Source organism: Hevea brasiliensis, chromosome 16 (assembly GCF_030052815.1).
Source record: "Hevea brasiliensis isolate MT/VB/25A 57/8 chromosome 16, ASM3005281v1, whole genome shotgun sequence".
In the NCBI taxonomy this organism is placed as follows: Eukaryota; Viridiplantae; Streptophyta; class Magnoliopsida; order Malpighiales; family Euphorbiaceae; genus Hevea; species Hevea brasiliensis.
The window spans coordinates 45,754,946-45,827,034 of record NC_079508.1 but is presented as its reverse complement, the minus strand read 5'-3'; the positions used below and the strand labels follow the sequence as shown (position 1 = coordinate 45,827,034).

Here is a 72,089-nt window from a genome sequence, read left to right as displayed (position 1 = left end):
GGCCCTTTATTATCTAAACCAAAACCTAAAAGGTTTTGCCCATCATAATGGCATTAGTGCATAGACTGCCCAACCTGATCTACATCAAAGCTGTTAATCTGTTCACACCAAAGTATGGGAGATCAAATTATGTCTTTCAAGCCTTATGCATTTGCAAAATTTTTGAAATGAGAAGAAAGAGGATGCCCCTTCCTCACCCAAATTCAGTGCAACAAATTTCAAACCTTTGGTTCACAGTAAAGCTACTTTGTGTCAACACAGTTTACAATTGACAAAGAATTTACATAACTTCAAAATAGCAAATTGCTCAAAAGTAAATCAATTTTAATTCCCATCTGTCCGTGAAGATACAAAAAATTGCAGCTTGTTCTTTCACCTTTACATTGGCCATTATTTTATTGCAGGCCTTGTAGTTAAGAAGCCAAGAGCATTAGCAAGAAGAGGAGACTTAGGATAAAAATGTTACTCTCTTTGTAGCACTATCATGTCTATTTGATATTGTCTCAAATCCACAATTGTGCAATTTTCGGGGAGGAGATATCTCTTAATTGTAGTTACAACAAATAAACACACAACAGTTACTAGCCTCGATGTTCATACAAAGCCAAACAGAAACTTTGATATAACCAGATGACTCAAATACAAATCAGCACATTTGAAATATGTAAACTTGTATTGAATAGCAAACCATCCTGACAATGAAAGAACCGGGTTAAGAAGCTAACCTGCCCATTTTTGGTTTCAACAGACAAACTAAGTCTTCATTTGAGCAGCTGTCCTCCTTTCTGTCAATAAATTCCCCTTGCTCTTAAGAGAAGTCAACCTATCTCTGTTAGGATCTTTTGATTGCAGTTTGTCATTGGTCATGCCATGGTGTTTCTGAACCAACCTTTGCCTTCAAGCATACCTAAAAGGCCCTCTTGCATTCAAATTCTTCTTCCTACTCCCTCTTGACCCACTAGATGGGGCATTTCTAAGAGCACATGTCTTACTCTAACCTTCCTCCTCATCCTCATCATCATCATCATTGTCAAAATCAGAATACATATCATTCACCTCCATTTTATCCCAGCTATCATCTTTGTCTCTTTGTTCTTAGAATCAGGGACTGACTTCATCTCTTGTTTAGTTCCACCAGGCACACCAATTGCTTTTTTATCTTCAGTGACAGTGTTCATGAGATGAATATACCGACTCCTAATACTCATCGGTGGATTCTTCTCTAGTAGCAATCCCCTCTTATAGGCCTCCCTCAAAACCACAGTATCAGTTCCCATTTTACTCAACAAGTAAAAATATCCCTGGATGGTGAAGCAATGCTCTCTTCAATCTTGACCGGATTCCCAACCACTATCCCCAACACAATAATGTCTCAGACTAAGAACTTCGTGCAAAATCCAACCCCCAACAACACAAACCCCCCCCCCCCCCCCCCCCCCTCCCTACTTGTCAGATTCATAAGTACGAGGCTGAAGGTGCGCTGCATTCTCATATGGAGAAATATAATGCAACTTTTGCCAATCATCAAACCATTTCTTCAACTGCTTATCCATCTCAAAGCCCTTTGATAATTGCATAGGGAAAGCAATATGCTTTCCCTTCTTGTAATCCATTTTCCCTCTCATCGCCTCTTATCTATGAACGAAATAGCCAATTCATTACTCCAACAAACTAGCTCCAATTCCAAATCTGAATCCAACCCATATGACAAATTTTTATTTCCAACAACTCGAAAACAGTCAGGAAACTCAGGAACTATACTTTTTGCATAATCTTCAGGTAAACCCAAATCCCATTTTATGTCACCCAGAATCCTCAATGGTATTTTATTAATTCGCGAAACCATTAACACTTTGGTTTGGAGAGGTAGAAGGAGGAAATGTAAACAAAAAACTACATGGCCAATTATTTTACGCATGGAACACTAAAAATAATAGTGTTAAGCTAGTTCGAGCCGGACAGACTCAACCCTTCACCACCAAATCATTTATAGTCTTTGGATCATAGATCATACTGTTGATTTATTTCAATTAAGAGTCTCTTCACATATTTTATATATCCTTTCAAACACAGAGTCCACTCCTATAATTATTCAGATTCAAGGATAGTTATCTAGAGATGAGTTAGTAAAATTAATTTTAAAATGGCTAATCAACTATGAGAAGCTTCATAACAATTCTCATTAGTAATTTTTCACACTATAATGATCTCTCCTATCATAAAAAGGAGAGAAAATATTTCTGTACATGCATTCATGATAAATGGAGTATCTGTTTACAATGATAAAATCAATGAATATTTTATTAGGGATGTTCTTGAATCAGGAATACGTGATGAATGTTGCAATTGCATCCATGAAATGAAGAATATGATAAGTACCGCCATAAAAGATGAATAGTGCCAAAAAGAGTCTCTTCATGTTAGACCTATAAGCCACGAAGAAATTTTTCTCCAGATTCTGGCTCTTGAGATTGCTGAACTAGAATCTATATCATCCGAGATACTAATTTTTAAATATTTATGCTGTTTTTTTATGCTCCTCCACTCAACCAGTTACTCTAATTCCTTTAGTCCAAATTTATGTTCTTCCATCAAAATATGAACATTGTTTCTGTGATTGGATTTATTGATGCTAGCAATCATAAAAGCATGATGAATCTACAGTTCTTCTTGAAAAAGCTTGGATTTCTCATTCTAAATATTTTTGTTCAGCAGATAGAAATCTTTTTTAGTTTTTTTTTTAATAAAAGATTAGGAGAGTGCGATTCGCACTTAAATTTAGCATGAAGGATTGATATTTCTTTTTAATAACTAGACTAAGTCAAATTAGGTAAATGTTGAATAGTTTATTAAATTTATGTTGTTTGAGTTGAAGATGTGGAAAAATAAGATCAATATTAAAATTACTAAAATAACCTTATCAGGTGTGTGTATATATGATTGCACATAATTGTTATAATAATATTAGAATAGTTACATACATGCAGGCAATAACTATAATTGGTATATATTTATACGTGTTACTTGGTCTTATATGATCCCCTGTTAAATGAATACTAATTTTAAATTTATAAAATTATTTTCATAAAATATATAAATATTATTTTTTTACAATAGTGTTTATATATAATTAATTATTTTCAATGGCACATTATATGAATATACATACTTTGATACATCATTCAAAAACTTCTGTCGACAATTTAAATATTAAATAATTGTCTTCAATATAAAAAGTCCAAAATAAATATTTAAAGTACTAAAATCAACTCCTACTTTATTTTATATCCACACAAGCCACAAAATATAATCTTATTTGCAAATCTTATATCATGAGCAATAGTTCTACTATCAATTCACTAATTACCTGGTGCATTGTCATTATTCATCCTTTGTAGCAATAAGTCTTTAACCAAGCAAAACTCTTAACATCTTTGGCTTTTTCATAAGAAAGAGATATGAAGTAAATAATTTGTAATACTCTTTACCCGTCTACAGTGTAGCCGAGTAAGGCATACTACATTCTGTACCGGAGCATCTTATCTTGTCTTATTATATTTTCTGATAATTAAATTAAATTTTATTAATTTAAGTTCACTCATTCAATCGGAGAAACCGACGGAGTTTCCCCTAATTTATTAACAATTTAACGATTTTCCACCTATTTAAAATCTCAATAATAATTTCAAATATATAAAATTTTCACAATCTCAAACATCATCCCATATTTTTCAAACAATCATTTGATCTCCATTCTCAATCCAAATCCATAATATCATTCATGCTCAATTTCACAAATGAAATATTCAAATTTCATTAATTTACATAATTGACAAATAATTACATGAATTCATAATTTACATGATAAAATTAATGTCTGGATGCAAAATATAAAATCACTAATAAAGTCTAGCGGTCCTACCAAAATGCACTGCAGAGGATGGTGACACTGAACTTTAATACAGATCTGGACTCCCAAAATCTCAGTCCAAGGTTTACCGGGCTATTTTCCTGATCTCCAGTACCTACGCGTGGCAAAAAGTGACGCGCTAAGCATAATGCTTTGTAACATTCCCACTGTACGTATTCTGTACGTTCTATTCCTCCAGTGGCCAAATAACAATCTAGGCAAGTTAGGATGTTTGGAACTACACTTCGGTGATAGTGAACAGACATATAATAATGAAATAAATAAAAAGAAAATACAAGAAAAATCAAAGAAAAATGAAAGAGAGAAAATGAAGCTAAGTTAAACAGAGGCACCTCGATGGTGACTACACTGGAAGGCGGGAACCCTCGGAATTTAATTTTGAGGCATAAATAAAGATTTATTGAAATGTAATTGACACTAGAAATATTAAAGAAAAATTAATAAATTAGTACAAAGAAAAACGAAAAATCGAGAAACAGACAAAAATCGGTGTTACTGAAAAATCGAGAATATAACCCGAAGTGGGGCATTTTAGTCATTTGACACCTAGAGTTGCCTTTTGACCTCAATGTCCATTAAAAATAAATGATATTACACTTTATAAATGTCATGAAAAATTAAATGGTGGTACATTATGTAAATAGTAAAGGAAATGAGATAAATGTGCAAATTAAGAAAATTGGAATAATTAAACATTAAGTTAAAGTGAGTGCTCCACTAACTCAAGGCTTGGGACACTTAATTAAGTCATTTTGGACAGAAATTCAGTCCATCTTCTTCCTCCCAAATGACCAGCCGAATTGATCCTCCCAATACCTCCATGGAAGTCCACCATGGCCAAACTCCCTCCATCACCATGCACCATTGATCAAGCCATCCTTTCCTCTTGATTCCTTCATTAAAGCTTACCTACTTACCTTGGGAAAGATATTGGCAACAAGAAAAATAAGATTTGATAAAGTTTTGATAAGCTTCAAAAGTGGTAAGTGTCCAAAACCTCTCCCTTGCTTTAGTAAACCTTGTGTTTAGGTTGAGGTGAGTATTTTGGTGAAGAGAAATGAAGAAAATCTTGAGAAATAAAATGGTCCATTTTTGGCAGCCATGAATATATGTTGTAGTTGAATTTTTCTTACCTCTAATGGATGGAAACTAAGGTTGAATAACTTAAATGGAGGAAGTAGTAAGTTAAAATCTAAGTATGTGTATGTAGTGCTTGAATTAAGGGTGTGTAATGAAACCTTAATGCTTTGGGCAAACTGCCATATTTGGCAGTCTATTAAACCATGAATTTGTGTGTGAACATGTAGTTATTAATGAAATATGCTAATGTTAAATTGTGGGCAACAAGTGTAAGTGATATTGAAGTATGATTATGTTAAAGTGTATGTGTAATATTGACATTGAGATATGTTGAATTTTGGTGGAAGTGAATGTTGAACTTAATGGTGAATCGTGTGCATTGAGCACTTGAATATTCTGCCCAAAATTGTTGCTGGAATTGTATACAATGTATATATATATATATATATATATATATATATATATATATATATATATATATATATGGAAGTGTTATTGATTGAATATTGAAGTAATGAGGAGGAGAAGGAATATCAAATCAAAAGTGTATGTGCTTTGTGCAGGTTGTGTATTGAAGGCAGTACCTAAATTAGGCCATAAGTGCCAAACTACGAACCCAATTGGTATGAGGCTAATAAGGGGTGAAACTAGACATCAAATAGGCCAACTTTCATGTAGAAATGTTACCAAAATTCTGCCTAGAAACTGACCTTAAAAATGACCAAATCCGGATTAGCAACCTTGCAACCCATATTTTTGACCATATGAACAGTAGTCCTTGGGATGACCATAACTCACTCAAAACAGATCCAATTGACCTGAAATTTTTACCATTGTTAGTTTAGACATAGATCTACAATTTTTATGAAGACACCAAAGCCCAGAAATGGCCAGAACCAAGTCAAATGGCTTGCACAATTTCGGGTACAAAAACTGCCGAACCAAAAGTGACCTAAAATTGACCAAATTTTGCACTAAAGGTGCAATCTGTCCAGTTTTAGTAAATTGACCATATCTTGGTCTATACAACTCAGAATGATCTGAAATTTTGCCCCACGTACAATAAGACATAGAGCTACAATTTTGCTTCTTTGACCAGAATCTAAAAACTAAGAGAAATAGGACTTTAAGCTAGACCAATCTAGCACACAAAAATTAAGAATTTGACATCTTACATACAATGATGCTTGAAGCATTTTGGCAATGAATGCCAACTTATAAAAATGTTAAATTGCACTATATTGGCAGCATATTGAGATATAAATTGTGACATATTGATGCTAGAAACAACTTATCCATATTACCTAAAAAAGGTCAACATATGCATTAACTTGTGAATTATATAATAGTTAGCAAACTCCAAAAATTGAAGAATTAAACAATTAATTTATAATGTGCTCTAGTTTGCCTAGTTGACTAGTACGGATAGGTTGGCATGCCAATAAGATTCTGACAGCTGTTTTGTAAATGGCTTCATGCCATACTGTGTTTCTACGGCTTATTATGCCGCACTGTGACTTTAATAGCCTATGGCTATACATATTGTGTATTTATTCTTGGCTTATCACCAAATTGACTATATGGCTTCTTAGCCACACTAGTTGCACACTGGGAGACACTTTATGACCGATGGTGTGACGGCCCGAGGTACTAGGTACGATATCTGCTTTATCGATATAAGCTACATGGGCAGTAATTCAAGTATTATTAAATTCAAATAGCTAAATCCAGTCTACTGACATATAGTACCACAAAAAATTCGTAAACACTTTATTTACTTTATTTTAGTGTATATTTCTTTATATTTGGCACCACTAAGCAAAATTGCTTAGCGCGTTGCTTTTGTAACGCTTAGGTATTGGAGACACAGCTATGGAGCCGGTGAGACATCCAGAGTCGAGTCATGCATTGCATACAAGGTAGGACTTAGGATATCTTGTATTTTGTACTTTTGTTGTACCTTTAAAATTCGGCCTTGTATTTTGTAATATTATGAAAGCTTTAAAGTTTGTAATATCTTGTACATATTAAATAACATGGAAATTTTCTGAATATAATTGAATTATTATGGACTGTATTATGGAACTGTTTAATGACTGTAAAAGTCTATTGACTTTACTGAGAAATAGAGACTCTGAAATGTTTAATATTTTGATATTATCATATTAAACTGTTTTCAATAGGTTTGGAAGGACAGTTTATCGAAAATACAGATGGTACCTTGCCAAATTTTTATTACCATTTTTAAACCACTAATTTTATTAAAGTGTGAAAATAGAACCAATATGCTATGAATAGCACATAAAGACTTCTTAAAATCAAATTGAGTTTAGAAAATGTGATAATCACAGACTAAGTGCTCCGGCACGCCGTATAGCACGCCTTGCTCGGCTACACTGTAGACGAGTGAGGGGTGTTACATGCTTAGTAGTGTAATATAATATAAAAATAAACTAAATAATTAAAAATAAGGAAATTATACTATTTTTCCATACAGAATGTATTTTTGACAACTATTTGTAATATATTTAATTTAATGATTTTTATGTTCATTATTTATTAGTAAATTTTTAGGACTTACTTTAATGCCCTAGTAACCTATACAAGTTGACTGGACTGGATAAACGGGTAAACTGACACTGGATATCAAGTACCACGGGCAGTCATACCATCGGTCACATAATGTCTGCCAGGTGTGTAACAGAATGACTAAAAAGCCATAATATCAATTGGGCATAAAGCCACGTGTATCAAAGAGTAACAGAATAACCAAAAGCCATAAATCACAAAATGACAATAAAAGCCATAAATCACAGAATGGCACGAAGTCATAAGCAGTATTGCTAGTCAGAACCCTATTGGCATGCTAACCTATCCAAACCAATCATAACTAGACATACATGGACATATTAGCATCTTAGGTATTGGTCCTTTGTCTTTTGTATCATTGTAGTTACTATTCACAATACTATTCATACTAAATTTTGATTATTCTATAAATAATAGGAACACAAGTTCCAAATTCATGTTCATACCATATTTTGGTTTAAAAAGTTATTGGCAATGATTGCCAACCAAAATTCAAGTCCTCCTAGGAGCAATTAAAAAATTTTAGTTTTTGTAACTTAAGTTCACTATTACATTAGGCCAATCTACAGTGGAAATTTGGCTAACCTCTCTTCTTCAAATTTATTCCTTAAGGTCTTAACTTTAATTCTCTTTTTGAATAACTCCATTTAGAGTTTTGTAGCCCAAATTATGACATTTTTACCATAACTGGTCGAGTTAGTCAATGTCCAAAATTTTCTGGGGCAGTTTTGGTTCTGGCAATTTTAATGAGTTAATTTTGATTAGTAATTTGACTAGGTTAAACTCAGAATTAGGATTTCTATTCCTCATGAAAAATGTTCTAATATGTCTAACCTTTCCAATGGTTCAAGAATTAGGTCATTCTGACTTTCCTAGAATAAGTTATGGCCATTTGAATATTTACTGTTTATATATTCATTTTTCTAGGTTCAACATATGGTTACCCAGATTCAAGCCAATTTTAGATCACTTTGTGTTGGGTTTCTAGGCAGGGTCTGTTCATGAAAAATGTGGCATTATGTCCTTAGTTTCACTTTCAATTGGCCTTATACTAATTGAAGCTACACAACTCTATTTATAGCTGCCCAAACCTACTGGACTCAAAGTTTAGAATTTCAACACAAAGGAGTACTTCTCCTTTGAGCATTTCAATTCCAAAACCAACTTTATTTTAAGGTCAAACCACATTAAATGGTCACTAATTGACCTTGATAAAACCAATTAGGCATCAAAGCACAAAATCCCCAAATTCTCGTAAAACCTTAATTTATCATATTCTCAATCTCATGTCAATCACCTAATTACCATTACAATTCACATGTTTGCATTCATCAATACTCATAAACATATTTTTAATTCATCAAACACATCAATTCCTCACTACCTCAAGGTTGACTGAAATTTAGGGTTTTCATGGTGTACCAATTTCTTCAATTCTTTTCAATAAATTCTAACATAATTCAACTTAATTTCAATAATCAAAGAAGAGAGAGAATTAAATTTGCACTAACCTTACATTGAAGGATTTCCAAGCTTGCCAAACCTTTACTTTTTCTATTTCTTTTTCCTACTAATCACTCCTCTAAGAGAAAATATGATATTTTTGTGTTGGAGACTAGGGTTTTTATGGTGAAAAGTGAAGGAAAAATCAAGCTTAAGAAGTTAACAATGGTGGATGGGTGATAGAAGAATGGTTCGGCCAACTTGTGGGAGAGGAGAAAGATGACTAGTTTTTATTTCATTTAGTTTCCTTTTTATCCTTTTATAGTGTTTGTTAAATTTTAATTGGGTAGAGATTTTAATTGCATCATTATGACATCATGCATATGTCATAATTAAAATTTTAATTTCATTTTTTTTATTTTCTTTTCTTCTTTCTTTTACTCATTTCTAATTAAATTTTTATCAATATTTATTCATATTTTATAACATAATTCTCATTTAATTAAATGGACATGTTGGTCAAAAATTAACTCTGAGGATAAAATGACCAAAATGCCCTTCGTTGTGTTCACCGACTTATAATTGTCTGTATCGATTAACATGAATTTTCTTGTATTTTCTTGGTATTTTATTGTCATCTAAACCTTATAAATTCCTTCAATTACTTCTCAAATAATTATTTCATAGGGTTTTCTACGGGTTTGGAGTTGGCAACTGTCTTCACAATCGCTTTCTGTTAGGGTTATTCATCGCCAGAGCTTCAGCTCATTTAACCTATTTGCATTTCATTTCTTTAATTTCTCTTTAATTTTTCTTAGTCATTATTTAGGTTACTTATGACTCATCACTCTAGTTTAAATATAATTCCAGACATTCTGGCTGTCCGGACAGACATTGATCACCGGAACAGTAGAATGTACGGACTACCTAAAGTGAGGGCGTTACATAATTTATGTGGCTCAACCCTCAAATCTACCAATAAAGTCCATACTTCACTCTTTGGAATTGGAATTTTAGATACATCTAAGTTGTTGAGTTCATAATAGTTTGAGCCACATTATCAAGTTCCTCTTTCAAGCAGAGGATTTCTTCATAAATAATAGATTTTTTAACCTTCTTAGTTTTGGATTCACTTAGAGCTTCAAATTGTGGTTGATATCTTATTATTGTTTCAGAAGATGGTACCATCTTCAATGTCATCACGTGTCAAAATTTTCCAAAGATGCCTCATTTTGAGATACCATGAAATCAATCTCATCTATTATATTTGCTAAAGTACCATTAGAAATATCTCCTCGATTGTTAGCTCTTCTTTGTCTCATCTATACTGCAATTTCAACTTTCTTTCTAGTAGCCCTATATTTTCCATAGAACAAATTTGTTGCTTCAACTATATTCTAAAAGTTGAAACCAAAGTAATTAATATTTTGTGTACATATATAACCATTCATTTATGTATTTATCTCACTTGCAAGCTCTCCCTCTCTTCCTCTATCTTCTCTTACATTTCTCTATTTATATGTACTTAAAAGAATTTTATTAGATATAAGATTTTTCTAATAAAGGAGAAATTTATTTATTTATTTTTATTTTATTATTGAGAATAGTTTAGGAAGTGAAAATAAATGAATTTCAATTATGAAAGTATGCCAAACATAAATTACATGAAATTCAATTGAATTATAAATTTTAAGTTGTGTTTTAATTCATTTTTAATTCGAAAAAAAGCTATAAATTTTTTAATTAATTTGAACTAATCATTATAATTATTTTTTTCGAGGAACACTAACTTTTTAATCCAATAAAAAAATGATGAGAATAAAAACCATTAGGAATTAAAACCCAACAATCTAGAGCTTGTAATAATCAAGTGCAAGCCTGAAACTTTTCCCTCTAGTTGTCAAGAGGGAAAGAAAGCTTATATTTTTTGTTGGTTTCTTCCTTCAAGTGTCTTCCGCTTCCCTCTACCTTTAGTGGTCTCCCTTCCTCCTTCAGATTAGGAAAAGGTCTTCCTCTTCCAGCCCAGACTATGAGGTATACCCTCCTCGCCTCTGGGTCAGGTGTAAATATATTATGTTTGTGGTTTTTTTTCTAGCGGTTTCTTAGGTAAAGGGTTCTTGGCCTGAAGATGTGTGTTCTCTTGCTTATGTTTTCTTCTAGGTTTCAATATGTTATTACTCTATGTGAAAGAAAATTGTACCATAACTAGCCTTAGGGTGCTAAGTTAGTAATTTTAAATTTTATAACCCTAAATTTCATGCAACATGCATAAACTCTTTATACTATTGCAAAAATACTTAGATTAGGCCATAATCAATTGCTAACAAGCCTAATTTGCCATAAGAAAACAAAACCCCTAAATTCCTACAAGTTAGAGTTTAGGGAGATTCTTACCCCAATAGGCGCAGAATCAAATTCTAACCACCTAATCTGGCGAGTGAAGCCACCAAGTGTTGGCTTTCTAGCTTGTCCACATAAGCTCCTTGATCAAAGCTCCCTTAGATCAAGCAAAGTCCCTCTTTAGATCTCCAATTGGTTCGGCCAAGTATGAAAAAAGACAAGGAGAAAGTTTTCATGGTCTTTGACAATTGGAACTAGTGAGAAATAATTTCTCTAAGCTTAATTCAAGAGTGCAACACTTGAATCTCTTGAATTTGAGCAAGGAAGGAAGAAAGGAATTCTTTAGCTAAGATGAGAGGAGAATTTGGCCAAAGAGAGAAATACGAGGAAGAAGACAACTTTTTCTTCCTTTAATATTTATCTTAAATTTCTTTAATTAAAATTAATTTGACATTTGTCACCATTTGATTCAAAATCAAATGATGTTTCCAATCTTGATTGGTCCATATGTCAACCATTAATCTTAATCAAGAAATTAAATCTTGATTAATTAGTATTCTAAATACTAATTAATTATTTAATTAATTAATCATTAATTAATTAACATTTTTCTTCCCATTTTTACCAAGTCAAAAGGTCAAATTGTCAAATTTTGAAATAGTCAAACTAGTCAAAATTTATTTTCTTCCTTAAGCTTAATTCTTCAAGTTTATATTTAAACACTTTAAATATTAATTTGAATACTTTCATAGGCAAATTTAGTTTTAAGTCGTACTAGGGACTTTACAATTTTATTGTAAACTAAATTTATTTAATTTAATTAATTTATTAAACTATTTAATTAATTAATCAAATTAATCTTGCTTTGATCAAATTGCTCTTATGTGTGTAACTTATTAGGTTTATTACTAATTTGCACTGAGAATAATATTAACTATTTAATATTATTGGAATCATTCCAAATTTAAAATAAAATTCTCTTTTCATTTAAGTTCTTATAAATCATTGTTGACTACCTAGTTAGTTCTAAATTAATTTCCCAATTCATGAACATTGATCGTACGTACCATGCACTAGAATCTCCCCGTAATAAAATCCTAATTCCAACGAGAGTCATGGTTTACATCAAACTCTTTTGATTAGATTCATATGTCTTCTTTTAATTTTAATTCTTGATTAATAAGACTTTTCCTGTTAAAAACTCTTTTCTAACTAAGTCTATCTGTTCTGGCTAGAAACTTGAATTCACCAAAAATAATTAAATGGACATAGAATTTTATCCCTATTGACTTAGGGTAACAGATCCCATTTTGATTAACACCTATCTCCATATATAACTAGTCGGAACCAATACATGCCCAAACACCCATACATAGTACAAGTGTGAAAATAGTATCAAACTCAAACCACTTATACACAAGATAACTGTATTATCTCAGGTTAGGGGATTATATACATTATTATGATCTATACGACTTTATATTGACAAGAGTAAACTCCATGTACATGTCATCTTTTGTCACTGATTCGACCTACTTATCTTATAAGTGCTCACCATATTTGTCTTATATCATAAGGCTCACTATTCCATCTTATTAGTATCTCATACTAATCCATTGACACAAACATAAGTGACAATTATTCTGGATAAGTCATGCCCAATGAAGTATTCTTGATTGTGAACCGAATTTATAATACTTGCATTATAATATTTTGTCACTCATATTTTTAACAACTTAAGAATAGAATATCCAACAAGATATCAAAGGACTTTTCAATTAATTTCAAATCATTCAAATTTAAAAGAAAATAATATTTGTCATTAAATGGGAATAAATATTTATAAGATACAATACAATAATATACTCTTGGGCATACTAACACTATGGAGGGTTATTAATTATTGAGGCTTGAAAATCTCCTAGTCACATGCTTATCCTTTTTCATGGACGGCAAACGTCAAGGCTAAAGGAGACTGAGAATGCTAGCGAGCCTTGCTCAAGCCATCCTCCTATGTCGAGGAACTCTAGTCTTCATTTGTAGTTTTTCACTTTTTGGTTCCTAGGGCTAGTTTCCATGGCTTCGGGCTCTCAATGTTGACTATTGATGAATCCTTACTGTGCTTCTTTTAGCTTTAGGAAAGGCTTTCTTTTGGGGTTTCATTCTTCCATCTCCCTACTTGCTTAACATTGCTCTTCTTGGTGTTTGGAAGCTTCCCCGGTAATGGCCTTCGGCTCTTTTGACAGTGGCACACCTGCTATCCCCCCTTTGTGCTTCGGTGTTTATCCTATCCTTTCTAGGATGTGTTGTATAGGATGAGACTAGTTATGGGCTATAAGTTTGGGCTTAATTTTAGGATTTTTTTTTATTATTATCGTACTCCTACTAATCAAATGTTCTTATCTTTACCTTTGGAAAAAAAAGAAAATTATTATTTAATTCTTATATTTTAACGAAATTAACTATTTGGTTCTTGTATTTTGAAAAATATATTATTTAGTCCTTATATTTTATTTTCATTAAATTATTTAGTCTGTTCGTCAAATTTTCCTTTATTCATGCTATTCAAACTATTTTTAGTCCTTCTATTTTAAGAAAACTAATTAGTTGATCCCTATATTAAAAAACACTAATATTTAATCTCTCTATTTTAGTAAAACTAATTAGTTGGTCTATGTATTTTGAAAATTATATTATTGGATAAAAATATAAATTTTATTATGTGAAGGCTAAATCTGAATTTATATATATTTTTTAATTTCTAATTTTTTAGACATCATTTTTATGTTTTCTTTATTGAGAAATAATTTTCTTTGATTACTTATAAATTTAAGGAAATTAATTAACTTTTTTGTATAGATAGCTTATACTATTTTTATTAACAGATGAAAACAAAGAGAGAATGAGGGGAGAATGGTGCAGGCATAAAAGAGAAAAAAACATGGAGAAAAAAAAAAGGAAGATAAGAGAGATAAAAGAGAAATGATTAGGGTAATTAGGTTTAAAAATAATTATGAGATTAAATAATTAATAAAGTTAAATTATAAAGATTAACTAATGTATTTTTTTTTAAAATATAAGTATTAATTAATTAATTTACTAAAATAGAGAAATTAAATAGTAATTTGATCAATATTGACTAATAAAAAAATTAAAGAAGAGACTAAGTAATTTAATAGAAGTAAAATATAAGGTTTAAATAATATATTTATGAAAAATAAAGATTAAGTAATTAGTTTTTATTAAATTAAAAGAATTATACAGTAATTTATTAAAAAAAAATCGGGTTCAAGTACAAGCTGCACGGGAAATCACGGATTCTGATCCGAAACCGAACCATGACCACAACCCAGCGGCACCCTACCCTACAAAATTGGGGACACGAACCCGACCAACCAATCCACAGTCCAATAACTTTAAACGCGCAACTGGGGAACTTCATCGCCAACCGCGCTCGGTCCCACCGTCACGGGAGATCGGCTATGGCCGCTTCCTCCGCCGGAGATCCTCTTTCATCCTTACGCCCTACACCTTTAGTATTCTCTTCCGATTCCCCGCCGAGACTCTCTCTCACTCCCGATCAGATTAAGTATTGCTCTGAGGCTCTCCAATTCTTCAGAGAGAAGCTACGCACTCCCGACCGAATCACTGAAGAGTTCGCTCATTTGCAGGTTCGAAGTGAATTTTTTTTCGTGAAATTTATCCTTTTTATTGTTTGAGCTATCAAGGGTTTTTCATGTAAACGTTTTGGAGTTTTCAATGCTTGTTTGCTGAGACACATAGAGCAAGTAAAAGTATAATTAAAATTAAAGCGAGAACTTTTTTGGTTTCTTAGCAACTGGAAATGGAGTTTCAGAATAGCTCTTTTAAGACCTTTATATGTATAGAAATAGAAGCCATATCACTAGCATTAATGTGTGTTTAAATAGGTAAGTAATGTGTATTGATTCCCTATTACAAGTGCAGGAGGTACTTGCAGTGCACATCGAAAAAATTGGGTTAAGGACCTCATGCTGCTCTTAATTGAATATCTGTAAATGGGATTCTTATTGAAGCGTGAAGAACTTAATCTTGTTTTATAAGTTGTTCGATGATGTAGAAATGTATTCAATTCTTTTTTGATTTCAGGGTACTAGGATAACACCATCTCAGATGGCTAGAAGCTGCAAAGTGGCTTTTGATAGCGTCAACATAAGCAAGAACCGCTATATGGATGTGGTACCTTGTAAGGATTAGTTAACAAATTTTCTCTTGTCATATCATTACTGGAGATGAACACTGCTGATGAACATTCTTTTATGTTATCAATTTCAGTTGACCAAAATAGGGTTATTCTTAATCCATGCAAGGATTATAGACCATCTGCCAAGGGATATATAAATGCAAGCTTCATCACGGTGAACATTTACTTACCCTATTGTTGTTTATTTTGTCTTTCAATGGAAACCCATATGAGGTGCTTGAATCAGATTCCTGCTTGTGACCATTCAGAGATTTTTCTCTTTGCAGACTTCTTCATCTGAAAGCATTACTCAGTTTATAGCCACGCAGGGTCCACTGCCACACACCTTTGAGGATTTTTGGGAGATGGTAATCCAGTATAATTGCCCTGTGATTGTGATGCTTACTCGTCTGGTTGACAATTACAAGGTACTTAAGTTTCTTAAGTTGAATTACAAATATAATTTAATGTAATTCATATATATATATATATATATATAATTACTCCTAAAGCAGTTGATATAGGATATGTTGCTTCAATTTTAAATATGCTGCATCTATTCATTTTGAGATTTGTTACTTAATTTGTATTTTAATGTTTTATTGGATTAGCTGTCTTTTTCGAATTTTGTTCATAAGTTCTAAATACTTGGAAACATTTTTAGAAAATTGATATCTTGCAAATATCAGTTAACTGTAAAATTCCATTTCACATTTCTTGTTCAAAGGAACCGAATATTAATACATTACTTTCAAGGTTGTGCATATTTAGATCTTGTTATCATTTTTTATCACTTCTCAATTTGAGTTGTTTTTGCAGACTGAAAAATGTGGAGACTATTTTCAAGCAGAAGATGGTCCTAGAGATTTTGGAAATATATGTGTAGTTACTAAATGGATGAAAACTACTAACACTTCATTAGTGTTGCGCAACTTGGAGGTGGGCTACAAAGAGGTTAGTTTTATTATCAATCAACTGGAGTATTTTTTATGGTGATACGCGAGTTCTTTAGGCAAGTGAAAAATGAGAAAATATCTTGCGAGGTATGGTTTGTGTGATGCAGTCAAGGAAAACTAAATTTGGGAATTATTTTTTTCTAATTTTTAATTGTAAAGTGAAGATCTTGCATTTTGATTTTATATTATAATTAGGAAGTTTAGCTTTCTATTATTCAAGAAATTTAATTAGGGAGTAGTATTTTAATTATTTAGGAATTCTATTGTTTAGAATTTCCTAGCTAGTGTTGGTTTTGTAATCCTAGTTAGATTGGATCAGTATTTTCTTATTTTGAAATTTCTAAACATAGTGTTAGTAGGATTAATATTATACTATCAATACCTATATCATCTCAGTATTTTATTAGAAAACTTATTATGATTATTATTGATAATTGAGAATTAATAAAATTTGATAATTTTATTCCATGCCCTTTTGAGTGTTCTTTGTTGTTTTATGTCAGTCTGATTTGTCAAAATGCAAATAATGCAGATAAATTTTCTTCTAATTATCCTTCCAATGATCAACTAACTGTTTTTTGTATGTCTCAGAGTGTGTGTATAATTTGATAAATGACATACTAGTAAAAGCATATCTTTTGGTTGCACATGTTGTCTTTAAGGAATTAATGTCATAGACTGTTGTGGATATCTAGACGTGTATGTCATTTTACTATAGTGCAAAATGTGGCTTTAGGTTTAGAAAATCATGCAGCGATAGATATTGGAATCCTGAAAGGAGCTGAAATGGTAAGTAAAGCAAATTACAAGTCTTTTGTGTTATCGATGAAAGAGGTGGAGGTCGTTTCATTTGGATCCACATTTTTTCTCACTTTTTAAATTTGGATCCACATTTTTTCTCACTTTCAAATGTCTCTATGGACATGCTATGATAAGATGCTTATCTTTCCTTGAGCAAATCATCAATAAATCCAGTCTCTTCTAAATCTGGACAGATATGAGATAACCTTAGTGAGGTGATATAGGTTGCATTTCTAGGGAGAAATGCCATATTTAAACCATTGTGAACTGTGGCGGCTTAAGAAGGGAGAATAATTAATTTTGGTATTTTTATTATTTTTTGGTAAGTATGCTTATTTTGATTCAGGTACTTGTATTCTTTACCTTATTGGTTGTGATTATGGCTAGGGATTGTGTTGTAGCTATATTATATTTGAAGTCAGAAAGTGGCTGAATATCAATATTGCTAGGTGAATAGTGTTTAACATCAAAGGACGGTTTTCAGCAACGTAGAAGCCTTGTTGTTGATGTTTTGGAGGTGATTTAATGGTTCTAAGACAAACAGAATGTGGAGACTAAGGGAAATTGTTGTAAGTGGTAAAGTTGGAAGGTTTCCATTGCCCCTAAATTGTTCGAATCTCTGGTCTAGAGGAGGATGGTAGGAATAATTTTCTTATTTTTAAACAAATATTGCTTCTACGATTGATTTGGGAGTGGGATAGTTTGGAACTACTCAATATTTTAGGATAGCAATAGCATGGGAGTTACTTTTAGATGGTTCAGAGCTTTTGATGAAGAAAATGGTGGATCATAGGAGGAGTTCTTTCTTTCGGTGTTAATTGGCTGTGTTTGATGTGATGAAGGCAAGGAACTTCACAAGTCATGTCAACTTAAAATTAGTCTTATTGTTACATTTGCCACCTTTGCTTCACCTGGGTAGGAGATGGCTGGTGTGAAGAATTGTAGATAGCTGATGTGAAGAATTGTAGGCCACTCATTTCAGTGGGAATACTAATAAAATAGTGGCACAGGCTACAGGTGCTATCTATGCTGAAGGCTTTAATTATAGTGGTGCTTTTACGAATGTAAAAATTGAAGATATGTATAAAATAATGTCCTAGGTGCTGTCATGAATATTGATGGCTGTAATTGGAGAGGTCCTTTGACAAAAATGAAGAGCTTTTCTTTTGATAGAGATGGGTATGATTTAAATATTGTTGTTGTGGCTGATGCATGGGTATGATGGCTTTAATTATAGAGGTGCTTTTACAAATGTAAAAAACTTAAAGATAAAATAATGTCCTAGGTGCTGTCATGAATGTTGATGGCTGTAATTGAAGAGGTCCTTTTGACCAAAATGAAAGGCTTTTCTTTTGATAGAGATGGTATGATTTAAATATTGTTGTCATGGCTGATACATGGGTATCATTTAATTATTTAAACGTTCATCTTGAGCATGTTAATCTTATATTAAATATAACCTAAATTGAATAAGAAAAGTAATTTGACAAATGTGAAAGGCTTTTCTTTTGATGGAGATCTGCATGATTCAAAATATTGTCCTTGTGGCTAATGTATGTGTATGAGCTACATATGATTTAAAAATGCTACTTCTATGGTTTCAAAAAAAAAAATGTTACTCCTATAACTTTTCACCTTTAGCCTGTGAATCTCATAATAGATACAACCTAAATTCAGTAAGAAAAGTAATAGAGAACAAGGACAAAACTAAACTGAAAAATAGAATGGAAAATTAAAAAAAAAAAAAAAAATCTTGAATGTATGTTTATTAAAAGAAAATAATTATAAAACATCATATAGAAATATTAATCCTCACTGTAAATCCCATTCAATTACTGTGCTATGCATTCTCGAGATTGATGAAAATGTATTGTACTAACACTAACAGTTATATACGTGCTAACTTTATTATTTCCTTGATCATTTTCGCTCAAGATTTTTCATTTGCATATTTGAAATTAAGGTTTAAAAATTAGTACACATGCTTGATGCTTCATATGTAGTGAGATATTGCCCTACAAAATAATGATCTGTAATTTCCATTGATAATGTGAATGTGTGAACTGAAACCAAACAAAATTTACATGTAGTAACACTAATAGTCAAATGCCCTTAAATGTGCTAGCTTCATTATCCTTCAAGCTTAGTATTTTCACCTGCATATTTAAGGTTTATTTCTAATTTTGATGATAGTTTAGCTCGCATGCATTCTTTTCGCTTAAGAATTAGAAAATAAGTTTATCACCTTATCAATCCAAATATTGATTTGTGAGTTCTTTTTCCTCTGTTATGTTGGTTGCAGTCAGAGAAGCCACCCATGTCCATTTTGCATGTTCAGTACCCTGAATGGCCTGATCATGGAGTTCCCAAGGACACAGTTGCTGTGCGGGAAATCTTCAAAAGAGTGTACCAAGTACCACCCAATCTTGGCCCAGTAGTTGTCCACTGCAGGTTCACCTGATGTCTCTTGTTTTCTGTGATGCCAAGTGAACACTGACCCACATATATCTGAGACAATGTTTCTCTTGTTCAGTGCAGGTATTGGTAGGACTGGAACGTACTGCGCTATTCACAATACAATCCAGAGAATCCTTGTTGGAGACATGTCTGCTTTAGATCTTGCTAATACCATAACCATTTTTAGGTCCCAGCGAGTTGGGATGGTTCAAACTATGGTATGGTATTTTTTATACCTTTTCTTAAGCTTCGATTTTCTTAATTCATTTATGTGGGTTTCTAAAAATTTTGAATGCCAATTTCAGTATGCTGACCTATTGGCATGTTTTCCCTAATACCATGAAAAGCGTAAATGCATAATGAAAGTATAGTTCTATTGCTGAAGACATCATTGACAAATTTTTGTGAATTACCTAGTAATCAAATCAGAAGCAATGGTATATCACTCCTGAACAAAGCCCTGGAAAAATTAAAAAAAAAGTAAGAAATTGAAAAGATTTTTTCCATTGTTTGACTGGGTTCACTGAGAAAAGCTTTTGACAAATTTAATCAAATAACTGACTTGAGTTTGGACGATGATCTTCTCAGCAGCTAAATTCCTTGTTTCATTGTCAAATTTGCAAGAAAAGGGTGAAAAGAGAGAGAGAGAGAGAGAGAGAGAGAGAGAGACAATTCATAGTAAATATATCAAATTTACTAAAATTCATTTTATGTTTAATTTTCTTATGACCTGATATCTTATTATTCTACTGTTGCAGTTTCTTTGTATCTCTTCATGGCTTTCTTCTCACTTCTTCCCCACATATCCCACCCTTTCCCTTCTTTCATTTTCCTTTTTGGGTTTTGATGGGGATGGTGGGAGGCATTATTTCATCCTTTGTTGTTACTAAACAGGGAAACAAGGGCATTAAATTTTTTGTTAGTTTTATTTTTGAAGTACCATTTCCCCTATTGTTTATTAAGTCCTCCCTAAGTTCTATTGCTTGTCTGGTTAAATTCACCATCTACAGGAGCAATATTTTTTCTGCTATAAAGCTATCGTTGATGAACTAGAAGACCTCATCTCAGAATGCAATAGTTGAAGGACCTCAAAAATGGTATGTTTCTATTGAAATGTGTGTCTTATAGATTATGCTTTGTATCACATGGATCACACTTCAACCACACAATCATTATTTCATTTATTTATGGCTTTCATTTGTTTCCTTGGTGTTCCTTGTTTGTTCTAGCGTACCATATGGAATCACTGTTGATTCAGCTAGTACTTCTTATGTCTTTTATGGCAGCAACCAGGTTAGTAAGCGGCATGTGGTGTTGAAAAATGATGGATTAAATGCGACAGCTGCTTGCTCACTTCTTATAATCAGGGCTGGACAAATGCAAAATGATGATGATTCAATGTTTTTGTCGCACTCCTACAGCAGCTAGATGCTTGGTTAAATGACCAATTCTGTATTCTTGAAACCTCTGCTTTAGTCCCTGTTAATAGGATGATGCAAATCATCTATAAATGAATAGAATTGTAGTCCCTGCAGGATTACTTCCTCATGTTTTCCAGATTGGATATGCTAAATCAAGCAGCCTTGGGCTTGTGAGGCTAATGCTCCAGGTTGATTTTTCCCATAAAATGTCAACTGTTGAATTGCCCAGTTCTCAATTCTATTATTTGTGAGATTGTTAATGTTGGGATCAGAAAGTCTCAGTAAGATTGCTTGAGGTTTGATCTAATATATATTTTTGTAATTCCAATTTTAGAATTAAAAATTTATTACATATCTATCTATCTATACAAAGTAGGCAAAGTTTTCTTGGTGTTTTCAGAGGGACAAATTTTCTCTTGGTATTGTCACGTCACTTACTATATAGAGATTATTATGTTTTATAATTATAGTAATTATTATCTTTTATGCTAAGTATGTAATTCTATTTTTTATTTAATTCTCTTTTTATTTTCTGTTTAAGTATTTTTATTATTATCATTGTTACCTCAATTTCCAATGATATCTATATCCATCTATGTATAAATATAAAGCAGGCATAGTTTTTATTGGTGTTGTCATGTGGGCAGGGTCTGTTGGTATTGCCATGTGGCACTTATCATATAGAGATTATTATATTTTATAATTGTAATAATTATTATCTTTTATGCTAAGTATTTAATTCTATTTTTTTATTTAATTCTCTTATTATTTTTCTTTTTAAACATTTATTATTATCATTGTTACCTCAATTTTCAGTGATATCTAAATTTATCTATATAAAACAGATAAGGTTTTTCTTAGTGTTTACATGTGGATAGATCTTCTTTTGGTGTTGCTAAATGGTATTTACCGTATAGGGATTATCATGTTTTATGATCATAGTAATTATCATCTTTTGTGCTAACTATTTAATTTCATTTTTTATTTTATGTTCATTTTATTTTCTTTTTAATTATTTTTATTATTGTCATTGTTACCTTAATTTTCAACGATATCTATATCTATCTATCTATGTACATAAGACATTATTTTTAATTAGGCATTATTTTTCTTAGTGTTGCCATGCAAACAGATTTTCTCTTGATGTTGTCTAACGGTACTTACAATATAAAGATTATTATGTTTTATAATTATAATAATAGTAATTATTATCATTTATATTATGTATTTAATTTTACTTTTTATCTTATTCTATTTTTATTTCCCTTTTTAAGTATTTTTTATTATTATATTTGTTATCTCAATTTTTATGACTAGATGATTGAAAATATTTGATATATTTAATTAATATTTATTTAATTGTTAAAATTTTATAAATTTCTTATTTAATGTATCTTAAATTTTATATAATTAGTGTATAATTTACATAATATTATTTAAATAGTCTCATATTGTTGTACTAGAAAAATATTATTTAATTGCTTATTCAACTCTAAAAATTTTACAATCAACTTTAAATATAATAAAATGTATTAATTGGCAATATTATATTTAAAATGAATTTATTGTAATTTTTTAAATGTAAGTCTATTTTATATGTTTTATTTTGCTTTTTATTTATATAATTTTTAATTATTTGGGATAGTAATGTGAGTTTATATTAATAATTATTTCTTTTAATATTTTATATATTTTTAATGCATTTAAGAGATATGCCTTTTAATAATTTATATAATATGAAATTTATATTTATTATATTATAATTAATTTTAATTATAAATATAAATATATTAACAATTAAAATACTAAAATTTAAAAATTAATAGATTCACGTGCTTTTGGACAGGCATTTAGGTAGTTATATTATAAAAAGTAGTCACGCGGATTATTTAAAAGTTTTTCTTCTCTCTTTTATATATATTTAATAAATTTTAATTTAATTTAATATTATTTAATTTTTATTTATCTTATATTAATATGCATAAAATAATCATATTTCTAATTATATATATATATATATTGAATTATATATATATAATAAATTATGAGAAAATTTAATAAAATTTTATTTACGTAATTATAGTAAACGAAAAATTTATATTAATATTTAATTTTCATTGTTTTCTTTATATTTTTTATATTACAACTAATAAATAATTAATATATTATTTTTTTTAATATTAATAATTTATATTGTTTTTATTATTGTTTTAGAAAAATATTTGAATTAAGATATTTGTATGTATGCATGCTAAGTGACAATTTATTTATAAAATATAATTTATTTAATTTCATTAAATTTTTTATTAATTAATTATTTAATTATTTTAAATTATTATTAAATTATTAATTCTTCATTAAGTTACAAACTATTTAATTATTACTTTTTTAATATTATAATAAATAATTATTATTATTATTAGTATATATTTATTCTATATATCTATAATTTTATGTAGTGCACACACATTTTTTTTCCTTTCACATTATCTTTATGCTTTTCAAATGGCTAGTTTTATTTTTTAAAAATAATATTAATATTATTAAAGAAAGATAATAATTAAATATATTATTTTTTTAATATATTAAAATAATATAAAAAAAATCTCAATATTTTAAAATATAAAAATAATCATATTATTTAATCAATCTTAAATTATTTTATATTTTTAATCAATATTTTTATTATAATATTATATCTTTTACATAAAAGTAATAAAATTAAATATAAAATAATTAATAATAAAAATAAAATATTATTTATATAAAATATAAAAATATTTATATATTAAAATTATTGTTTAACATAAAGAAAGCATGCTAGCTGTAAATTAAAAAAAACAAAAAAATGGTAGCCGGCGGTCAATGCTTGAATAGATGCCATATGTCTTCCTTGTCCCCATAAATTCTAGCAGCTGCTTTTTAGGACTCACTGCAAAAACCCTTAAATTTTTTTTTTCCTCCTCCAAATCCATTCTCTCTTCAATTCGGTAATTTAAAAAAAAAAAATAATTATAATAGTTCGATTCTTGATTTGAATGTTATAGTTAGGCCGAACCCTTGAATGAAATTAGGACCCATCATCTTATAAGAATAAATTTTAATAATTATTAAATTAAATATTTATATTAAAATTTATATAAAAATAATTAAAAAATATATAATAAATATATAAATATATATATAAATATTTAATTTAATGATTATTAAATTTATTTTCATATGAACTCAAATTTTTTATAACCTCTTCCTTCAACTTAATTTAAAATTTATTAAATAGTATCGGTTTTCATAATCTATCTCATTTTCAATTGATGCCGTAAAAGAAATATATTGTAAATTTTGTTTTAATTCTCTAATCTTGACTTGAAGTTTAACCAACACCTCCATGACAAGTTGAACTTAGTTGTTACAAATTCATGAACTAACAATAATTGAACTATGCTTGATTTTCTTTTCATATTCATCAACTTAATTTAGAACTAAATACAAATTTGTTTGCCTTTGGAGAGAAAAATGAGAATGAAGTTTCCTTATTATAATTTTAGTTTAATTTGATATAATGAATTAGTAAATAAATGATTTTCATTGATGTATTACCAAATTTAAATTATTAATATAAAAAGTGCAATTTTGCTAAATAATTGTGGCTGAATTTTTTTAAAAATTTTATCATGAATTTCAATTATAAATTATAAATAATTTTTTTTTGAAAAATTAATATACACAGAGATTGATAGCAGAGAATAATATGCATTTCATATCCATCTATGTCGAGGCCAAAACTTATGACATTTCATGAATGTGATTAACTATATGTCATCACATTAAAATGCCAATGGATAAACTAAATTTATATTAACTAATATGTTAATTATATTTTTGTTAAGTATATTATTTATAATTATTATTTTTATAATTTTATTAATAACATTTAATTTTTAATTATTCTTTATTAACAATAAATTATATTTATTATTTTTATATAAAAAAATTAAAATATATTTTTATTAATAGTTAATTCATTAAATGAATTTTTTTTTAGCATTTAAGCCAACCCTAAGACAAATTTGAGTATATAATCCATAATTCCATAATTAAAAGTTTGTATTATTATTTTTTTTTTAGAAAGAGTTTGTATTTAGTTGGAGTTTAGTTAATTAAAAAAATATCAAAACTAGTAAACCATGGTTAAGAAATAGTGGGAAAGTGGGAAGTCTGGTGGGTTTGGGGTTTTGACTGCAATCAATCTCTCTCTCTCTCTCTCTCTCTCTCTGTGCTGCTGTTTGACACTGCTAGAGCCTAGAGGGGCTGACACCAAGCTTACACTCTTTCTCTCTGCGCCATCTCTTCTTTCACTCTTCTTCCTCTCGCTTCTCTGCCCTTTTCCCTTCTCTATCCCTCTCTAAAGTTTCCATCTTTGTTTATTCATTTTTTGATCTCTCTCTCTCTCTCTCTCTCTCTCTCTAGTTGTGTGTCTGTCTGTGCCTGCTTCTATCCTTACTGGAAACAAACACGAAATGGAATCTCCTCTATCTTCTCTCAGATCTCTATCTCTACCTGGTAAGTTTTATCTATCTATTTTGTATTCGAGTATATCCCAATTTGCTATATTTTGTCCTTGACTGTGTTTTTCATCCTTGCACTTGGCTGTGATTGGTGGGTTCTCCTTGTTTTTATCAGCTGCTCATCTAAATTGGGTTTGATGTGGCTTTTTTCAATTTCTGTTTTTTCTGCGCAAATTTTGAATTGGGTTTTCTTTGCCTTTTCCTAATTTTTGATACTCTTGCTGTTTGATTTTGATTTTCTTACGCTGTTTGATATATTAGTGGCAATTTATGTGGTTTTTCTTTTATTGATTTGCAGTATTGGTGACTTTGTGTTAATGGATTGGAGCTCTAATGGTGATCGAAATTGGTACTGTGTTAATTTTGATGTGGCAAGGTACTACATTTTTGGATTCGAAGTGATATAGATCAATCCTGTGGCATATTTTTAGTTTACCACTAACCAACTAGTTCTTGAGCTCCTGAAATAATTTTGATTTAAGGATTTTCCTAATCCTTGTAAGTAAAGTAAATTCTTGGTTTTTGCATGGAAACTTGGGGCAAAAGTTGAGGCATATACTTCATAGTGATCATTGCAATGGGGGGGCTTTGCTCGAGGAGTTCTTCTGTAGATAATGCTCCCAGTGGAGGCTTTCCGCATGTGAATGGACACTTTAATGCCTCTGGCTTGGTTTATCAGTCTCGTGAATTGAAAATAAATAGCAATACAACTCCATCTCCAGTTGGGGAGAATGTGGAAAATAAGCAAGTAAGAGAACCCTGTTCGTTTCCGGAGGTAAATGTGGTTCCAGCATATGGGATTAGCGCAGATGATATTGATGATGGTATTCCTCGTTTATCAAGGGCTTTATCAAATAAATCTAGATCAACCAAGTCTAAGCAGGCAGCTGTTGCGAAGGTATGTTGACGCGTAATTTGAGTTATACTTATAATTGTAGTTATTTGTTAGTACTCTGTTTTTTAACTTTCATCTTCCTTTGTTACATTTTAATCAAGAATCTGTTGTTCTAGCATGTAAGATGTACTATAAGAGAGTACTTGATGTGCATTCCTTTTAGTTTTGTATTGTTTCCTATAACATTCTTGCTGTTGAAACATTCTGCCTCAAGTCGTCAAGTTCCTAATTGATTCCATTAGAATGGAAGATTTTAAAAGTGGAAATCACTTAAATTTTTATAGTGCTAAAAACTACGAAACCATTCTCAATAATTACTAACTGAATGCCTAAAATTTTTAAATCTGATAGTCAAAATAGCAAATTGGATCTCTCTCTCTCTCTCTCTCTAAAATTTTCTTTTTATTTGTTCCTCCCCCTTTGTCTTTTTATGGATGTGGCTTTGCAAGCTAAAAATTCCATTGAATATTAGTTTGTTATCCAGAAATTTTTGTTTAAGAAAGTTATATGTGATTCTTGGCCATGGAGAACAAAAATTTAAACTGCAGAGATGAGCATCTGTATTATTTTTGTTCCTCCCCCTTTGGCTTTTTATGGATGTGGTTTTGCAAGCTAAAAATTCCATTGAATATTGGTTCATTATCCTGAATTTTTGTTTCAAGAAAGTTATATGTGATTCTCGGCCGTGGAGAACAAAAATTTATACTGCAGAGGCTCCTCTGAATTATTCTTAAACTGACTGTAATCTCATCATTCTCCTGTTGCTGATATGCTTGTTGGTAACTTCATGCTTACATATTAATCTCTGTTGCAATTGCAATTATAGAATTGCAAAAAAAAGCATGTAGTATGGCTGTCTTTGTAGTGAACTAGGGTTTGTTAAATTGAAAGCTTTAGCTGCAACCAGTTTCCTGAATGTTTTCTGCCATGTAGCACAGACACGGAAACGCGGACATGGGAAAACGCAAAAACGGACACGGGGAAACGATATTTTAAAAAATATAGGAAACGGAAACGTGGTGGAAACGCGTAAATATAAAAAATATAAGGGTATATATATATATATATATATATATATATATATATATATATATATAATTTTTTCCCCTTCATATTAATACTTCAACCTTTAAATTTTTAAAAATAAATAATTTAATATATTTGATTTTGTCATATGCTTCTATTTTTTCATTTACTTTTACAATTTTTATTGTTAATAAACATAAAAATATTTTAATACTACTCAATATGAATTATTAATTCATTTATGAATTGAATTCAATCTACTTTAAGTGAATTTTCATTTGTCATATTTTTTATTTATCTTAAATATAATAAAAAATTATGAAATCCAAACTTTTATAGTCATAAACAAATATGCTTAATATATAGATATTATTAAAGTTGCTATTTTTAACAAAAGCCTCACAATCATATAGTAGAATGGCATGTATTATGTACCTTCACCCTTTATTTATCCTTCGCATGATCGGGAAACCAGATCGGAGTCCACCAGAAAATATTTGCGTCAAAAACCCACAAAATCCAACCATTGATTAACAATTTAAGATTCAAAACCCAATATAAAAACCAATAAGAGGCAGAACATGTAAAAGAAAAGCTAATGGATTCGTCGCTGCATGATTGCCAGGTAAGTCCCTCTTCTTCTTCTTCTTCTTCTTCGCGATTCCTAGGTTGACTCTTTCTGTGTTAAACTTTTTTTTTTTTTTTAAGAAATGCGTTTCCAACTCAAGAAACGCATTTCCAGCTTTTGAAAATTGCGGAAACGGCCCCGAAAAGCCTCTCAACCGTGTCTCGCCGTTTCCATGTCGGAAACGTTTTCGACACTGGGAAACGCCACCCCTTGCAATTTCCGTGCATCATAGGTTTTCAGTCACCTAGCATCCACCAAAGATTAATTGATTGCAAAACTTACATCTTCTGTGCTTTCCTCTAAACAATTCACACATTTAAGTCTAGGAATTGTAACTCTTAATAGTGTATGCAAAGATGCTATGATGAGCTGGGCTTTATGCAATGGTATCTGGGGTAGTATAAATGCTTTCTTTGTAGGAGGAAAAAGATTAAGATGTATATATGCATAAAGGAGAAAAAGAGAGTCAAGGAGCATGAATATCTTTAAAACAAAGCTAAATACTCAATATTCCATTTTCAAACTCTAAGAAAATAATTAAAATACGTTGGTTTTTATTGCTACACTAGACTTTTCCTTCCCTCAATATTTTTTGTGATTGTAGGTAGGGAAATTCCAAACATAGTTTGAACTTAAGAAATAAACACCTGAGACTCTTAGAAGCATAGTTATTAAAGGCGCACCAAGGTGCCAAGGTCCCTTGAGCCTAGACTCAAGGCGCGCGGCGCGCGATTGAGCGAGGCAAGGCTCAAAAATTTTAAAAAAATTATAAAATAATTAATACGCACTATAAATTTAATTTGAATAATGTTTTTATATGTAAGTAATATTTATTTCATTATTTATTTTTATTTTATTACACCGAAATTAAGTTATATATATGAGTGAAAATTATAATTGAAATGCATTGCATTTATTTATTTTTAATCAAATATAATATTAAAATGATCATTTTAATTTTTTATTGCATTATAATTTTAATTTTTACTATATATTTAATTTAATAATACGTTAATAAATAAAACTTAAAGAAGGAAAAGTGTTAGTGAAAGATGTTGATATTAAAGAAAGATTAGGGCTTAGAAGAAATAAGAGAGAAGAGAAGAGAAGAGACCAGAATAAGGAGAGAAGAGAAGAGGGAGAAAAAAAAAATGTTGCTTTGAAAGAGGCGCACCTTGCCTCGCCGTGCACCTTGGTGCCTTGGCAAGAGAGGAGTGCCTTGAGAGAGGTGCTCCTCGCCATAGTTATATTAAAGGCTCATGGTGCCAAGGGTCCTAAAGCCTAGGCACAAGATGTGCGCTTGAGCGATGTGAGGCGCAAAAATAAAAATATTCACAAAATAAATTATATAAGTATTATAAATTTAATTAATATAATATTAATCACATATAAAAAATATGTTATATGTTATTTATTTCATTACTTTTTTTTTGCTTCATTGAACCACCACCATTGTGAATTAAATTATATATATGAGTAAAAATTATCATTAAAATGCATTATCTTAATTTTATTTTTAATCTAATATAATATTAAAATAATTAAATTATATATATGAGTAAAAATTATCATTAAAATGCATTATCTTAATTTTATTTTTAATCTAATATAGTATTAAAATAATAATTTTAATTTTTCATTGCATTACGATATTCACTTCATATCTAATTTAATAATACCTTATTAAATATAAATTAAAATAATTTAAATTAAATTTTATAAACTTATTATGAATAATATAAAAATAATTTACATTTATTTTTAACTTATGCTAAATAAGATTAAAAAAAAAAAAAAGCAAAAGCAAGAAAAACTTAAAAAGTATTTAAAGTCTAAACTAAGTCTTAGGCTTAACCCAATAACTATTAGTCCATTTTAATGACATAAGGGTTACTACATAGCCACTCCACACCCCAATAATACACATTATTCTTTATTATCACTACCCAACAGACACCACACGCCAATAGTACACAATTTATCACGTGGAGGAGTAGAGGCGTATATCTTCTTCTTCTTTTTTTTAAGTGTTGTCCGCCATGGATGGGTTGGTTTCTCTGGGCATGCCCAATTTCTTCTTGAGTTTTTTTTTGCCATGGATGGGCTGGTTGCTTTGGCGCCTCGTGTGCCTAGGCTCGCTCAGGTGCACCTTAAGGAGGTTGCTCACCTTATGGGATTTGAGGCGCTGTCCCCATATCCTGGAGCACCTTGTGCCTAACAACTATGCTCCTCGCCTCGCCTCACCTCTTGGAATTGGGGTGTGCCTCGCTTAGGTGAGGTGAGCTAGCCTTGCCTCGCATCTCGCTTGTTGCCTTTAATAACACTGATCGGAACATCTTGTTGGAGTACTTTTAGTGTCTATTTTGTCTCTTTAATAGTAATCCCACGACAAGATTGTTTTTTGGGATCTTTTTCTATGAACTTTTGGTAAGTTCGAACTTGACCACTAGATATCCTAGCATTCCTCTTTAACCAAAACCTCAAAATTATAGCAAGCTAACCACATTTCTACAGCCTTGAATTCTCCATTTTATTTTTTTTTTTAAGTCCTAAAATTCATGAGCAACAAACATGACAAAATGGTCAATAAAACTCAGTGCTCCAAAAAAACTCAAACTTCAAATAGCTAGTTGAACAAGCTAGTTTCTTTGGCTGAAAGGATTTGACAAATAGCAAGGGAGTATACGAAAGGTTTTTGAAAAATGTTAGAAGGTTTCTTTATGTTGTATATTTTTCATAATGGATAATGAAGTCAAGAAGTAGGTAGAGATATAGTACATTCCTCAACTTAAGTTTTTGGTTGGATGCATCAATGTGAGAAGCCCATAGTTGTTAAAGGCAGAAGGCATAGTAAAGCATAGAGGGGTCTTGGGGCCTTGGTGCAAGGCAAAGTGTATGCCTAAATAAGATGAGGAGGTAAAAAAAGAAAAAAAAAATTTAATAAAAAATTAAATTAAAATGAATTATAGATATAGCTCTCTTTAACCAAACTTGTCAAATAACCAATAGATAAAGCATTAATAAGCATAGAAAAATACATAAAATAATATAGACTTCACCATTAATAATAATAATTTTTTCTCCTTTTTAAGAGAACACTATAAGAACTTGCTAGAAATAAAATAAATCCAAATTTTGGATATTCAAAATTAAACTCTAGATTTTTAATATCCATAAACAAACCCAAATAGCACAGTTAGTGTTGTTAGAAAATAAAAAGGGGGGGGGGGTGGTGTGGGGGGGAGTAATTTTAGACCTAGGAATAGAGGAGAGGACCTAAATATAAAAAACATAGATGACCTAAATAGCGTGTTAATTTATTGAAAAAAAAAAGAAAGCAATCTCAAAAAAATCCTAATATAAAGAACTCACATAGCATTGGTAGGTCTTAAAAGCAAAAGAAGGCAATTTTAGATAAACTAGAAACAGATGAGTCTAGCTGGCAATAAGGATGAGAGAGATAATGAGAAGATTGAAAACAAGGTATGAGGAGAGAGATCAAAGGAGCATGATTGTTGAAAATGGAAATATGGGCAGTTTGTGATCTTGGTGTGGTGGTTTGATGTGATTCCAGTGACTTTTTATAATAAGCAAGCCTAATTCTGACGACTTTTTGGTGCATTAATAACAAATTCTAGTGATCAACAAATTTCAAGTTTAGTGGTAGTATATTTTGGTAATGGAAGTAATCAGCGGAGGTGGAAATAAATAAGCATGCCTCTTTAAAGCCTTGAGCTTAGAACAAGGCGCATGCCGAGGTGCATAAGGTGAGCGCCTGTTAAAGGTTGCTTGCGTTTTTCTAGTGGAGGCATTAGGATTGGAGCCTTGAGCTTGAGTTTGTCTTTAATAACACTTAAGAAGCCTGCTCATGACTCATGGTCATAGAGCTTTATCTAGTAGAGTTGTGCATACTCAGTGTATACTTTGAAACAAATCTATTGATAAAATTGACCAAACCTAATTCCTTTCCAAAAGGCACCATATGGGAGGAGGATTGCCTAAGTTATATATGAAGCATTTTTCTCTAATACCCCACTTATGTGAGACTTAAAACACTTCCCTCATGCCTAGGTTTGAACATATGGAACATGAAATTTGTAAGATTGTATTTGTGGGCTGCCCAACATTTAGACTAGGGTTGGCCGTGATATGTTGAAATTTGAAATGATATAAGAGAATAATAAGGCACTGATTATCGTGGTTTGGCTATTGGGAGTCGTTGTCCACAGACACAGTATCAAGGGATACATTTCATTCATTAGAGTTTAGTTAATGTTATTTTCTATTAATTGAACATTAGGTTTCGTAAAGTCATCCTCATGACTCACATTGACCAGCTAATCAAAGTAGCATCTTCATATCTCTTTGATCTCACTATCTATTAACAAAATTTGTTGATTATCTTCTTTAATGCATTAGACCTAGATTAGATCTCTTTTCTTCATTCATTCTAGCTTGTACATCTCCATCTCCCCCTCCCATGTCCCTAACTTTTGATCCAAATTAGCTATAGATGTACCACAAACTTCGCTAATAGCTTTTTTAGCTTCTCTCCTTGCCAATTTTTTCAAAGGCCTTTCCGTCTTTTGCTATTGTTAACTTTCTATACCGTTCTCTTTTCATTTTAATATCCTTTTGAATTCCCTCACTCACAACCAAGACTCTTGTTGGTGTAGTCCTCTACTTTTAGATATGCCTAGTATATCTATTGCAATTTTCTTAATGCAGCTTGCTATTGCCTCCATGTGGTATCAACTTATTGTCTAAATTTCGTACATCTTCCATCAATAGCTTCTCCTTAAAAGCTAAATGATTCATGATTTTTGGGTTTTACCATCAAGTTCTAGGTTGCATGAATCTCTATTCTTTCTTCACTTCGCTTTTCTTGTCACATCTAAAACCACTAGCATTAGCATGTGCTAAGTAGTTGGAGTTTTACTATAGATAAACACACTGCAGTGCATCAAAAAGGTTAGTGCACTTGTTCTTGATCTAATCTAGGGTTCTAATGAATTAATCTGTAAATTCTAAAATCTTAAATGGCAAATATAGATCCAAAATCATATTAAAAGAGTTTTAATATGCTGTTTATCATTGAAGTCAAATAGATAAAAATGAATCTTGCATGATGCATGTGACCATAGATGAAAATTTTTGAATTTAATGATCTAAACTTATGTTCTTTCATGCTTCCGCTTTGCAATTCTTACATAGAGCTTTATCCCCTCTTCTAGTGAGGAAGTATCTTTGGCTATGATTACCTCTTCTCTTAAAGCTAATCAGGCGTGATTCCCTTCTTTTGGAAGAAGTGTTTGCCAAAACCAAATTATAAGTTTAAGCAAATTCTAGAATGGTCTTCTCTTCTTCATTTCTATTCCCATACCTAAACCCTTCATGCACCCTTTCAAAACCATTATTGCAACTACCCACATGTCCATTCATATCTATCCTAGTAAAATCTTGTAATAATTGGGAATCTCTTGAACCAATGCATCCATATCTTTCCAAACTTGCTTTTAGCTCCCTCATCCAAACCAACTTGAAGTGTATATGCACTAATGACGATAATGTTCTCCTTTCTTGACACTAATATCAAGGAGATAATCCTATTAATAGTTCTCTTCACTTTCACTACTTTATGTTTGACTCTTGGTTCTAATATAATTCCTAACTCATTTCTATTCTTCTCAACCCTAAAGTATCACAATTTATAACCCATGTTACCAAACTCTCTCGCATTTTCACTCGTCCACTTAGTTTCTTGAAAACATGTTATGTCAACTCATCCTCTTCATAGTATCCACAAGCTCCATTAACTTTCTAGTTAATGATTGTATGTTCTAGCCAACTAGGTGAATCCTACTTTCTTGGGCTAGCTTTTATACTTGCATTTGCACATTGCGCTACATTTGAGTGCCGATGTGTACCATGTGGTAGAACTAACTTCTTTGTCAACACACGTCCATGATGTGGGAACACTTGGGCGGAGATGTGTTGAAACTCCTTATTTATTTAACACTACATTCGGGTACTCATGTAACGCGTGCCTAGGTGGGCATGTCCCTAAGTTTAATTCAAAAGGATCTATACTCATGAGAATTGATTGAGTTTTACATTGGTTGTCAACCTATCACAAGCCTCTTCCTTTCCCTGGATTTGGTATTGACTATATTTTACTAAGCTCACATAGGCAAAGTTTGCTACTTTGCTGAAAACAGTGACTAAATTCTAGATGAGGTAAGAGCCTTTTGCAACCACGAAGTTGACTCATGCAGACAAATGACATATGACAAGGAGTCCCAAGACATTTAGAACTCTTTCGAGAACGCACGAGCTCCCATTCTTAATAGTGTGTCCAAGTACTTTTTTTTTTTTGGCTATCGAAGGAGACTTGTTCGAAGGTTAGATGGGATAAAGCTACAAAATCGTATCTTATACTTTATCTTGTATGCAAATAGTAATCACTTGTATACACATCTTGCGCTGTTGTGATAGAGATAAACATTTGCTGTTGTAGATAAAAACTTTAAATAGGAATGATACAACTCTAATTTGTAGATATTTTTTAAACTTTAAGGCCTATATAAGGGTTGATATATTACATAATAAAACATCGCAGACATACACCACAGATTTCTAAGTCCTTTTGTCTTTTTCTTTTCTTTTCGATCTCGGTGATCGCCCATTCCCTAACTTTCAAAGGTTAGTGAAGACTTGTACAATGCTTCCTAAGGTGTTGTAAGATCCTCTAGCTTCCAAAGTTCAGTGAAGACCCTTGTAGAGGCTTCCTAAAGGTTCTACATAATTCATCAGATTTCTAAGGTTGGTGATGACCCTTGTTGTGCTTTCAAAGGTGTTGCAAGCATTCTCTGGCTTCTAATGGTCAGCAAAGATCCTCGTAAAGGCTTTCTAAAGGTTCTACGGGATTCATCAACTTCCTAAGGTTGGTGAAGACCCTTGTGAAAGCTTCCTAAAGGTTTCGTGAGCTGCTTCGTTTCTAGCTACTCCAAGCCGAAGTGAATCATTCCTTCATCTTGAGACCATTGTTGTTATAATCAATCAGCACGAACACTAGAGCAAGTTTTTGTAGCACTCATTAATTGGAACGCCCGCAAAACACACCTATTCCTTCATCAAGTGTGAACGTCTAACTATTAGCATCAACAATTAGATATTTAATATTAGCATATGCAAGAACATTTTATTATTATAAATTTTATGCGAAAACAGTTGATTGACCCATCTTTTGAAATATCAAGTTCTAAATGAGCTTGGTTGAACAAATCGTCCATGATTTAAGTTTCTATGAAACTTGGCTATTTGAATATCTAGGGTTATTGACTTGTTTGGGAGCATTTCTTAGATGGCTGTGATACATGAACTGATGGTTGTAATTCTAATTCCTCAAAAACTGTTATAGAAGATTTATTACTCCCTTTATAAACTAGAACAAGAGAAGGTTGTGTGCTTTGTATTTCTTGGGTCACATGGTAGTAGTTTGAACCTGAGACCTCCAAGATGAAATCACAAGTTCTAAATCACCATGATGTCTCTTTAGGGACTTTGGTAGCATAATCCGCTAGTATTTGCCATGGTTGGTGTAACATGAGACTTTAGTTGTTGCAGTTTATCATGCAGCCTATCGATTGATGTTGTGCAAGGATACTTGTTCTCATATTATCTAATTGTATCATTTAGCCATTTTCATGTTACAGGTTTCAGAAGTGAGCTCGCTTTTGGGCAGAGCTGGGACTGTTGGGCTTGGGAAGGCAGTGGAAGTGTTGGACACACTTGGCAGTAGCATGACAAATTTAAATCTCAGCAGTGGTTTTACCTCGGGAGTGACAACAAAAGGGAATAAAATTTCAATTTTGGCTTTTGAAGTTGCTAATACAATTGTTAAGGGTGCCAATCTGATGCAATCCCTTTCAAAAGAAAATATTAAGCATTTAAAAGAGGTTGTGCTTCCCTCAGAAGGGGTGCAAAATTTAATATCAAGAGATATGGAAGAACTCTTGAGGATTGCAGCTGCTGACAAGAGGTATAAAATCTGGAAACAGCTATATTAATATGAAAATCTATTTGTCTTATGTTTTATTTGCTGTAGCTTTATTAATAGAAACATGAAGAGGAAATATTAAGGAATTTTGATCTAATTCTGGCAGAGAAGAATTGAAAGTTTTTTCTGGAGAAGTGGTACGTTTTGGAAATCGTTGTAAAGATCCTCAATGGCACAACTTGGACCGTTACTTTGAAAAGTAATTCTCATGGCATCTGTGTGCAGTATCTTATTCTTCACAATTTTTAAATAAGGCTCTCATGTTTTATCCTTTTTTATTATTTGTACTCGTTAGGTTGGGTTCAGAGCTCACACCTGAAAAGCAATTGAAGGAAGATGCAGATATGGTGATACAGCAATTGATGAATTTGGTTCAATACACAGCTGTGAGTATTTTGTTTTGCTACTGTACAGAGAAGCTGCCCTTAGGCCTAGGTTGTAGCATACGTTGCAATTTCTTGTCGTGATAATTAGGGAAGTGTTTAACAGTGTGATTGTTTCTTTATGCTGAGGATAGGAAGAAAAGGCTTGGATGAATCATACCTTTGTTATTTTGGCCTTGAGTTTTTTCCATTTTTATTCTCATTCCCATTTAAGGGTGGGCGTTGGACTAATGGTAAGGTTGCTCCACTGTGACCTGGAGCCAGAGGTCATGGGTTTATGCCACAGAAACAGTGAAGGTTGCGCACACTTATCTTTTCTGCAGCCATGACGCAGGAAGTGTCAGGCTCTAAGGCACTCTTTACCCTCTTTCCCCTTTTTCTTTTGTGTGTCCTGGTTTGGTTATATCCGATATTCACTGGGGAACAGGGAAAGAGTGCAATCCACGTACACACTTATGCATGTGTGCACACACCCCCATCAAAAAAGCTCTCAACTTTTCGAGTTGGGGAATGATGCTTAACTGGTTTTTTTCAATGGCGCATCCTTATTGTTTTATTTTATTTTTTTTATGTTTTTGGTACTATATTTCATTTGTGAAATGCAAAGATTGCTGTTAATGTTGTCAGTATCCTTTGTCCAAAATGCTAGTGGAAACTAAAATGGTAAATGTGGGTTTAAAATTGCTTGGCCACTCTTACCAAGTGAAAAATTGGTGTAACAAAATAAAATTGCATTTCAAATGCATCAAGTAAAACACTATGGAATAACTTTGTACTTATGATCCAACTTTTGATTGTATACTGGCTTCTAGGGTCTCTGTTGTTTGTGCATCTGCCTGTTCAGCTTTTCAAAAGGCATGTGATTTTCTTTGGATAACACATCCCTTTTGGCATATTGCATGTATAGAGTATGGACCCCATCTCCTGTAATTTGGTATGAATCTGTGGTCCTGTCGTTACAGTAGAAGGGCAGATTAGTCTTGGCCGGTCAGCCCACACTGCATAGCCATTGGTAGCATGCATATGATTGCACTTTTGAAAGGCTTTCTGAAATAAGTCTTAGTCATCTGTTACATGGCTGAGTTATTATTTTCTGTTTCCAAGCAGGAAATCATGGAAAAAAAAAAAGAAAAAAAAAACAATGTGAAAGGCAATTTGTATGCCCAGAAAAATTGTTGCCTGCTAAACAAAAAGTTTGAAGTATTAAGCCACTTTGACATAACATTTACAGTGGAGAAAATCCTTCTCCCCCAAAATCCTCCTCTCTTTCCCTCCACAAATACATGGAATAGTTGCAGGGACTAAAGCTTATTTGTGCATAGTTATATATAAACTGCCGCAAGGCCACAATGATTTTCAGTTGGCTTTTGATCCCTTTATAGGTTATACCCTTTTATTCTCTTTCACTTTAATGGTTCTCAGTTTAAACTTTAAACCTTCTATTTTTCCACCCAATACACTCTTAACATTCAGCTACCAAGTAGATATGAGCTGGTACAACATGAGCATCATTAAGGGGGTTAAGAGAACCATGCAAGTGTTATGCATGGAAGTCATGCTTATGGCTTTTCTGGCTATTATTAAAGGTGTTGAGAAACACGTGTAAATGATATTTTTGAAAGGCGTGCTTATGACTTATTTTTGGCTATTCAGAAGAAGGCTTTGAAGGACTTGAACATAGCTGGTAGGAGTAAAATATAATTGGAACGAATATATTATTTTATAGAATTTGTGCATTACACTTTGTTCTCAACTGGTTAAATGTATATTGCTTCCCACTTTTGGTCTCTGTGAGAAAATAGAACAGAAGAAAAATATTGAGAATGATTGAAGAGCTTGATTATTCTCTCAAGCCAATGGTGTCAATTTATAATCTGTACAGGACAACTAACTAGGAAATACAATCCTAATTAAATGCGTAATTATAGCCACGATTCTAGCACCTAAATATATTCACACAATCATTACAGATACTCATATCCTAGCTATTTATGGTACATATCTTAACACTCCCCCTCAAGCTGGAGCGTACAAATCATATGCTCCAAGCTTTTTACAAATATATTCAATCTGAGAGCCTCTGAGAGATTTTGTCAGGATATCTGCTAATTGATTATTTGAGCTAACAAAGCTAGTGACAATACACCCAGATTCAATCTTTTGTGACAATCCACTTCTATATGTTTCTCTCTCATGAAACACTGGATTAAACGCAATGTGAAGTGCAGCTTGATTGTCACAGATTAGATGCATTTGTTTAAGTTCCCCATACTTCAACTCTTGGAGAAGTTGTTTCAACCATATAAGTTCACAAGTTGCCAAAGCTATAGCTCGATATTCTGCTTCTGCACTTGATCTAGCAACCACATCTTGCTTCTTATTTTTCCAAGAAAGCAAATTACCTCCAATCATAATGCAATATCCTGAAGTAGACTGTCTGTCTGAAGGAGAACCTACCCAATCTGCATCTGAGTAACCAATAATCTGTGAATGACCCCTGTCTTCATATAATAGGCTTTGTTCTGGAGCTTCTTTAATATATCTGAGTATCCGAATAACTGCATCCCAATGACTGCTACATGGTGCTTGAAGGAACTAACTGACCACACTTACAGCAAATGAGATGTCTGGGACTGTGATTGTAAGATAATTGAGTTTTCCAACCAATCTCCGGTATCTACCAGGATCCTCCAATGGATCCCCCTGTCCAGGAACAAGTTTGACATTTTGATCCATAAGGGTATCTGCATGTTTACAGTCTAACATGCCCGTCTCTGTCAATATATCCAAAGCATATTTCCTTTGAGATATGGCGATACCTGTCTTGGATTGTGCCACTTCAATCCCCAAGAAATACTTTAGCTTCTCAAGATCCTTAGTCTGAAAATGACTGGACAAGTATTGTTTGAGTTTTGAGATCCCAACATGATCATTTCCTTAATAACAATGTCATCAACATAAACAACGAGATAAATGCACTTATCATGGCCATTATGGTGGAAAAATACTGAATGGTCAGCTTCACTCTGAGACATTCTAAATTGTTGGACTACAGTACTGAATCGTCCAAACCATGCTCTCGGAGATTGTTTCAAGCCATATAAAGAACGCCGTAGGCGACACACCAAACCAGACTTTCCCTGAGCAATAAACCCTGGTGGTTGCTCCATATAAACTTCCTTAGCTAGCTTGCCATGTGAAAAGGCATTTTTGATATCCAGTTGATGAAGTGGCCAGTGATTGATGGCAGCTAAGGAAATAAGAAGGCGAACCGAGGCAATCTTAGCCACAGGAGATAAGGTATCATTGAAGTATAGCCCTTTGCAACGAGGCGAGTTTTAAGTCTATCAATCTGACCATCAGGCCCCACCTTGACTGTATAAACTCATCGATAGCCAACAATAGATTTGCCCTTCGGTAGTGGCACCAAATCCCGAGTGCCATTGTTATGGAGAGCATTCATCTCTTCAACTATTGCATTACACCATCCTGGATGTTCCAAAGCTTCTCTAACAGTCTTAGGTACAGATACATTACATAAAGTGGTGACAAAAGCATAGTAAAAAGGAGACAAACGATGATAACTCACAAAATTATAAATAGGATGACGATTTCGAGACGAACGAATACCTTTTTGGATGGCAATGGGAGGAGTAGCATCGTCTGTTGAAGGTGAGATCAGAATAGGTGAAGATGGAAGGCAAGAGTCACCAAAAACCGGTGTTATACTTGTATCAAGCAAAGGAGTATCAATGGTGTTAGTGGAAGGATGAGGACGACGTGAGTAGACATGTAGAGGTGGTGGACTAATTGGTGGTGGAAGAAGAGTAGGAATTGGTAAGGCGGTGGGAATAACTTTAGATGCAGTGTTGGAGGAAAAATATAGAGTTTTTTCAAAGAAGGTTACATCGACTGACACAAAGTATTTATTTGTAAGTGGATTGTAGCATTTGTAACCTTTTTGAAGTCTAGAATATCCCAAAAAGACACATTTTATTGATTTGCGCTGAAATTTGTCTTTGCCAGGAGTGTGATCATGAATAAAACAAATACAACCAAATACACGCAGGGACAATTGATGGCATCTTGATCGGGAAACAAAATGGAATGGGGACTCTGATTCTGCAAAACAGAAGAAGGCATTCGGTTAATTAAGTAACAAGTAGTAAGAATAGTATCTCCCCAAAAACGAAGAGAAACATTATGGTGAATGAGTAAAGTGCGGGCAGTCTCAACTGGATGACGATTCTTTCGTTCGGTAACCCTATTTTGTTAAGGGGTATAAGCACATGAAGTTTGGTTAGTAATACCTTGAGAAGATAAGAAATGAGCAAAGGGAGTAGACAAATATTCTTTTGCATTGTCACTATGAAGTATTTTAATAGAAACACCAAATTGATTACGTATTTCAGTAGAGAATTTTTGAAATATAGAGAATAATTCAGAACGAGTCTTCATTAAAAATAACCAAGTGCAACGAGAATATTCATCAACAAAAGTAATAAAATAATGAAATCATAAAGTTGTACTGACACGACTTGAACCCCAAATGTCTGAATAGACAATTTCAAACATGGACTTAGCCTTATTATTGACTTGCTTGGGAAAGGAAACACGACTTTGTTTCCCAAGTTGACAGGACTCACATTCAAAAGAAGATAAACTAGAAAGACTTAGAACTAATTTTTGCAATTTGGCAAGACTCGGATGGCCCAGACGATTGTGAAGAAGATTAGCGGAAGTGGTAGAGGCAAGAGCAACTGGAGAATTTGAAGTAGAAAGATGGTATAACCCTTGTGACTCACATCCTGCTCCAATCATCTTCCCCGTACTCCGATCCTACACAACAACAGAATCAGCTGTAAAGGTGATAGAACAATTGAGATTTTTAGTCAATTTACTGATTAAGATTAAATTATATGGGCATTCTGGAGTGAACAAAACTGTGGTTAAAGGAATAGATGGAAAGATTTTTACTTCTCCTATGCCCTTAATTAAAATTTGTGAACCATTAGCTAAAGTAACTTTAGACAAAACCGGAGGAGAAACTAGAGATGAGAAAAGACTTTTGTTACCAGATATATGATCAGAAGCATCAGAGTCTAGGATCAATGGACCAGTGAGCGAAGACGTTAAACAAGCAAAGGAATTACCAGAATGAGCACTGCTAGAAGATTGTTGTTTGGCTATTTGATATTGCAAATACTCATTGTAATCAGCACCAGTTAATAGGATAGAATCTGACACCTGATCCTTTCCATCAAATAATGGAAGAATACCATTTTCACCGGATTGAGCCATATGAGCAGTTGATTGGCCCACATTATTTGACTAAATGGGGCGTGGTGGTCAACCATGAAGGGCCCAACAAGTATCTCGAGTGTGATTGCTATTATCATAGCAAGTGCAATGGAGCCTTTTATCCTTGCCTCTCTGATAAGTACCCTGTCTCGGTTGGTTTCCACTTTGTGCAGCTAAAACTGAAGATTCAATTATGGATAAATTATTTTTATTGAGTGAGATGCGTAGAAGCCTGGCAGACACATCCTCTAGAGTGGGAATAACCAGACTAGTTAATATCTGGTCTCTATCAGAATCAAGGTCAGATCTTAGCCCAATCAATGCCAAAACCATCAAGAACCTGTCCTGCTGTTGCTCAGAAATATTATCGGTATATGGCATGAGAGAATTAAATTCATCTTTCAGTGATTCTACCTGTCCCAAATAACTAAACATATCTTGTTGATTTTACTACAGATGAACAATATCTGATACTACCTTATAAATACGCTGCACATCATTTGTATATAAGGTTTTCGCTTTTGTCTAGACTTTGCAACAGGTTTTACAAGACTGAAAAATATTAAGTAATTTTGGGTCTAGAGAATGCCACAAGAGACTACATAATTGAGCATCAATCTTAGTCCAATTAGCTCTATTTGTTAAAGCTATATCTATGGCATTTTTAACCAAGTGGTCATCATACCCTTGCCCATAAACCATAATTCCATTGATGCAGCCCAAGATATATAATTTTGACTTCCTATTAATTTAACAGTAGTAATCGCTGGTGAATTACCAATGGAAGAAAATATGGGTTTGAGAATCTCAGAACCTGTGTTGGATATGGGTGTGAGAATCTCAAAACTTGTGTTGGAGGCTGTATTGGAGGACTCCTCAATCTCAGACATGTTGGCAAGAGAAGTACACTGAAATGTTGCTCAGAAATACATCAGAAAAGCCTACTGTATGAAGAGGTAGTGACAAAAAAGTGAGAAACAGGTGACAGGACCAGCGTGGTTGAGGCTGATCTGGGGCTGAGTAATCTACTAGGCTAGGCTGTGATAGCCACAGACTCCCAGAAAGTGACCGGAAAAAGAGCGAAAGTTACTCTCTATGAGGACTTTGTTTCAGATTTCAAATCAGACCCACCAAGGGCTTTGATACCATGTGAGAAAATAGAATAGAAGAAGAATATTGAGAATGATTGAAGAGCTTGATTATTCCCTCAAGCCAATGGTGTCAATTTATAATCTGTATAGGACAACTAACTAGGAAATACAATCATAATTAAATACGTAATTATAGTCACGATTCTTGCGCCTAAATATGTTCACACAATCACTACAGATACACATATCTTAGCTATTTATGGTATATCTTAACGGTCTCAAACAATTTGTGGGTGGTGGAGACATTGGTGTGCTGTGAGTTTTGTCCTGGAAAATGATGCATTAATTGACATTCTATGAAATGACTTTTGTTAGGGCAAAGTTTTCTAGGTACTTTTGTGATTCATATTTCATGATAAACACTTCTGATATGCTCAACAATGACAAAATGTTTTTGTTATTTCCTTCTTATTTTCTGGTTGCAGGAATTATATCATGAAATGCATGCCTTGGACAGATTTGAACAAGATTACCGGCGTAAGCTTCAAGAAGATGATAACTCAAATGGTCCTCAGAGAGGTAAGTAGCAGCTTGAGTTTCAATTTACATGTATTTCTTTTTCAATAGGTTTTTATTATTGATTGAAGAAAAGATAGTTGGGAAAGGAGGGGCATTCATTGACACCTGTTCATCTTTAGTTTCAATGATGAACAGTCATCCATAGCGGTTTGTAGGATAATTTGATTTCATATCTAGCTTTTGAGTTCTCATGGTTCAAAATATTTTTTAAGTGTTTTGGTGGGTGGAAGGATAATTTCTTAGTATTACTGAATTGAAAGAGCGGAGCTAAATGAATGGGCTAGAAGCAACAGTCCATGAAGAATGAAGATTGGGTTTACTTAGGGTTAGACCAACCAGTACTAAAAGGTTAGAATTAACCAATTAGTTAGTTGGCTCTTGAATCTTATAAACCCATTAGAGTTCCTTTCTCTTTTAGATGTAGGACTCTTGACACTCCTATCAAGTGGCAACCAAGATATCTTGTTGACACTTGAAAGTAGAAATTCTACTCCTAAAACCTGAATGCAGTAGTAACACTAGGAAACCGAACTGAAATGGGGCCCAACCTGCTTTAATACTGTAAACAGAACAGAAGAGAGATTTAGAGTAGAGAATGAAGAGAAGATTGGAGCTGAAGAGCTTGATTATTCCCCTCAAGCTGATTAGGGTATTTATATTCTTTAGAGGAGTACAAAATAGGAATAAACACAGATAACCGCCATGATTGTAGTGCAGAATTCTAGCACCTAATTATGCACACAATCACCACAAATATGGTCTATTTATGGCAAGTATTGCAACACTTATCTTTTGAGGCATTATTCCCCTCATCCAGACTTTCTTGTCTAGTGTTCCGATTTGTCTTGTTTCTTTGTTTAGGATACTTGTTGGGGTGTGTGATTGCATCAAGAAGATTACCTTGATTTAGGGGAGGGGATGGTACAGGATCATTTAGTCAGATGCAGACCTGATGAAAATCTCATGGTGATTTTTATCTCGGTAATTTGATGTCTGAGAGTTCTAATTATTATTATTATTATTATTATTATTATTATTATTATTATTATTATTATTATATGGGGAGGTGGTTGTGATGATTTCAACTGGAGTCAAATTCTCTATAGCGTAAGGTTATATTAGGAAATAGATGGGTGGCACACAAATGCGGAATCAATGTCACTCATTCAAATCCTTCGAAATTTATTCTTCAGGTGTGTGTGTGTGTTTTTTTTTTTTTCTTTTTTTTCTGTTGATTGGTATAGGGTAGGTTATATGTCCTGTTTTTATTTTTGGGAGAACTTGTGAGAAGAGTATGTTCCATGTTTATTACTTTTCTTTGACTTTAGTGCCTCTTGATCTTCACATTGCATCCATTAAAGGTTTTAACAACAACATTTCATTGCTTGTTTCTTAAAATTTACATAATCAATTTTTTCCTGTTATTTCTAGACGTCTCAGACTCTGCTTAATTCTAAGGCAGTCAGACAGAGGGATTTGGACTTTGGATTCTTCAAGGATCTTTCCATGCAAGCCGTTTTTAGTCTTCCTTGTTTGGTGTTCCTTCTTCAAGTTTTTTCCTTCTAGCCAGTCACATTTTAGAAAGTTATATGGTTTGCTCTTAAAGCTAAATAAGGATAATACTAATAATATTTTGTAGATATGGAGATCTAACAATTTTTTTGGGGATGCATTTCATATGCTTTAATAGTTGTGGGGTCCATGACTTCTTTTTAACATTGTTCTATTGCTTGAAATATTTAGAATTTTTTTTCTTTTGGTATATTCTGCAATCATGGGCTTTGACCGCAAAATTTGGATCATTGTTCCCTTGCTTTTGAAGTTTTGGGAGGAAAAGAGGGAAAATGGCTTGAAGAGAGATGCTATGGGTGCTTTTGTTTGGTATTTTCTGGTAGAGAAAATTGCAAGTATTTTGCAGTTCATTATTAGCCATTGAGTTGCATTTGCATTAAACTGTTTCTTAGACATCATTATGGTGTTCTGCTTCCAGTCGTTTACAGGGCTTTTCTGTACTCATCGTACTGAAATTTAAAGGTGGTTTCTTCATAATACTTCTCTCTCTCTCTCTCTCTCTTACTAATATTTCCTTTGTTAGAGAGAGAGAGAGAGAGAGAGAGAGTCATTTCTGTCATTGCTGTTGAGATTTTGGCTTATACTTGGAGAAGGTATTGCACGCTAAGACCTCTAGGCAAAAGGGGAGAGGGGGGAGTGTGGGGGATGAAGTCCCTTGTAATATGGTACAGTATTGTTAACCTAAGATGGTTCTAATTATAGGTGGTTATTCTTGTAATTTCAGGTTTCTCCTATCCTAGTATAAAAAGGAAACCCTGTACAAAGGTGATTGTAAAGTTCTTCATTGTTAAAAGTCGCAAGTGGCTTTGTGGACGTCGACTCATTGCAAAACCACAAAAAATTCCTTGTGCCATAATTTTTCTCTATCTTCACTCTTTCTACATTTGCTATTCTTATCAGTGTGCTTTGTGTGGGTTATTTTAACAATTGTACTCTTCTCTCTTGTTAATATTTCCTTTATCAGGCACATACACACATAGATGGGATGCCATTTGCAAATGTTAAAATTACAGCATACTTTGGTGCTCTAGAGCTTTTTTTAATTTTCATGTGCTGTGGCATTCCTTGGTTGAGGACAAGGTGCATCGAACATAAAAACTGGAGATTACAAGAATCTATTTGTGAGGAATTTCTGCTATCTTCTAACATCATTCTGATGTTCTTGGAATGGGAATGGCTTGAATTTCTGTAACTTACTTTGTAGATGCTTTATGGCCTTCCCTGTGCTTGCTGAGTGCTGATCAAAATTGCTATGAATAGTTTTGCAATTTCTTCAATGTAGAATGTATCATATGGTAGTGAAGCATCTGTAGTTCCCTTGCAGTTAATATTGTTTCCTTAAATTTTAACAAGGCTCCTCTTCCATTGATCAAGGGCCTTGGACTAAAGTTTCAACTTCTGTGGTTGGACTCTGTGGTCTGGCTAGCATCAAATTTCTGTGCTTGGCCTGGCCTGAGTCCACCTATAAGACACTACTATACATAAGATATTAACTCCTGCCTACTTCCAAGTTTTCAGCTTCTGTCTTAAGTGCTGATATGGGATGTCTGTTTATATTCTATTTATCTTTTTATGAATATTAACTTTTGTAACTTTATTTATTGAGGGTGTATATCCATTGACATGCAGGTGACAGCCTTGCAATTTTGAGGGCAGAGTTGAAGACTCAGAGGAAGCATGTGAAAAGTTTGAAGAAGAAATCACTTTGGTCCAAGATTTTGGAAGAGGTACGAGTCAGTATTGCTTCAGGTGCATATTTTTGGTGGATGGGGCTCTAGTGATTTAACATATGATATTTAACCTTGTTGGTTTCTATTTTTCCTGATCCTACCACGAGTATGCATCCATCGCAGATGATGTTGGATGGACTATACCCCTTCCATATTTGTCAAGTGATAGCTAACGAATCTTTTGTTCTTTGTTATTGTACTTGTTATTACAATATGCTATCTGAAGATGATGCCGTTTATTCTTAGGTAATGGAGAAGCTGGTAGATATTGTCCATTTCTTGCACTTGGAGATCCATGAAGCTTTTGGTAGTGCTGGTAAGCATTTCACATGTGGCCTTGTGACTTTGGATCTTTGGTTTTTTTAAAGCTTTATCCACCATGTGGGACTTAGTGTGCTAGTAGATTTGTGATAATAGTTGTTTGTAGGCCTCGTATTTATGTTTTGCAATGGGGAATAAGAATGGTGTATAATAGGTCCTTGTTCCTGTTTCACTTCTACACCACTGAAATGAAAATGCAAGTGATGTTGCAATAATTAAGTATATTGATACCATAGATGGTTGTACAATTTGATATATTTCAAAAAGCAGGAAAAAAGGATTTTTGGTTTATCAAGATAGCTGGGATTAAAGCTCAACTAAGTTGAATCGAGTATTGGAGATGGATGGTATAACGAAACCAATGGTATTAAACTATTGGTATATTTTCACATATTAAATAACTAGAAGCCATGAATTTAGCATTTTGTAAAATGTGAACATTACTGACTGCAATTCATGGGTTTTATTAACATTTTCGTTATTTTCTAAGACTTGTGTAAGTCCTGCAGATGGACATTTATCACTTTCTGCATTTCACATCTCATTTTTCCTGTCATTTGGTTGGAAAAGCAAATCCCTTAAGTTTATATGCAAACGTTGGATTCATTAATGTGATTGGAGTTTCTTTTGCATTACTATTTTATAGTAGTTATTATCGATTTTATTATTTTTAATGATTCACGCGTTATAACTTGCAGATGCTGATAGACCGGTAAAAGGTTCGAGCTGTCAGAGAAAATTGGGTTCTGCTAGTCTTGCCTTGCATTATGCAAATATTATCACTCAGATTGACACTTTGGTGAGTTATTGATTTCTTCTAGTCTTGGTATCCTTTACCCTTTGTTTGGATACTTAATTGTACAGTGGAATTAGAGAGAAATTAAATAAGAAAAATGAAGAGAAGAGAAAAGAAAATGAAGGAAATTAAATTTGTTTTATGTTGTTTGGATAGGTTATTAAAATAGGAGAGAAATACAATCTCTCTTAAAAGAAAAGAAAGGAAATAACTATTATGCCCTTTTTTTTTCTTATGTCTATTATATTGTAGAAGGACATTTAAGTATTTTACATCAATTTCTCCTCATTTCTCTTAATTTCCCACCAATTTGAAGAGAAATGTTATGGTTTAATTACAAGGGAGTTGAGAAATGAGATTTCTCCCCATTTCTTCTCCTTTGTTTCATTTCTCTCGTCTATTTAATGTCCAAACAAGAGAATTGAGAGAAATCAAATTTCTTTTCTTTTTCTTTTCTCTTTTCTTCATTTCCCTCAATCCAAACAAAGGGTTACCTTCTCTTTAGGGTTTTTGTTTTCATATTTTTCTAAAGCAAGAACATTTGAGATCAAATCATTCTGTCACTATTGACACATGTTTGATGTCTTACATTAAATGATTGCTCTTTTGGAGCTAATATCTGAAAGTGATCAGGTGTCCCGATCAAATTCTGTCCCTCCAAATACAAGGGATGCCTTATACCAAGCGTTGCCACCCAGTATCAAATCTGCCTTGCGCTCCAAATTACAATCATTCCATGTAAAGGAAGAGGTTTTTTTTTTTTTTCCTCTGAACTTTATATTTTAGATTTATTTTTTAGTGGGTTGCAAGCCAAAGAAAACTGTCTTAATTACTTGCCAATAACTGATTTAATTGTTCATTTCAAATGTTACTCTTGCAGCTTACAGTCACACAAATCAAAGCTGAAATTGAGAAAACTTTGCAGTGGCTTGTTCCAATTGCTACTAACACAACCAAGTAAAATAGCCAACTTTATATACTAAATTTCTTTGTCTTGGTCAAACTTTGCTTAGGTCTGTTATCTAATTTTATAATTTGTTAAATTCCTTTGGAGGGGCATGCCACATCATTTCATTCATAAAGAATCCTGATAGTCTGATACTATCACTATGGCAACTTACTGAGCTAATTTTGGTTTCATGATTGAAATTATGCACTGATGTGGCTGTGATGTGAACAACTGATTTCTCATGACCATATTATTTATTCAATGTATAATGCATCTTTGTGGTCTTAGCCCACTGTCTGATTATTTATGCTTGTTTTGTTGTTCTCCCAAATTGATTGGCAACCAGAGCTCATCATGGATTTGGTTGGGTTGGAGAATGGGCAAATACGGGGTGAGTTACAAATGTTTCTGTGCTGTTTTTCCCTCTTTCCTTCCTATTTCTCTTAAAATATCCTTGTTAAGCTTTTCCAATTAAAATTCTTCAGGTCTGAGGTGAATCGGAAACCTACCGGACAGACTGATTTACTCAGAATTGAGACGCTGCACCATGCAGATAAAGAGAAAACTGAAGCTTACATTCTTGAATTGGTGGTTTGGCTTCACCATCTTGTCAGCCAAGTAAGGGCTAGCAATGGTGGAATAAGATCTCCAGTTAAATCTCCAATTTGCTCGCCCAATCAGAAGACAATTCAGTTATCTACCAACAAGCCAAGCTCTCCATCCCCAATGCTGTCGGTTGAAGATCAAGAAATGCTTCGAGATGTAAGCAAGAGGAAAAAGACACCCGGCATAAGCAAGAGTCAGGAATTTGATACTGCAAAAAACAGGTTAAGCAAACACCATAGGCTGACTAAGAGTAATAGCCACTCTCCAATGAGTGAAAGTAAAAAAGATCCTTTCCCTATAAGGAGGCCTTCATCTGTTCCTATCATCGACTTCGACATAGACCGAATCAAAGCTCTGGATGTTATCGATCGAGTGGACACAATTAGAAGCTTATGATTGTATCAGTATGACTAGTCATGAAATTTAGGCAAAGAAAGGGGCCTGTGCTTGTGAAGGAGGATCCCATCTGATGCAATTTTTCCCTTTGGTTGGGTGGTGGTGTCTTGGTTCTGGTGGGAGAGATCTTATTTCTGTTGCTAGGTTTATGATGAGTGATGCAAGTCATTGGTTTTTTGAATGTGAGAATTTTAAGGTGATAAATGTTTTGCTCAAGGGGAATTTAATTTTTCTAGCAAATATCAGGCTATAGTTTCTGCTTAGTCCTTATATGTACAGAATACTTTAGTGATTTTATAATAATTTGAAGTTCATTTCCCACTCTTTTCTTGTCCGTGCTTACATTTATTACTTGTCCATCTTCAACTGAGAGGGATTTTTCTCAGGAAAATTTGTTTATGCCTTGTGGGAGAGAAACAAACAGAACTAACTCATCATAAATATATGTTGTTTCCCTAAAATTTGAATTTTATTTGCACATATAAAGTTACACTGTCCTCGTTAATTTACAAACCTTCAGAACTCTACATTATGTGGACAGTGTAATTTTTTTATGTTCTTGGTGTAATTTTTAAAGAACTCCAAAACTTGAAATTGAGGCTCTATCTTCTTAAAACTATTGAATCTTAAAAATCAAAGAATTAGACTGAATTAAAATAAAACATGATGAATAATTTAAAAATATATAAAAATTAAATTAAAAAAAAATAACTAAACAGGTATAAAATGCATGAATATGATAACTTGGACTATAAAAATGTGACTACAACATGTGCTAAAGAAATTTAGGAACATTTCATGTTGCATTACAAGAAAATGAACAAATGCCCACTTGAGCATAATATGCAATTATTGTTTCTTCTGTTGCAACATCTAAAACATTACTCAAACTCATGTTTCTGTTTTGGAAACGCTTTCCACAACAATGCTATCACTTACCTACCCACCCATGTTGGAATTATTATTATTATTATTATTATTATTATTATTATTATTATTATTATTATTTTGAATTGAATCCATGTTGAATCTTAATGATCAATTAATTTTATATCCAACATATTGGATGGTAATTCCACTTCAATTATTGTACTTATTTATTTTGGATTTTGATGATCCATCCATTATTATGAAAATTTTTTTTATCATTTTTGTTTTAAAGAGAGTAGGATTTTTTTTATTTTATAAAAAATTAACTTCATAAAATTTTTAATATTTTATTTTATTTATTTACATAAATTAAATTATTTTTTTTTGTAAAATAATTATTCCATTAAAAACATTAGATTAAAAAAATATGATACTTCACGAAAAATAAGTATATATAACTATACTTTCTAATAAGATAATATAAAAAAATATACTTTTTTAATTATAAAAATAAATTAAATTATATACCTTTAATAATAAAAATATAAATACTCTTTATTTTCAATAATTTATAATAATATTTATTATGCTAACTTTATAAAAGATGTTATATATAATATAAATATTTAATTTTTATATAATCACATAAAAATTGATTAATTAAAAATAATATTAAAATCGTTTTTAAATTTTTAATTAAAAATAATCACATATATATTGACGTCATTATTATTTACAAGTTGACTGAGTCTTGACCACATGTAGTTTTCAAGCTGAAATCGTCAGCTTGGCCTGCCTTAAGGTCCAAAACGATTCCAATTTGAAATGGTTTTCATCCGATTTCGTTCCATCGTAGATATTATCAATTTAAAATAAAATTTTAAACATCATTTATTTTACTTGTAGTGTAAAAGATTTAAAGAGCCTATTCACTTATTGTAATGCCCTGAAAATTTTAAAATTTAATAAATTGTATAAATAATTATTTTAATATTTTTTTAATTTCTTCTAAACACATTTTATAAAATTAATTCAAAATTTCAATCTTAAATTAAATGATTATTTTTCTAAAGTTAATTTTATATTCATAATTATTATTATCATAATACTTATGTAATTATTTTATTAAAAAGAATAAATGTTAGATATTGTGAATTAGATTATTATTATTATTGTTGATGCTGCTGCTAATGCTTTACTTAAAATATGGTTTTAAGGGAATTTAAATTGGATGGACTTAATTGAAAGGAATTTTGAATTTGATTGTAAAATCATAAAAAGTTCAGGGATTAAAAGATAATTAAAAGGAAAAAAAATCAAATCATGCAGCACCTTCCTGCCCCCTCCTTCTCATCTCTCCTGTCCATTCTCTCTTCCCCTCTTCTTCATTTTTCTGGCAACCAACACACCACCACTGCCGATGAGGCTTCTAGCAGCTCTTCCATGGCCAGACAATGACGGTGAGACACCAAACGGCAGTGAACTGCAGCAGCGCCGATGAGAAAGAAAGAGGAGAGAGAGCAATCGTGCAAAAAAGGGACCCAATTTTCTAATGTCATTCCGGCTGTTTCCAATGGCCATTTCCGGTGATTCCAAGTGCTATGAACTCCTGGGATGATAAGCTTTTAGTTGGGACCTATGACACTCCGTTTGGTGGTCGGAGGAAGGAGATCTGGCAAGTGAAAGAAGAGAGAGAAAATGGGTGGTTGTGAGCTTTCTAGCCATTTTTCAGGCGATCCCAGACCACCATTGAACTTAGAGCAACGAAACCTTTAAGATAAGACTCGACCTCGCTTCGATCGAACACCATTTGAAAAAACAATCATCAGATGATCCAGATTGTTATGTGAGATTTTTGAGTTTTCAATGCCCATAAATTAAATATAATTATATAATAATTATTAATAATTTATAGGCTTCGTTTAGGTATGATCGGATTGGCGATAACTCACTGGCACTCGAGATTGAGTTTTCAGGCTTGTCTAGGCGTCCGACTGTCTGTTCTGGAAAAGGGTCATGCTTACAGTTAATCTTAAGGTTTTTAGACGTTCTGGACCGTTCCGAGTAGCAAAATTTGCAAATGTAGTCCCTAACTCAAGTTGTGTAGTTTGTATCTTGATTAAGTTAACTGGTTAAATCTGTAAAATATTCCTGACTTAGTAAAATTAAGTAAAATTTAATTAATACAAGGACGATGTTAAGGACCTCCAGGAATATTTTTATAATTTTTGAAGTGCTAAAAATAATTATTTGGATTGTAGAGGAGTTAGGGACCTAAGCTAGAGTTTGAAAGATTAAACCTAGATTAGATTTCTTGTAGGACCCAGATAGACATTATAATTATTATTGTGAGCCTAAGGCCCTGTGTGTTTTTGTTATATTTTCTCGTGAGGGGGTTAAGTCCCATGATAAGGAAAACTCTATCAAAATTTCAACAAGACCTTAGAAATTATTTCTGCTTTTTTTAATTAAATTAATTTATTAACTCTATCAGTAAATTGATAAAGGTCATTGTGTTTGTATAGGTGATCGATGCCGGCTAACCTTTATTCTCTCCAGCCAGACCAGCCGCAATTGGGCCGACCAGTCTATAAATTGGATATTGATTATTTTTGTAATTTCAATGTTAATTATATATCAGGCATGCTCATATATTTTATAAATATTTAATTATGCATACAAATAGTTAATATATTAAGAGTATTTTAATTGCTGCATATTTAATTATTGTTATTTATTTGTGATTGCTGCCTGATGATAATTTAGAGCTAAGTGTGTTATTTATATATGGATATGGATATAGATTGAACGGGTAGTTACGGCTTGAGTTAGTCTCATTGAAACCCAGCTTGAAAAGTTAGAGTGAGACACAGCTTGAGTTAATCTTGCTGGCTCCCGCATTTGGATTTAAGCAAAAATTCGACTTGAGTTGAGCTCGCTGGCAAAATTTGGATTGAGAGAATTGTATAGGAGATCAACTCCCATATTTATGTATTGATGTGATACATTAAATATGTGAGTAGCTCTAAATTATCTTCTCGTGCGAATATTGAATGAATTATTGTTATATATGCATTTCATGGTACGATTGTACTAATTTTAGATAGTTATAAAAATTGCATATATAATCAATATCTAAACTCTCTAAATCGAACGCTCATTCCTGTTCAAATATTTTCCCCAGGTTGCAAGAAAAGTGAGTTTATTTTTCGAGTCTAACTTGCATTTCTCTCCGCAAGTCATAGTGCTTCTTAGTTTAATAGTTTTTTATTGTGTCTATTTATTCTTTTATTTATTTATCTATGACATTAGTTTTTGAATCTATATTGTATTAATTAATAAAAAAATTAATAATATTAAATGGTTTATACATGATATGTATTAGTGTTGAGCTAGACTCCCCTAATAGTAGATTTCTGTTAGTTATCTGGTTAAGTTGATCCAAATAAATTTTAAAATGCTTTATTTTATTTTGTTCACATATTGGACCTTGATTTTGGTCTTGGTAATGGGTTTGGGAATAGTGAGGTTTACTATAAGCCTCAGGGGCTTTAAACCGGTTTAGGTCCTGGTACCAGTTCGGCCCATGAGATCAAATCGTGACATTTACGAAAAAGTAGATTAATTTTTTGAAAAAAAATTTTTAAAAAACTTAAAAACAAAACCTTATATTCACATGCGTCAGTTTTTTAAATGAAAAACTGAAAAACCAATTTTTGAATTTTTTAAAGATGTTGTTTTTCAATTGTTTCCCAAATGAAAAACTAGGGTTTTTTATAACCAAAATTATTTGACAACTTTTTAATATCTAAAATTGAATAATTATTACCTATTTAAAATGGTAAGAAATTAATCATATTATTATAAAATAAATAAATCGTATATATTAAAAATATTAAAATATGTTTTAAAATAATTTATTTTTTTAATTATAAAAGATAAGAATAATTTTTAAAATTTTTTAATTAAAAAATCACTTTCTATTATTTATAGATTAACATGCTTTGTTTTATATTTTCTCTTATTTTTTTATAAAAAAAAAATATAATTTTCTTAAAAAATAAAAAAAAATTCCACAAGGAAATAGACTCAAAACTTCTCCAATATAAACTTAATATAATTTTTTTTTAAAAAAAAAGAAAATAATTATTTAAATTGAGCCAATTTCAATCCTAGTTTAAGAAGGAAGGGCTTATAATTAGCTCCCCAATCTTCGTTCAAAGCAGTTAAAGGCTCGAAATTATTAACCCTTGTCAGTCTCGATTGGATTCACGAGCCCAACATACCCTTGATAGGGTCTTGGTTTGCTTGAAAACAAAGGACAGAAAAAAAAAATATTAAAAAAACAAAATGATAGTGTTAGGTTTGAATGGTGGATAATATTTTTAAAAAATATATATAAAAAACAAACCCTAAACTAAATGAACGTCAAGTTGACTGACAAGATAAGATAAATAATATGGGCAAAACATATTTAATAATAAAGACTTGTGAATTTTTGGCTAATTTTATAAAATAGATAAAATTATCATATTTATTTTTTTTTAACAAAAAAAATTACCATTTTTGATTTTCATGATATTATGCCCTATCTGTCTCGCTTACAGAATTCATTTATAAATAAATTTCATGTTTAATATGCTAAAATTTAAAATATATATATGTTTAAAATAAATGTAGAATTAAAGATTTATTTACATTTCTTTTATAAAATGCCATTGGTATATTAATTTTATAAAATAAATAATAATTTTATAATTATATTTATTTTTTATTAAAATGTATAATATTTTCTAGAGTGGGTATTAAATGAACAAGAGTATGAGAATCGGATGGTCGAGAAGAGCTAGCCATGAGTATTAGTGGGATAATTTGGATGGAAGTGATGAGTTGGATATTTTGTGGTTAAATAATTTAGAATGAGAAAATAATATTTATCAATGATACATATTTTCTTATGATTTATTCATAAAATTTTAAATTTAAAAATAAATTTTATAAAATTTTGTGAAATTTATTCATTTCAAATGGACTATAATAGAATTAAGGTTTGAACTCTAAAAATATAACCAATTTACAAAATTCAGCAATATTAAAATATTTTAAAATAATCGACAAGCTTCTAAAATTATAAGATTTTAAATTTAATTTCTAATTAAAGTAAAATGCATAAAAATATATGTCTGCCTAAAAAAATTCCCTTTTTCCCTACTGAAGTAAGACAATTTTATTTAATACTCCACAAAATAAAAATAAATTATAAAATAAGAAAAAAAAATTATAAAAATAATGAAGATGGTGTCAACATGATGGGTAAAAAGGTAAAAAAGGTGTTCGTTGGAAACGTCATTTCCCAATCATTAGCCACCAAGTCAAACAAGTAACGCCAAGTGTCAACTCTCCTTGGAAGGCGCGTGCTCACTTATTGACACGCTGCCAACAATTTCTGACAACTATCCTCTTTGTTCCCTTCCGCCGGATTTTTTTACCCCTGAAAAAATTGTTAATTAATCCTTACATTTTAATAAAAATAATTATTTAATTTCTTTAATTTAAAAAATATATTATTTAATTTTTAAATTTTATTTTTTTTAAATTATTTATTCGTCCCATTAATTTTTTTATTATTTATATTATTTAAATATTATTTAATCTTTTTATTTTTAAAAAATTAATTAATTTATATATTTTAAAAAATATTATTATTTAATTTTTTTATTTTAATAAAATTAATTAATTAATTCTTATATTTTAAAAAATATATTTTTAGATAAAAATATAAATTTTGATATTTAGATATTAAATCTAAATTCATATATTTTTTTTATTTTTTGTTTTTTAGACATTTATTTTATATTTTATCTACATGAAAATCATTTTTTTTAATTTTGTAGAAATTTATATAAAAAAAATTGAGGGGGAGAAAGATGTGGATGTAGAGAAAAAAAAATATAGAGAGAGAGAAAAATAAGGAAGGATAAGAAAGAGAGAATGAGTAGGAGAAAGATATAGATATGGAGGAAAAAAAATATAGAGAGAGAAATAAGGAAAGATAAAAAAGAAATAAGAGAGAGAATTAGGATAATTTAAATAAAAAAATAATTATTAAATTAAATGGCGAACAAAGTTAAATTATAGAGATTAATTAATATATTTTTTTAAAATATAGAGATTAATTAATTAGTTTTACTAAAATAAAAAATTAGATAATATATTAATCAATATTGACTAACAAAAAATTTAACGAAGGCACTAAGTAATTCAATATAAGTAAAATACAAGAGCTTAATAGTATATTTTTTAAAATATAAAAATTAAATATCAATTTTATTAAAATATATAAACAAAATAATAATTTACCTTTTAATTTGCAAAGCATCCAATTACAATGGAGTTTACATAATAGAAATCATCACTTTTTTTTATTGGAAAAAGTTTGGGTGGGGGAATGCTTCCCCAGTGCAATACTTATTTAAATAGTTTAATTTAATACATTTTAAATTTTTTAAAATTATAATTAATTTAAAATTTTTAATTAAAATTCAATTTAACACAAATATTAAAATTTATAAACTAAATTTCTTGATTTATATCAAAATTTAATAAGTTTAATTTTTTATTTAAATTAAAAATCAAAATTTTAATTTTTATATTTTTTTATCAAACAGAAATTTTTAAGTTAATTAATACAAAAAGTTAAAAATTAATTAAATTGAAAATTTTCAATACGGACAAATTCCCTCGTTAAATATTATTTTTAAAAAATTATCATTTTAAACACAATTCAAATATTATTAAATTTATTTTAATTAATTTTAAAATTATAAATTTCATAAATCTCAACTTATTATTATTATTATTATTATTATTATTATTATTATACTCTTTTCTCCTTACTTCGATTGGATGATAAGCGGACAAACTGACAATGATATTGGACACTCGAGACATGCAACGTGTTATGGTTTCTTATTTATAATATTAGATAAATACTCGCGTTTTGTATGTGAATTTATTAATTTTTAATATTTTAATTATTAATATATTTACATTTATAATTAATATTAATGAATTATAATATAATAAAAATAATTTTAATATTATATAAATTATTAAAAGATATATCTTTAAAATATATTAAAAATATAAAATGATAAAAGAAATAATTATTAGTATAAACTTACATTAATATATCAAATAATTAAAAAATATATAAATAAAAAGTAAAATAAAATATAAAAATATAATTTCATTTAAAAAAATACAATTAATTCATTTTAAATATAATATTATTAATTAATATATTTTCTTATTTTCAAATTTGTATATTTAAAGTTTATAGCAAAAATTTTGAGAATTGAATAAACATCTAAATAATATTTTTCGAGTGTAATAAAATGAGATTATTTAAATATTATTATGTAAATTATACATTAATTATATATAAATAGATTTAGTATAATATATATGTAAGTAGATAATATTGTAATATTGATATAAAATTCTCTCCAAAAATGAAGGTAGGTTTAAAATGGTAACAAAGATATAAAATTCATATTTATATTTATCAATATAAAATAAATTACAATAATTTTTTTAATAAAAGGGAAAGATATTTCATTAAACATTACAATGAATTGACTCCAAAATTGATTAAGTCCTCACCAGTACTCAGCATATTGATTAGAAGGTCGATTCTTTTAATTTTTTTTGTAATGTTTTGCATAAATGAATTTAATATATATATATATATATAAATTTTTTGTAATGCATTTACTCGTAAAGGCCTCAAGTTTTAAAAAATTAATTTTTAAAGAAAATAATAATTTAACATAGTAATATCAATAATAATGATATATTTGAATATATTTGAATTTTGGCAACGCATCAAGCTAAAATATCTACACTATGTACAAATTCAATAGAAATCAACCTTTTTATATATTTAATTTAAATTTTATTATTTCACTTTTTATTAAAATTATTTATTTTTTTATAATTTGATTATTAATATTTACAGAATAACTATAATACTCTCACTTGATTATTTTATTTTTAATATTTTATATCCAATTTAGATTTTCAATAACATTGTATTTCCTATTACATTTTGTAATACAATTTCTATAAAAAAATTTAATTAATATATTTAATTTAAATATATCATCATTCATAAAAATAAATAAATAAAAAATTAAAAAATATAAAAATGTCGTCATGATTAATAGATAAATAATCCTGAAAATATTCAAATTTAATTAAATAAATATAGCTATATATTTTGTAATTTTTAATTATAATTATAGTATTAAGTTAAATTATTTTTATTTTAAATAATAACAATAATTATAATAATTGAATGACAATTAATATTATTTAAATTTTACTATTTCACATTTTATGAAAATTATTTATTTTTTTATAATTTAAGTATTAATATTTACAGAATTTAACTGTAATACTCTCACTTGATTATTTTATTTTTAATATTATATATCCAATTTAGATTTTCAATAAAATCGTAATTCCTATTACATTTTGTAATAAATTTTATATAAAAAAACAAATTAATTAATATATATAATTTAAATATATCATCACTCAAAAAAATAAATTAATTAAAAAATTAAAAAATATAAAAATGTCATCATGATTAATAGATAAATAATCCTGAAAATATTTAAATTTAATTAAATAAATATAGCTATATATTTTATACATTTTAGCTATAATTATAGTATTAAGTTAAATTATTTTTATTTTAAATAATAAAAATAATTATAATTATTGAATCACGATTAATATTATGATAAAATAGTTATTTTGTTTATATATATATATATATATATTAACTTTAAGAATGTGAGCATTAAATAAAGAAGTAATTTTACAAAACTAATTAGAATGATTTGGAGTGACATATTAAATATAATTTAAATAATTAAAAAAAATTAAAGAATATAATATTTTATTAATTTAGGTATAAGAAGAATTAAATAAGGTAATTTTTATTAATTAGATCACAAATTAGTTAGAGGGTTGTAATTAAATCTAAATTGTGTTAAAAACTAATAATAAAATAATTGATAATAATGAAGAGTGGTGACACTGTTTTTAAGGATAATGATAGAACAAGTTATTATCCTTTAGAATTTAACATACTCATCCTGATATTATAGAAAATCAGGAATAAAAAAAATAAATATAAGTTTTGAGAATCAAGACAATAATTTTAAAAAGAAATAATAAACGAATAGCAAATCAAAAGAAAATTTAAGAGCACTTAGTTAAAAAAAAAAAATAATAAAAAGAAACTTATCGAGAAAAAAGTGTTGGTATGTGTTGAAATGGCATAAAATGCTCTTTATTTATAGGCAAGATTTAAAAAAATTTAATTCCAAATATAATTTCATCAACAAATAATTTTAATTAAAAATTAACATAATGTTCGTGCTATGCATGGATAATTTATAATTTTTATTTATAATTTAATTTTTAATTATATTCTAAATAAAATAAATTATTACTATTAAATTAATTTTCAATTAAAATTTCTCTTTTATTTAATTTAATTAAAAAATATTTTTATCTGTTATATAAATAAAATTTTAATCAATTTATAGTGTAATTAATTAAAAGCTTAATTCTTTTGATACATATATTAATAGTAGTTTCTATAATTATTTCGATTAAAATGTAATAAAATTAATTTATTCAAAAAATAATTTAAATTTCTTAAAAATTTTATATTTTATCTCATAATTTGTGTATCTAGATTACAGAAAATATATTAGGTTAATGAAAAATAATGAAATATATAACATTACTATTAATTAAAAATAAAATTTTATTATATTATTTTTTGAAAATATCTTTAAATTTTTATAAAGTGTAAATTTTTTTTATTAATCTGATATATTTTTTTATAAAATAATTCTTTCGCAAAAATGGTTATCGTTTTTTATAAATTTATGATATAAAATAAATATATTTTATAAAAATTAAAATTTTAAAATATTATTATTTTTTATTAATAAAATAAATATTAAAAATACATATTATTTTTTAAAAAATAGATTCCATAATTTTAATATTGTAACTTTATTTTTTTTTAATAATCTTGTAGTTAAATTTTCAATGTAATCATATTTGTATTCTATTTTGAAATTCTACTTCTATATAAAAATATAGTTGAGAGATAATTTGTGCATAAAAATTTAGATATTTAATTAAAATTTGAAAATATTTTTGTTGAAAATTAATGATAATAAAATATGAATAATTAAAATATTAGTTATAATTGTATTCAATATATAATTATAATAAAATAAAATATTAAAATGTTTAAGAAATATTAAATAAGAAATTTATAAAAAAATTAGTAATTAAATATATTTAAATAAATAAATTTTGAGAATGATAATTAAAAAATATAGTAAATAAAAAAATTGAGAATACTTAGGTGAAATAAAAATACTTGATGAAAGGATAATGATTGATATGTATCAAATATTTCATATGATATATTATATATGGGCAAACAAATAAACCATTTAAATAAAAGTATAATTTTATAATTAAATATTATATAATTGAAAAACAGTAACAAAAATATTTAAATTCAATTTTTATAATAATAAAATATTTCTCATTTATTTGGCTATTTCAATTCAATAGCCTTAAGTTAGCCGTAACAGTAATAATAATAATAATAATAATAATAATAATAATAATAATAATAATAATAATAATTAACCATAGGAAAGTGAAATAAAAAAATATTAAATTATTAATATAAAAATTAATACATATTGATTATAAATAAGTCAAATCTCTATATTTTATTTTTATAACTTTTTATGTAAGCTACACTTTTTGTCTCTTAAATTTTTTATTAATTTTTTAATAAAAATTTTATAATAAAAATAATAAAAAATATAATAATATAATAAAATATTTATTAAAGATATAAAATATTTTAAAATTGATTAAATTATATGATAGTTGATTATGAGATCAAAAATTAATGATCAATTTTCTTTAAGTTAATGACCATCACTCACCTTTTATTATTATTATTGTTATTGTTATTATTAAATTTTTTATTTTAAATTATTATTATTATTATTAAGAATTACAGGTTATAAATAGTATTTTTGCATAAATAAATTTATAAAAATAATAATATAAATAATTTTTAAATATTATATTTAATAACAAAGTGTTTTAATTTTTAAAAATCAAATTTTAAAGAAAATAATAATTTAAATAGAATTGTAAATAATATTCATAGTTAAAAAAAAATTAAATAATTATTATTATAAAAGAATATAATAAGAGTTATTAATAAAAATTGACACGTTATAAATTTTTTAAAAGAAATATTACATTATATATTTTTTTAAATATCACCTTATTTTATATATATATAGATTTTACCTATTAAAATTTGAGATTAAAATAATAGTTTTGAAAACACATGCTTTCAATGCCATAACTTCCATTAGCAAACGTCCATTCAATAGCCATGACTACCCGTTCCCATTTTTCTTTAAATTAACAGTCATATGTGATGATGATAATATTTTATAAAAGATGATGTGTAATAAATAATATTTTTATATAAATAAATTTATAAAAAAAATAATATAAAAAATTTTAAATATATATATATATATTTAATCATAAATATCTTAATTTTAAAAATTAAATTAAAAAAAATAATAATTTAAATTTAATTAAGATAATAAATTAATAATAATGATAATTAAAAAAGTAAAAAAAATTAAATAATTAGCATAAAAAGACTTATACACATTTTTATGTAGAATAACATATGGCAAATTTTTAATGAAAACCCTCCAACAATTTCTCCCAAAAAAATTGGCAGTCGATGCATTAAATGTAATTTTTTTTTCTTGACTCATAATAAGGTATGAACATTTTATTTTATATCTTAAATGAATAATATAATTTTTTTTTAGCTTAACAAAATGTAATATGATTTAAAAAATATATATATATTTTTTAATATATTTATTAATTGTAAGTTATAAAAATAAAATTTTTTTATTAACCATACTATAATTTATATAAAGATAATATTTTATTAATTTAATTAAAAATATGTTTTTTTATATATTATTTATAAATTGCAAATTGTCTTAAACGTATTAGTCATTGTATATTTAATTTAAAGTGAATTAATATAACTAATTTAAATAACTTTATAAGACACATTGATGATCGAGCACTATAAGATTTAAAGTGAATTAGTTTAGATAATGAAATTAATATTTAAACATTGTGTTATGAATTACATAAGATCTTTATCAAATGCATTGTATATAAGAAATATTTAAAACCTTAAAATTTTTATAATGAATTTAAAAATTTTATTATTTATTCTATTCTTTTAATTTTTTTTAAAAAAATAAATTTATTAATCATGTATTCAAATGAAGAAATCAATTGAAATAACACTATTGATATTGGGTGATATATATAATAAAATTTTTTTTAAAAAAAAATTAGATCTATCAATTTGCTAATTGGATTTATACCATTCATCATTACACTAATATACTAAAGGAGAAAACACTTTTATTATTCCCAAAATTAACGAAAGTACCATTTTGCTCATCTTTTCTATTTATCTTTCTATTTTATTATAATTAAAATGTATATAGTTTCCCAATTGGAAAGCATGATATAATAGAGCACGTGATGGATGACATCCTTGATAACATTTCTCAGTTTTTCTTTCTTTCCTTCTAATTGATTGATATTATGCGTTTCACATGATGGAGCTTAATGCATCTAAAAATAAAAATATATATATTTTTTCAATATTTACTTTTCTTTTAGGGTTGGATGTCCAAGACAATTTTTATCCGTAAAAAATGATTTTATATAATAATATATGCATTAATTGTGACATTCTCACTTTAGATAATCCATACATTCTACTGTTTCAGTGATCAATGTCTGTCCGAATAGTCAAAATTTCTGAAACTATATTTAAATTAGAGTGATGAGTCATAAATAAACTAAATAATAATAAAAAAAATTAAGAAAAAATTTAAGTAATAAAATACAATAAGGTTAAATGAGTCGGTGTCCCGGCGATGGGTGATCTAATGAGAAGCGACTGTGAAGGCAGTTAACGACCCTAGACCAGTGGAAAACCCTGTGAAATAATTTTTAGGACTCTAGTGAAGAGTTATTGAGCCTTAGATAGTAATAGAATGCCAAGAAAATGTTAAGAAAATTTTCCAAGTCGGTACAGACAATTTTAGCTCGTTAAGCTAAACGAATGACATTTTGGTCATTTCGCCTTCAGAGATAATTTTTGACCAACTTGTCCATTCAAGTAAGTGAGATTTATGACCTAAAATGTAAATAAATATTGTTAAAAATTTAATTAAAATAAGTAAAGAAAGAAGAAAAGAAAAGAAAAAAAATGAAATTAAATTAGACTTATGACATCATGCACATGTAAGGATGATACAATTAAAATCTCTCAACCAATCAAAATTAAACAAGCTCATGTAAAAAGGATAAAAGGAGAAAAATAAATAAAAAACACTATCTTCTTCCTTTAGCTCCATGATGGCCGAACCACTCTTCCCACCCTTTCCTCCATTTTCTTTCCTTCTCAAGCTTTTAAATCCTGGATAAATCTCTATAAATTAGCTAGTTCCCAAAACAAAAACTTCATATTTGCTTATGATAAGAAGATTGAAAGTGAAAGATTGAAAAAAAAAATTGAAGTTTACAAAAAGGAAGAGCCAAGTCAAGGTAAGCGCAATTTAACTTCAAAATAATTGTTTAATTTGTGAGAACAAGTTGAATTGAGTTGAAATTATGAAGAAAAATTAAAGAAAACATGCCTAAAGGTTAAGAAGGAAATTCAGCCAGCCTTGGTTGAAGGAGAAATTGATGTGTTTTGTTGAATTAAAACTTGAATACAGGCTTGGATATTGATATGTATATGATTAGAAACTTTAGTTGACATGTATTGTATGACTCATGAATTGAAAGCTAGGGTTTGGAAGGAAAATTTAGGGTTTTTGGATGGAATTGTTTAATTGAAGTGTTTGAGATATTATTGACCAATTGATGCATATTGAGCTTGAATTGAAGTTGGTTGTGAAGTTGAAAAGTTGGAAATTGGAAGTGCTCTTTTGTGCAGGAATTCTCGATCTTGAGTCCAGTAGGTTTAGGCAGCTATAAGTAGAGTTGTGTAGCTTCAATTGGTATAAAGCTAATTAGAGATGAAACTAGTGACATAATGCCACAATTTTCATTAAGAGACTCTGTCCAGAAAACTAACCTAGAGTGACTAAAATATTGCCTAAATCCGAGTAATCAAAATCTGGACCTGGAAAATGACCAAATGAACAATGTTTGTTCAAATGGCCATAACTTTGTGTAGAGAGGTCCAAATGACCTGATTCTTGAACTCATGAAAATCTTAGACAATCTATAACAATTTTTATGAAGAACAGAAATCCAAATTTTGACTATAACCAATTCAAATTAATAGCCAAAGTTAGGATACCAAAACTATTAGAAGCCAAAACTGCCCAGAATTTTAGACATGACTAATCCGGCCAGTTATGGTAATTTGACTATAACTTGAGCTACAAAACTTCAAATGGAGTGATTCAAAAAGGAAATTAAAGTATAGACATCAAGGAACAACTTTAATGAAGAAAGTTTAGCTAAATTCTCATTGTAGATAGGTCCAATAAAACAGTAAAATTAGATGACCAAAACTGAAAATTTGGAAATACATATAGGGAACTTTAAATTTCAATTAGCAACTAATGCCAACAAATTTAGACCCCAAAATGTGGTATGACTATGCATTTAAAATTTGTATATCTAATAATTATGAAAAAGTTAATATTTTGAATGAATAGTAATGTAAATAGTAACCACCATGACTTATGAGATAGTATAATAAATTAGAAAAATCATTATAATTGTTAAGTATGAAATGTGATTAATAAAATTTGTGATTTTTGAATATGAGTAACCCTAAAACATAGAAGAATGCTTTGAGTACAATGGTATATGAGAACAAGTGATGTGAATTGTGATCAATATGAAGGATATAATGAATGTATAAATTATGATGAATACATAAACTATGTATAATTGTGATTTAGGAATTTATACTTCTACTAAGAACATAATTTAATGCTATAAATTATAATTGAATCTTATGATGAAATAATGAAATAATAAAACATATTAATACTTTATGGTACTATTGTGCCCATGTATTGCCTAGACATATATGTCAGATTGGATAGATTGGCATGCCAATAGGGAATTATTTGAGCAGTACTGCGTAAAACTTTATGCCTGTATTTATGATTTTATGCCCGCACTCATGGCTTATATACCCGATCATTTGTTACTATGGCTTTTTAGCCATATTGATTGCATACGTGGTTGATGTTCCGTATTTCACGTCCCATGATATGACGGCCCGAGACACCACGGTGTCCAGTGCTAAGGATCCGCTTATCCAGTTTAATCAGCCTGTCATAGGTTACTTGGGAAATGAAATAAATTAAGAATATTAAAAATTAAAATATTAGAAATTAAATAAATGAGTTAAAAAGACCTGAAATAAATTAGATTAGCTCTAAAAATTTATTTATTAGAAGAACCTGAAATTAACTAGGTTAGTTATAAAAAGATTAGCAAAAGAATTATAACTTAAATAAACATTTCAGATGTGTCTTACATAATAATATAAGTATAAATTTAACATTTTTAGATTATTTTATATTGTACATTATTACTGTAATTTTATGAACTAAACACCTCCAAAGAGGACTAAATTAAGATAAAAGATATTTAATTTTAGAAACCTCATATGAAGTATAATTAAATTTTAATTATCTGAATTATGTTTTATTTCTATCTTTATTTGTATATTATTTCTTTGTTATATTATTGCACCACTAAGCAGCAATGCTTAGCGCGATGGATTTGTTTCCTCGCGTAGGTACTGAAGATAAAGCCCAGTGGACATTAGACTGGGATTTTGGAGTTTTGATCTGTAAAGTGTCCAAGGTTGTCACTTCCTCAGCAATGCATATAAATAGGGCACATAAAAGTCATATTATGTATTTTGTATATCACAAATATTTTATATGTTGTAATGTGACTATGAAAATATAATTAATATGTATGTGATGTCAGTTAATAAATCTGCTATTTCATATATAATTAATTTATATATCATATAAATTATGAATTTATGTAATTAGTATGTAAATCATGTATCTTAATGAAATTTCAGAATTTTTATACATGAATTAAGCATGAATAGATTTTTATGGATTTGAATATGGAATTGAAATACATATATGATACTTGAAATAATGAAATGATTATGGTAAATATGAATTGAAATTATTATTGAAATTTTCAAACAGATAAATAGTGAAATACGCCAAATATTAATAAAATAAGAGAAATTCCATCAGTTTCTCCTTAGAAAAATAATTGATCTTAAAATATAATGAGTTCAAAATTATTAAAGGGATAAAGTAAGATAAGATAGGATACTCCGACACCGAATTTAGCACGCCTTATCCGGCTACGCTGTAGACCAGGTATGGGGTGTTACATTAATATTTTAAAATATCAATGTAAAATAAAAAAAATTATTATGGGCGGTGGTCTTGCTTTTTGTATTGGTTTTGTTCCATTTTCCCATAACATTATAATGAAATTACTTGGATATTAACACCACAAAAGTGGAAGATTGATCGAAGTCGCCACCTAAGAAATAATCGGGATAAAGTACAGAAGAGACGTGAGTAATGACTTTACTTCTTGTAGAGGTCCACTACCATTTTTCATCTATGCTCAATGGACAAGTTTGAGATAGTAGGTACAAAAGAGGGAAGGTGTTAGCCACTCTCTTCGCCAGTTTATTCAATATGATGCATTGCATCAACCTCCACTTGTGTTTCCTTAAATCTTATTATTCTATTATTAATTTTCTTATTCACACAATTATGCAATTACTACTTTATACAAGCAAGTTGTTCATTCATATAATCAACCACTAGCATGTGCATTCAATTGACCCTAAACCATGCCATGTTGCTAAATTAGTTTAAACTTACCTTTGTTACCATATTGCTCTAATTTAAATGTTTCTAATGTCATTTACACGCTTTTGGTTAATTTGCACATGGTATACAAGAACAAAGAAATAGGCAACCCTAATTATGTATCCCATGTCTCTAACTTTTATTTCACCAAGTTGCCTTAAGTTAATGTTACTCTGTCATTTTACATGTCTTGGTGTAATCGCATAAATTAAACTATATAAAGAAAGGATGTGTAACACCCCAAAATTTTAAATTTTATGAGCATTTTTGGTATTTTAATTTTATTTAAATTTTAGGAATTTTTTTGAGATTTTTCGGATTTTAAAAAAATCGGGTTCGATTTTCCAAAAATATAAACTTTAATGATTTTTAAAAAATTAATTTAAAGACCACGTGGCAAAACTAAAAATATATTTGGAGTCTACATATTTTTCTGAGTTTTCTGGAATTTTTTCGAAATTTTTGGACCTCGTTTTCGGTCCCGAGGCAGAGTAAAAATTCAAAATTTTGTATTCTGAATCGAACCGGCCTAATCAAACCGAACCGGATCGGACCGGTCGAATCGGACCGGTCTTCTTCTCTTTTTCTTCCTCCCGCGCGCGACGTTCCCTCTCCCTTTTCTCTCTCTTTTCTCTCTCCTCCCTCCCCTGCCGCCGGCCAGCCACCCTGCCACCCCAGCCAGCCGGCCGCCGCCCAGAACGGCCGGAAACCGCGCGCGAATCCCCTCCCTCGCGCGCGCGGCGTTTCGGCTTCTCCGGCCAAAATCCGGCCGATCCGGCCACCAATTGGACCGGGTCTTGTGTCTAAAATCATCTACTCGACGAGAGCTTTCCATAGACACCAAGAACGCCGAAATCCATCGAGCGGTTTGTCCGATTTTTGCTCGGGAAGATTTTAGCCCATTTCGACTTTTGGGCTAGATTTCTCGAAAACCGTGAATCCCACGAGAAAACCGAGGGTACCAGCACGCTCCACTCGTCGAGAGCTTCGCGGCGACATAAATTTCAAATTTTTCCGACACCGTTTTTCGGTGGGTCCCACGGAACTTCGCAGTGTTTTTCCGAGCCTTTAATGAGCTTAGAAAATTCTGAAAAATTTATGTACTAACCCCCGTGTTATGGGCTTCGTGTAGGTATCCTCGATTCGCGGAAATTTGTGATTGACTGTGCGAAATTCCGCATGCACTCCATTCTTGGAAAAGTCTCCGAATTGGACCCAGGTTTTGGCTAGCCCTCCATTGTCAGACGTCCCGAGCGCGTTCCCGAAGTCGGAATCGGCAAAGGTAAATCCGAATCTTGCTTTTTCATAATTTTCTAGTGCTTAAATAGGATTAAAAATCCATAAAATATTCGTGGTAGCTTAGAAAATTATGATTCTTCTTGCAATAGCTTAGTAATATTGCTAAGGACCGCGGGGCAAAGTTTTAGAATTTTTAGAGTCGATTTAAGAAGTGGTAAAAATTGTCAATTATAGGGACTAATTGAAATTTTACATATTGTGATGGATGATTGATTTGATGGGCCCAGGAGGGGCTGTGTGATGTGATTGAGTTGTGGATATATGGATTGTGAGTATGGAAGTGTATTTTGAGCCCTTTGCAGTTGGGTAGGTCCTAGGTATAGGGAGACTCACGGATTTTCGGCACGACTTAGGACGTATTGGTCTTTTTCTTTGTTTGTATTGAGTCAGATTGTATTAAATAATTGTAATATAATTGTTAGGTGAGCCGGGACAGCCTTCTTCCTCCGCCCAGCCGCCACAGTGATTGTCGTCAAGTCTGTGAGTAAAATATTAATTTTAATTGTAATTTCGATATTATTATATGTTCAGCATGCCCATGCATCACTTATATGCATATATTTATGTAGTTAAACTCTAGGCACGATTTATGTTGCATTCATAACTGTCAAAGTGCCATGAATGATGTTGCGGTAATTTGGAGCAGTGTGCGTGCGTTGGCGTGCGTGTGATGTGGTATGGACTATGGATAGGACGTGTAGTCACCTGAGTTCTTCATGGGACCCGATCCTTCGAGGGGTAGTCACGCTTGAGTTCTTCATTTGGGACCTCGATTTGGTTATTAAGTGGAAGTCCGAAATGAGTTCTTCACGGCACTGTGTTGGATTTAAGAGAGCTGTATAGGGGATCAGCTCCCATATATTATGATTGATGTTACAGGGTGCGTGAGTGCTCCAAATTACCTTTTTGATGTTATGATGTGAAAATGTTGTTGCTGTTGCATTTCACTCCACAGGTTGCATTAGTACTAGATAGTTATAGAGATTATGGTTAAAATTGATATTTTACTCTCTGAGTCGAACGCTCACTCCTGTTCAAAAATTTTTACAGGCCACAGGAGGATATTTTTTGAGGTTAACCTGCTTTCTCCCTCGCAGGTCAATTACTAATGTTTGTATAAACTGGTTAAATCTTAGAATTTCCGCATGTGTTAGAAATGTTTATTTGATTTGGGTCTGTAAACTAAATTATTATTTTGGGACCTGTAAACTTAATATGCTATGCATGTTTGATGGATTGGATGAGGGAGCTGAGCTCCCATTTATTTTTATGTTGATGAGTATGTGGAGGGTGAGCTGAGCTCCCCAATTGAATATATATTGTGTTTACAGGTCGGGTGAGTCGAAAACTCCCCGTTGGAAAGTCCATTTTATGGCCGGACTCTGTCCGTTTGTTTTCTTGAATTTGGGCCCAAATGGGCCTTAGAGTTGGGTTAATGAACAGTTAGGCTTACTACGGGCCTCGGGGGCTTTAGGCTGGCCCAGGTCCTAGTGCCGGTCCGGCCCACAGGTTGGGTGGTGACAAATGTGGTATCAGAGCTTAGGCTCCAGATTCTTAGGGAAAAATTATATAAGTGTTGGGAAGAGTCTACTAGGAGTCACATGCGGAAAAATAGGGTCCATATTCGTCTTGCATTGTCGTCTTTGCTTCTAGTTTCTGCTTCATATATTGTGTGTAAATATGAGTCTATAGAGCTGTGCAATGTGCAGTTTTGAATTTTGTGGGCTAATGCTGCTGAATTTCAGGAAAATGCGTAGAAGCAGGAGAGCTGACATCGCACGAACCGGATGTGCTCGACGAGGTGTCGGCAGGGATGAGGCGCTTTGCCAGGAGGCGGGGTAGGAGGCCTAGAGTCGCTCAAGTAGAAGAGCATTGCCACGATCTGAGATCGATCTTTTATGGCACAGGGTCCCATGGACCTAATGGCAGCTACTCTAGCTGGGTTGCAGAGAACCATCGACATGATGGCGCAGTATATGGTCCACCCTCCACAGCAGCAGCAGTCCACCGCACCAAGAGGAGAATCTTACAAACAGATAATCAATTTCAAGAAGTTGGTGCCTGGTACTTATGATGTGTCAGACGATGCATATCGGTTTTTGGATTCTGACGGCAGAGCAGAGTCTGATTGGTGATAGAAGGCGATAGAGTGTATGCAGCACGTCATGGGGCCTATGCCTAGACAATGGATGAATGACTACGTGTTACCTCGGATGAAGGGTTTGTCATGGGCTCAGTTTGTGGAACTTTTCATCAATCGGTTTGTGCCAGAAAGCTTCAGAGATCAGAAACAGTGGGCCTTTGAGGCCTTAAGACAGAATGGCAGGTCTGTAGATGAATATGCTACAGAATTTCTGGAATTGAGCAGATATGCCCCTACAGCAGTATCTACAGAGACTATGAAGGTGAAGAGATTCCTAAATGGGCTTGACAGGAGGTATGCAAACCTGGCCATGATGTCTGATCAGTCTTTTGACGTGGTAGTTGATCGAGCCAGACAGATAGAGATTAGCTATGCTGTGGATGACAGCGGAAGAGCAAAGAAAAACAGAGCAGAGGGTTCTACCGGTGTTCCCCAAATGGGTACTCCGGATAGTGGTGGCCAGAGTAATTACAGAGGAAAGAGTAGGAAC

The 72,089-nt window shown here is 30.7% G+C and overlaps 2 protein-coding genes and 1 pseudogene across 5 annotated transcripts; 2 read left to right on the top strand and 1 right to left on the bottom strand.

Annotated features, from left to right (window-relative positions):
* Positions 1-698: 698 nt before the first annotated feature.
* On the bottom strand, positions 699-1,846 carry LOC131174724 (protein WHAT'S THIS FACTOR 9, mitochondrial-like; annotated as a pseudogene).
* Positions 1,847-14,701: 12,855 nt separating this feature from the next.
* On the top strand, positions 14,702-21,568 carry LOC110670771 (protein-tyrosine-phosphatase PTP1). The gene is made up of 9 exons (XM_021832943.2): positions 14,702-15,054; positions 15,512-15,608; positions 15,698-15,780; positions 15,893-16,033; positions 16,425-16,559; positions 19,665-19,813; positions 19,896-20,037; positions 20,830-20,916; positions 21,106-21,568. The coding sequence occupies exons 1-8, from the start codon at positions 14,722-14,724 to the stop codon at positions 20,899-20,901; spliced, it is 1,152 nt and encodes a 383-aa protein (XP_021688635.2). The 5' UTR covers positions 14,702-14,721; the 3' UTR covers positions 20,902-20,916; positions 21,106-21,568.
* Positions 21,569-25,455: 3,887 nt separating this feature from the next.
* Positions 25,456-50,461, top strand: LOC110670759 (protein PSK SIMULATOR 1). Of its 4 annotated transcripts, none has more exons than XM_021832923.2 (16): positions 25,456-25,803; positions 26,107-26,184; positions 26,355-26,706; positions 36,073-36,398; positions 36,523-36,615; positions 36,712-36,802; positions 43,677-43,770; positions 46,067-46,107; positions 46,307-46,463; positions 46,972-47,069; positions 47,319-47,388; positions 48,092-48,192; positions 48,823-48,927; positions 49,070-49,146; positions 49,485-49,529; positions 49,624-50,461. In XM_021832923.2, the coding sequence occupies exons 3-16, from the start codon at positions 26,386-26,388 to the stop codon at positions 50,138-50,140; spliced, it is 2,136 nt and encodes a 711-aa protein (XP_021688615.1). In that variant the 5' UTR covers positions 25,456-25,803; positions 26,107-26,184; positions 26,355-26,385; the 3' UTR covers positions 50,141-50,461. The 4 variants fall into 4 exon arrangements, with proteins under 4 accessions (XP_021688615.1, XP_021688614.1, XP_021688617.1 ...); XM_021832922.2 differs by having other exon boundaries at positions 25,457-25,803; positions 48,823-48,939; XM_021832925.2 differs by lacking the exons at positions 46,067-46,107; positions 46,307-46,463 and having other exon boundaries at positions 25,458-25,803.
* The last annotated feature ends 21,628 nt before the right edge of the window (positions 50,462-72,089 follow it).

Bases quoted from the DNA above. Each gene is read 5' to 3' on its own strand.
- LOC110670759 (XM_021832922.2), top strand. From the start codon at position 26,386: ATGGGGGGGCTTTGCTCGAGGAGTTCTTCTGTAGATAATGCTCCCAGT. The intron at 46,108-46,306 runs GTGATTGTAAAG...TTCCTTTATCAG, and splicing joins AAAGGAAACCCTGTACAAAG to GCACATACACACATAGATGG. The intron at 47,389-48,091 runs GTAAGCATTTCA...TATAACTTGCAG, and splicing joins TGAAGCTTTTGGTAGTGCTG to ATGCTGATAGACCGGTAAAA.
- LOC110670771 (XM_021832943.2), top strand. From the start codon at position 14,722: ATGACCACAACCCAGCGGCACCCTACCCTACAAAATTGGGGACACGAA. The intron at 15,055-15,511 runs GTTCGAAGTGAA...TTTTGATTTCAG, and splicing joins AAGAGTTCGCTCATTTGCAG to GGTACTAGGATAACACCATC. The intron at 16,560-19,664 runs GTTAGTTTTATT...TGTTGGTTGCAG, and splicing joins TGGAGGTGGGCTACAAAGAG to TCAGAGAAGCCACCCATGTC.